Source organism: Lacerta agilis, chromosome 9 (assembly GCF_009819535.1).
Source record: "Lacerta agilis isolate rLacAgi1 chromosome 9, rLacAgi1.pri, whole genome shotgun sequence".
Classification (NCBI taxonomy): domain Eukaryota; kingdom Metazoa; phylum Chordata; class Lepidosauria; order Squamata; family Lacertidae; genus Lacerta; species Lacerta agilis.
Genome location: NC_046320.1, coordinates 2666800 through 2738888, shown reverse-complemented (window position 1 = coordinate 2738888; position 72089 = coordinate 2666800). Strand labels below are relative to the sequence as shown.

General features: G+C 44.2%; 2 protein-coding genes across 2 annotated transcripts in view; both read right to left on the bottom strand.

Annotated features, from left to right (window-relative positions):
• The window catches only part of NKX3-2 (NK3 homeobox 2), a 5822-nt gene extending 3445 nt beyond the window's left edge, over positions 1-2377 (bottom strand). Inside the window, exon 1 of the mRNA XM_033160906.1 lies at positions 1761-2377. Within this exon, the coding sequence (XP_033016797.1) occupies positions 1761-2289 (529 nt within the window). The 5' untranslated portion in view covers positions 2290-2377. The remainder of the gene's footprint in view (positions 1-1760) is intronic.
• Positions 2378-16774: 14397 nt separating this feature from the next.
• BOD1L1 (biorientation of chromosomes in cell division 1 like 1) lies at positions 16775-54946 on the bottom strand. The gene is made up of 25 exons (XM_033160675.1): positions 54668-54946; positions 51262-51386; positions 49441-49631; positions 47845-48471; positions 47379-47528; positions 45122-45291; positions 44171-44285; positions 43594-43738; positions 41999-42074; positions 35512-41122; positions 34036-34103; positions 32686-32755; positions 29214-29287; positions 28783-28867; positions 28526-28605; positions 27612-27696; positions 26349-26416; positions 25291-25366; positions 25178-25212; positions 23544-23592; positions 22871-22899; positions 20174-20258; positions 19554-19752; positions 17172-17312; positions 16775-17073 (listed from the first exon to the last, which is right to left on the bottom strand). The coding sequence occupies exons 1-25, from the start codon at positions 54944-54946 to the stop codon at positions 16965-16967; spliced, it is 8742 nt and encodes a 2913-aa protein (XP_033016566.1). The 3' UTR covers positions 16775-16964.
• Positions 54947-72089: the final 17143 nt, after the last annotated feature.

Below are 72089 nucleotides of genomic sequence, written 5' to 3'. Positions count from 1 at the left end.
CCTTTTGCTCCCAGACCTCCCCCGGCCTTGGTTCTTCCGCAAAGGCCACCAGGCGAACAAGCGCCCGCGAAGGCTGGGAAACTCCCTGGAGTAAAACAGCTCCCTGCATGGTATCCGGAGTAGGCCGGAAGGAACAAATTGACTTCTTCTTTTTGGGGGGTGGGGTGCGGCTCTCGGTAATGGCTCTGCTGCCCCGAAGATGCTGCTTCTCCCCGCAGGCAAGGCGCCCTATAGCACGGCCCCTCCCTGGCACGTGGACGAGGAAGCTATGTAAGTGGGTACCAGGCAGTGGGACTCCCCGCCCCGGATTTTGCCACCAAAATCGCATCCCGAATTCTGTGTCCAGAGGAGCCGCCTTGGGGTTGAGGAAACGAGGAGAGTCGCTTTTTTCAAGCGAAAGTCTAAGAGGCTCTAGGCGAGTTGCTCTCTGGGACGGAGGGCCTGCAGCCTGCCTCCAGGTCCGGGGCCTACAAAATAGGGCGAGCGGGGACTGGGAGTACAGAGGGTGATGGACTCACTCGTCTGCCTAATGCTGCAGTCTTATCTGTACCCGCTTAACCCCATTGAACTGAACGGAAGCAATTTCTGTATAGGATTTCTGCGTAGGGTTGTGCTGTGTAGACAAATTAAGTGAAATACTATGGATTAAAAAAACAACAGATTTCTATATAATAAAGTTGGGAATGGACTTCGGGAAGATGGGATTAGAAGGGTCCGCATCACTGTAATTTTAGCGGAGATTACTCCGAGCCTGGTGTGTGCGCGTGTGTCTGCAGTACTGCAAGAGACACGGATAAAGCAAAAACGAAGATAAACTAATAAGCTGCAACTTTATGCTTCAGTGTTTTAAAAGCAACTGGCTTTACATGGGCCCTAAGCTAAGAATAAGCAAGGCGCTGAAAGGTTTCATTTAAAATGTAGCAAGGTACGAGACCTGAAGATCGTGGCCCATTTAATTATTATTTTTAAAGAGTTCTTTCTCCTTTGGGCGGAGGTGGGTTGTAGCCTTGAACATCAACAGACTGCTTGTAACGTTGAGATACACTATTTAAACAAAGGCAATCGAAAAATACACTTAAGCTTTCGGGACAAGAGCTACCGTGTGAAACCTTCTACGCGCCGATTGAGGACATGCACAACGCTTTTTATGGAGAAAGCAGTAAAAAACATGACTTCCTGGGCCGCAAACTGGAAGGGTCCAGAATTTTGTGGCCTCAGCCCGAGTTTGTCCACCATGAGCAGCAGGAGAGAGCGAGACGCAGTCAGTAGTGCTAAATTCTCCATCCCATTCGTCTCCATTCGGACTAACAGCGCACTCTTACGGGCGTGCGTTCGGGACCAAGTCTAAGTGCGCTGCAGTGGGCCTTAGATCTAGGTGTAGGTGTGCAGCGTTAAAACAGTAGTTGGATCGTGCCCCCTACAGAATGTGCTCTAGGGCAGGGATCTTTTGATAGGCCGCTCAAAGTGGAACTCTAAACCGGCCCTAACAGGATAACTGGCGTCTCCAGAGCAGAGGGGCAGCTTCGTTCCTTTGGCACACGGAGGGTGCATGTTTCTCTGTGTTAACACGCGATGATTTAGGATGGATATTCTCACCCCCCGCCCCTGCCCTGCAATTCCAATTCGTGCTTAATAGGTGCCGCGGAACAGGCATTTCCGGGAATCAGCTCCTGCGAGCAAAGCGCCATGGGTTGGCCATTTTAATCCGGATTTCAAAAGTGCAAACTCCACCCTGGGACTCCCGCGTAATCTCTGCGTACCTGAGATTCGGGCTGAGAGCTCAATGTCGCTGAGACCCTCCGGGGACCGTTCCTGGAGCTCCTGTACCGGCGGCTCCCTGCCCGAGCCCTCCGACAGCGATCGGGCGCCGGAACCAGAGGACTGCCCTTCTCGTGGCCTCAGGGAGGCCGCGGGCGATTTGCTGCCGTCCTCTTCGTCGTCCTCTTCGTCGTCGTCGTCCTCCTCCTTGTCGCCCTCTTGCTCCTCGCTCAGCACCGAGTCGGAGTCCCAGACGGCGAGTCCGGGAGCCCTGGAAGCCGCGGGGGCCAAGGCAGAGGCAGTCTGGTGCTGCTGCAGCGCTGCGGCCAGCGCCGCGGCTTCGTCGCCGAAGAGCCTCCAGCAGCAGGCGGGCGCCACGTCGGGGCTGGCGGAGGCGCCCCCTGCGGGCGGCGGCGGCGGCTGCAGGCGGCCTTGCAAGAAGCCTCGCGCACTCCGCTCTTCCTTTTTGTTGAGGATGGCCTGGATGGAGAACGGCGTCGGGGCAGGGGTGCTGCTGCTGCGCACCGCCATCGGTCTCCGGCCCCCGCCCCTCCCCGCCCGCTCCTAAGGCGCCTTCTCCAGCGGGAAGCCTCCCTTCAGCTCGGCGAGCGCATCGCCTCTCCTCTTGCTGCAGCAGCGCCGTCGGGGCCCCTGGGCGTCCTGCTCAGTCTTCCCATCAAGAACCCGGCAGGCGTCGGATCTGCCTGGTGCGCTCGGCCGCCCGCCCGCTCGGCGCGGCTCCTCTAGCTCCGGCGCGCCGGTCCCCCCTCGCCAGGCCCTCCCCGTCGTTCCCCCTCCACCTCTGTTTCTTTCCTCTCCCCTCCTCGGCCTTTTTCATGCGAGCCCAGCTGTCATTCCTCTCCCGTGAGTGACAGCTCCCGGGCCCGGCCTTTCCCATTGGGCAGGGCTCTGCCCCGGGAGCCGCCTGATTGGCTCTCACGGCAGCCCGAAGAAGTTGTTAATTTTTTCCAGGCAAAGCGATCTGGGCGCGAGTTGGGGGTCCCGGCCCAGCTCTGGCCGTTAACCCTTTCCCAGCCGAGCCGCCGCGCGGTGACTTCGCTGCCTTTCGCTCCGTGAGAAAACTATTAACTGCAGCACGCTGTGCTCACGATCCTGTACTCGCTGAACTTCAGCGAGACATACTTGTGAGTAAGAGGCGAAGGGACCCGGCTGTCAAACTCCGCCGAGGGAAACGTCTTTTGCAAAACGAACCAATCGCGCGCGGGGGGCGGGTGGGGAGGGGGCGAGATCTGCCTCGAACCTGGGAAAACTAAGGGAAACCGATTAATTTCCCCCTCCAGTCGAGAGCAACATTTTCATAGCTGTCAACTCCCCCCCCCCTTTTTAAGGGAAATTCCCTTATTCCGAATAGGATTCCTCGCAAGAAAAGGGAAAAGTTGACAGCTGTGAACATTTTTTCTAGGTTGCAGATTTTTTCTCTCCCTGTGTAGTTTTTAAATGGTTGATTTAATGTATTTCTGTATAATCCCACCTCGGATTTACAGTTAGGAGCTTCGATATTGAGATGATGGGCCTTCAAATGTTTTCCTGTTAGGCAATTTTATCAGATGGTGGCGATGATGTTATATCAAATATGAATTCCAGTGAATTATTTTTAATCTGTTTTGCGACAGCTATTTTCCTTAACATGGATAGATGATAGATAGATGATAGTTAGATCCTTCCTTCCAGCATGGTATTCATTCGTTGCATCTGAAGCCCCTGCTAGCGCAGTGAAAGGAAAAGTTTACAGAGATGATTAACTGGACGCATCATTAGTAATCAAAGAGAGTCTTTGATTATTGCTAATTCATGACAAGACCAATAGCGAAGGAACAAATCTCGCTCTTCCTTCTTCGTGGATGCATGCAAAGCGTCTTCTGCAAGCCGATGAAAACTTAAGAGTCCTGCCGTACCTTAAAGGCCAACGAAGTTAGAGCGTGATCCGGATTCCAAGGGGGGAAATTAAGAGCAACTTCTCACCCAATGGGACGCAACTTTGAGCTCAGCTCTGGCAGCATTCTGCCCTAAAGCAGTCGGAACCTGAGCTTTCGTAATAAGAGCTTGTAAACCAATTTAAAAAATAATAATTCTTAATGTAGCACGTATGGTGATGGCTTTCCTTCTTTACATTCCTTGGAGACGCAGCCCTTCTATTTCCCATTCGCAACCCGGCCCCGGGACAGCTTGATGACTCTCAGAGAACTTTCCAAGTGTGTCGAGTACACGTTAGGAGAAAGCCAGGCGTTGAAATAAAGTGATCTGGTCCCGGGGGAAATGCTGGTTTCGCTTGCTTCAGCTGCCCAACATTTCTCAAAATGTGCAACCATTCTCCGGCGCTTGTTGCATGCAAACAGATCTGCAAAGGAAAATCCTTTTGCGAGGTCTGCGTGTACGTGCAGGAAACAGACTGGAGGTGGAAGAGGCCCTGGGGAAGAAGGCACAATCGATAAAAGCCTGGGGGGGGGTGGTGGTGGTGGAAAATACAAAAAGCAGGGGCGACAGGGATGGGGTATGTGACTTTTGTGGCGTTTCAAAATGCTGCACGCCTAAGGAAAGTTGGAGGTCAGCTTGACATTGGTGTGTGAGAGCAGCAGCAAAAAAAATAAAAGCTATTGGGGGCTCCATCTAAAGGAGGGCGGGGAGTAGGCGATCATTATTTCCACAGGGCGAGGGGTGTAAATAAATAGAAGCAGCTCCAACCAGTGGCGGGTAAAACCAACTACTTCACCCGCCGCCCCGCTTCCACCTTGGATCTTAGGCGATCCACTCCAGAGCAGTCCTTCGGGCCTCGTGGCCGATCCTGAGCCCTGGAAAGGCCTCAAAGAGATGATGCACCAAGTGCCTTTTCCTTCCCCCTCAAGAGGGAGCTTCCCCCTCTTTGGGGAGCTCCGAGCGGGACCCGGGGCCAGGCCTCGAGCGCCCGTCTGTAGCTCCGGAGGAAAAAGCGGCCAATGTAACGTGGAGCGAAGTCCAGTCCTTGTGAGGGGGCCAGGGCAGCCCACCCATGAGGAAAGGGCAGGCGACCGCCACACGGGCAGCAGATCCCGAGGCCCATCTTCGCTCACTCCTTCTTGCCGGGAGAGGAGGGGGGCGCCATTTTGTGGTTCCTAGGCGCCAAGAGGGGACCCTAACCAACCGGGTTTCGCGCCCTTTCCCAGCAGAGCGAACCGTCGCTTGGAGGTCGCCGCGGCCTGCCGGGGAAAGCGGGAGAGTCGTCGGAAGCCCCGGAGGCAGTGAGGAGAAGCCTGGCTGGCAGGCGGCTGGACGCGGGAGGGGCAGATGGCGCGGCCGGGTGGCCAGTTCAGGGAGGCCGCTCCTTCTCCTCGTCCTCTGTCCGCCGCCTCTCGGTGGGCCTTAGCGGCTTCGGAACTCGCCCAAAGGCCTGGGCCCCGTTTGTGGAGGGCACCCAGTTATTCAGGGTGCTGGAACGACAACAGCGGCGGCTAAAGCTTTTTAAAAAAGAAGTGGCTGGGTGTTTAGCTCAGAGCTCAACAAGTTGGGGATGAGCATGAAGTTGCCCCCAAAGGCTCTCGACTGAAACCCGCGAGGAAGAGATGGCCGAGCCACCCGGCCCTCGCTTGCTCCTTCTCCTCAGCCGGCCTTGACTTGAGCAGGGAAAGGGTCTTTGAGGTGAGGCTCAGGCCGCGAAGGGACGGAGCCAGCCCGCCCGCCTCAGAAAAGGGAACTGAAACATCACGGCCAAGAGGCCGCTGTGGCTGTCTCTTCTCTCGCCTCAGAAATGCGGGAGGAGAGGGAAAGGCTCTTGTAGCAGGGCAGGAAAAGGTTCCCGAAAGGGCAGCCCCACAGATCGAGGGGCGCAGCAGCTGCTCCCCTGCCAGGAGAAGTTGGCGCGTTTGGGGCTTCTTTTTGTGTTTTGTTTATTTATAGTAGTGGAAAAGGCGCGCGAGGCCTCTTCGCGCGATGGAGGTGTACAAGACGAGAGAGCAAGTGGATGGGGAGCTTCCCGTCGTCGCCAGTGGATCCTCCTGGGCGATCGGCCCAGTGAAGCTGGAAAATGCTGGGAGATTTAGGGCCGGAGAAAGGAAGCGCTCTCGCGGAACTCGGGCCCTTGTGAAAAGGGAAATGGGCCAGCTTTGAGTCCCGATGCCAATCGCTGAGGAAAACCGTGCGAACATGGCTCTCATGTCCGGCTTTAAGAGGGTTTAAAAAAAAGCAATCAATCGGGATATGTATAAACAAATTTCTAGCCCGCCCTTCCTCACACACGTGATCCCTGGGCTGGGTCCATCAAATATAACATCTCCTGATTCCCAATGTTTGGTGACCCAGAATCCTCCTTCCTCCTTAGCAAGAGTTCAGCGTTGCAACCTTAAACGCCTACTCAGCTCTATCGCTGCAACCAACACCATCCGCAAGCCTTTAGTTTTGGCTTGATCGTGTCCAAAATTTGCATTTTGATGTCAAAATCACACTCGCTTAATGCAAGGAGAAATCACTTCCCGGGAACACGTTACAGCGATGCCTTCCTTCTTCCATAGCTCAGCGATAGAGCAGGTCCCACCAAATCCAACCCGCAGCACCTCCAGGGCTGGGGAAAAAGACTCCTCTCTGGAGCCCCAAAGAGCCACTGCTAGTTCGTGTAGACTTGTGCGGGGAACCTTTGGCCGGTCATTTGTTGCCGGACTCCACCTCCCATCAGACTCAGCATGGCCATTGGCCACAGATGATAGGAATTGTGGTCCAGCTACATCAGGCGGCCCAAAAGGTTCCTTACACCTGGTGCGAGTAGACAATACTGAACTAAATGGACCCGTGGTCTGACTTCCCGTGAGACGCACAGAGGTGTAACCGTTTTTGACCTTGTGGATTTGGCTGCTCCAGCATGACTTCGGACAGGGCTATTATCAGGAAGCTAATCCAAAGCTAGAGGACGGAAGGTGGAAGCTAGATCCGACCTAGGTGTCCACCTCCCTTTCTTTGAGCCAGGGATGCTCATCTGGCAAGGGAGAAGACGAGACATGCGGCCGTGAGCATTTAAGGCTGCACTCGTACGCGCGCTTTTTTCATTGGAGGCTCCCATTGACTTCAGAGAGTTTTACTCCTGCGTAAAGGTGCATAGGAAGGATCCAGCTGCACAAGGTAGACTTGAAGGGAGAGGGGAAATCTGCCATCAGATCTAAAGCGAGAGGCACAGTAACCCTGGTGGTTTAGATACGGTGCCGGCATGGAGGAGGGCTGGGCTGAAAGGGATGTGACCGTGGGTTAAAAAGTCCTTACTATCTGAGTCCGCACGTAGAGTGAAAAGTTAGTTCTTGTCATTGATCGCTAGCTGCAGGGCTGGCATGCTAAGCGCGCTTAAGTGCCTGGGCGTAGCCAAGGGGAGGCAGGGAGGGGTAGCTGCAAACCCCCAATCAAAAACAACAACAACACATATCTAACTGAAGTTCTGCCCACCCCCAACAAAAAATCTGGCTATGCTCGGGCTTAGGTGGGATGTAAAGCGAGTGAATTGCTTCCTATGCAAGTAAGGAAGCACTTGATCTATGTCCATCCTCATATATTTCCATACCCTCCAACGTTTCCCTGATGAAAATAGGGACGTCCCATTCCATAATGATAATTTTAGAATTTATACCCCACACATCTTACTGGGTTTCCCCAGCCACTCTGGGCAGCTTCCAACACATATAAAAACACAATAAAACATCACACATTTTTTAAAAAAAATCACTTTACAGGATTGTCTTCTGACGGCTCCAGGCCAGGGTCGGATAACTCCATACCCTCCAACATTTCTCCAATGAAAATGGGGATGTCCTAAGGAAAGGCGGTACATTCCAGGATCAAAATAGAAATCGGGATGGCTTCTCTAAATCAGGGACATCCCTGGAAAATAAGGAAACTTGGAGGTCTGTATTTCTCGGCCTCACCGGGGATATCAACCGCGCATATAACCCAGTTTGTTTCGGAAGATCAACCTTTTAAATCCGAGCAGACAACCAAAACACTCAGTACCCAATGAGTTTGTATTTGGAACAAAAATAGCCCGACCCCAATACATGGACACAAATAGATGTTGTGCGCCACCTAGAGGCATATGGCTATCACTGCCTTCTGAAGCGGAGTGGGGCAAAGGATAATAGAATCATAGAATTGTAGAGTTTCAAAGGACCCCAAGGGTCATCTAGTCCAACCTTCTGCAATGCGGGAATCTCAACACACAGGCCCCCCACGCAATTTGACCCTACTTAGCTTTTACAAAACATGCTAGCAGTTTTGTTGCTGCACCACTAATATGTGATATTACCTTGCAGCTGATAATTTCTATTTCAACACCCTTTTAGCTATTAAATAAAGGACTGGGCAAGTTAAATGTTCTTTTTCGTTATCCATTATTCATTCAACTGGCTGCTTAATACCAGAATCCTATGAGTGTCTGTTCCAGTGATGCTTACTCTCAATTAAGAGTCACAACTTCAGTCTCCTGAGGAAATCAATGTGATTTAGAAGTGCTTAAATTTAGCTGGATTGTGCGCTTGTTAGCTGGATTTTTAAATAACTTATTGGACTGATTAGACAATGTCAGTTGCTTAATCATCTTCCCTGAAACAGGTTAATTTATCAATTAGATTTAAATACAGCTGCATATTCATCAACACAATCTCCCTTACACATTCTCTATTGCTGACCACAGTAAGCTCAGTTCTTTGGTATTCCAGGGAGCTGGCAGCAATGAAGAAGTTGTGGGGACAACTGAATATCCAGCTTAATGTAGATTGTGGTTGGTTGTGGGGAAGACCTCAGTACAAGTCTGACTGAACATGGGCAAAATCCCATTGAAGGCAAGGCCAGTCTTGTCATGATGATGATGACAGCAAAAAAGAATGCCAACAAAGCCTTATGGTACCTCAAAGACTACCAGATTTATTTATTTTTTTAAAATTAACACATTTTGTTATGGCAGTTTATGTGGACAAGCATACACTTTATAAGATGCAAATAATGAAATTGGTCTTTAAAGTGCCACGACGTCTTTTGTTGTTTTTGCTGCAACAGACCAACACAGCTACCGCTCTGGGAACTGTTAGCCAAAAAGAAATACATCACCACCACTCCCGTGACTGCTCAGTGCTGCCAAGTAGAGCTTTTCTGGATAGTGAGAAGTCTCCTATATTTAGAGTTCTTGGAGTGTGGTCTAGAACCCTTGGTAGCCTGCTGTGACTTGTTTGCTGGGCATTTTTCTAGAAATCACATCTGCTCTGACCTGGACTCTAGGTTAAATAATAGCAGAGGCAGGATGCTACTGTACTACCATCAAACCAAGATTGCTGGGACCCATTTCAGTTTTTGGTGTCCAATGATGTCGACAGGATGTTTGGAAAGTTCTGACTTACCATATTTACACTCAACTTTTGCCCCTCATGGCTTTTAAAATGTGGTTTAGTCAAATGCCTCTAGTACTAAATGCCTCTTTGAGAGGTGCCTGTGATCCTAGAAGGGGGTGCTTCTGAGGCTGTGCCTAAAGATGCATTCAGTGGGCTCTGTTGATTTGTCCAACCAGCTGCAAACAACCCATTTTTATGTAATGTGCTTGAGCTTGTGGTGGCAGCTCAGGGCAAATATTCCTGGATGAGGTCACTTTCTAGACCCATCTCAATTTGACTGTTGGTTCAGTTTTTGGATGGAAACTGCCTTCAATAACTATCTTTGCTAGGAAATAGACTGGAGAAGTGTGACCCTGTTGATTATATTTGTTGTAATGCTGATCTTTTTTTAATGTTCACTAACATTGGAATCCTTGTGGGTTGCCTGTAGGGAATGGGAGAGGCTGTATAGTTCAGCGGTTCCATTCTAAACTGGCAGATTGCATCCAGAATATGGTGCTGGAGATTTTCAACACTTTAGCATTTGTGCTATGATGTTCTACAAGCTTCAGTTGTATCCATTATCCTTCATGCTATTTAACATCTATGTCAGGGGTTGGGAACCATAAACTAATGTTTCCAAGTAGTGACATATTTCAATGGAGGAATTTGAACATTGTTGTCCTCATTTAAATAAAGAACACATCATTGGTACATATATGAAAATGAATATTTATTCATTATCATTGTTCCCCCCCCCAAAAAAATGAATACCATCATTGATATTTTACAAATAACAATAATAAATTAGAAAAGAAAAAAACCTGACATTCAAAGATGTAAAGTCAATTTTGAGGAATCCATATTGTTCAGCTAAGCACATTCATATTCAGATAGTTGAGATGCCCTGTAGCTCAGGACGTCTAAATGTCCTTTGCTGGTGTGGGTAAGGGGACCTGAAACATAAAAGTCCCGAAAGATTGCATAAAAATGTTCCACAGGTTCTTTTCCTTTATGACTCAGAGGTTGTGAGTTATTTTGTTGGCAATTGCTATATACGAAACAAACATTTTTATACCATAATTCAATAAATATTTGTTTGTTCATCTTCTACTATACCTTAATTTTTCAGCAATAGCTATGGATCCGATTTGACTGCACCATAAATCTTTATTTAACTCCTCTAAATATTTCATTTTTCTTACTAGAACCATCCTGGCAGCTAACAACAAATATAGAATCAATTCTCTATCCAATCTGCCTCCATTTGGCCCAGCTAATATCCCCAGTAACGCTAGTGAAGGCAACAGTATCTATGCTTGTTTTGTTGTTAAATTAATTTCTAGGAACACCATCTCCCAGAAAGCTGTAATTTAAATGATTTTTTACCCTACTCTACAGGTGAAAAAGCAAGCAGAGTGGCTCAATTTAAAAAGTCTCTACTTTCAGGTTTACAGTCTGAAATATGCAAGACAAAAGGTAGAAGAGATGGAGAGAGAGCGAGCACCCATTTCATAGTTACAGCTACATTTCTTATAACAGTCCAGATGGAAGGGAAACACTCTGGGATTGAAATATTCATTAAAGGGTGGGTTATAAAACAAGCATCTCAGGTAGCCTACTAGAGTAGAATGACTGGTGGTGTGTAATATGACAGTCCAAAGGAATAACTGATGGAATATCTGCCTAAAACAGGACGAGGCTGGTTCCATTGTGGCTCAACTGATCTAAATATTGACCACCCATAAATCCCTTATTTTAAGAAAGACAGAAATGACTGAATCAGCCATGAATCTCAGCTGACCAGAGTCAGAGCTCTTACCATGCAGAAGCTGTAGAGAGAATCCTCCATTCTCTTCCACTGACACTAATGGCACTTGAAAGTACTGGATTGTTCACCATCTTCGAATGTTTGGAATATCAGGATTTCAATCTTTCTCTTCTTATTTTCCTTATTTTTTAGGGAAAAGATCCATGTTCATTTAAGAGCTGGGGACTCAAATACAAACATTCTTTATAGAGGTTTACAACCTCAGGGAAATAAATGTCTGAATTTTGCTGACTGTGCTGGATAAAACTGTTTTGTCATCTTTAAAAGTTTAAAGCCACAGCTGCTGGGAAGCAAAATAAAAGACATTTTTGTAACCTCATATCTGGAGCTGAAGATTGGGTTCTGGCACTTAGGATACTGAAATATATTCCAGCCAGCCAGCCCTGTAAATCCTCTTTAACACTCTTCTTTTTCAGCTCCCTCTCTCCTTCCATTCTCTTCAACCGTTTGTACTGAAATCTCATTAAAGTAAGTTGCCTATAGATGGCCATTTGGTTTAAAAGTGGAGCACACACCATCATTGTCAGAAAGATGCGTCTCCCAGAGGTGAATCATCTGCATCGTGGTGGTTTTCAACACCTGGATCGGGCCCTTCATATTCTGAGAGTGTTTTCTATGTTTCATATGAAGCTACCATGCTTTGTGTCAGACGAGTCCATACAGTTTTGTCTCTTCTAGTTGGCATTAGCCATTGGCCATGCTGCCAGGGCAGGGAATGCAGAAGGGCCTAGGTGAGGAGGGAGGGAGGGAGGGAGAGAGTGAGCAGGCAAGGGCCCAGGAAAGCAGTGGTGGACTGGGGAGGAGAACTTAGCAGCAAGCCAAGAGAGGTTGTAGCAGGGCAGTGGAGGCTGCCAGGAAAGGAAATATGGGACTCAGCAGAAGGGAGCTTTCCAGAGGGAAATGGCAGACAGAGGGAAGAGTCCAAGAAGGTGAAAGGGGGGCAGGGAGGAGGAGGAGGAGGAGGAGGAAAGAGACTGGTCAGAGAGAAAAGCTACATGCCGCAGAGGAGAGGAATCATATTCTGATTTTAAAAAAGCAGTCCAAACTCGGTCTGTAGGGTTTCTTCGTAAAACATACTCCACTGTTTCTACACCCCAGCAGGGTGATAAAAGCAGGACAACTTGCTTTCCTTGCCTGGACTCATATTATATCGCCCCTGGGTGAGTGTGTGGGGCTCATGTCTCAGAATAATTTTTTTGTCACCGGCAAACAAGCCTTTTCTTTTCTTTTTTTAAAAAGAGATTCAAATAACCAATTTAGTCTCATCACTGGGAGAACTGAATTAAATAAGGATTCTGTTACTCAAGCATTCTGCACTTGTGTTTATATTTAAAGACATCATTGTTTCAAAAGAAAATCTTCCAGCTTTCTGCTTTCTTGGGGCATTGAGCCAGAATTATTTTTTGTAGACTTGAAAATGGTGACAGACTATTATGCATGTGATTGTTAACCATTACCCCTTTCCTGTATTTCTTCTTCCTCACTCACATTAATGAGCTTTGACATTTAGAGAGAAATTATTGCATCACATGTGTGACAAGTCACAATAAAACTCAAAACCTAATTGATCTGGCATTCCCCTGTAGTGTTCAATTGCTTCCTGGCACCTGGGACTGAAAAAAAGAAAGAAGGAAATGTAGATTGCCTGCACTGTTTAAGTGATGCGATACATATGTCTGAGCTTGGATAACCAGTCCTTTCAACTAATTTTCTCAACGGTGTTGAAAGGCAGGTTCTGGCTAAACTGTTTCCTCTCCAGGATAGGTGCATGGGGTATAGAGGACCCAAGAGTCAAGATACTTCAAGGTAAGTCTGGTGATCTCTTTTTAAGTCGATCTGCCTTTTAACTGATTAGCCAATTAATTGAACTTCATGCAAAATGGTGGGCCATTAAGGTGGTTGCTGCTTCTGTGGAATGTTCAAAACTGGAGGCAGAAACACATTCCTGCTGGTAACTGTCTGAAGGCCTGTTCAATTGCTGCTGACCTGGGAGTCAGTTACTTCCCTGAGTGCTGAGTTTCGCCTGGCTCCACTCCTGCTATCCATGGCTCCTGCCAGGAATGCCCTCCTGCCTCTTCTCCCAATTGTTTGTCAGCGGTGGATTCCCCAAAATGAACTTTGCCTGTTTACATGTTAACAAAAATTCAACTCAAGTGCCTTTTTGAGACAAGTAAGCAGAATGCTGTTAACACAATAACAGCAAAAAACTATCCCCTCATTGTCGGGGGGGGGGGGAAGCTGGGTATTGTTAATGCTTTGTTTTCCATTCTCTTTCACTGTAACACACCAGAGTCACAAAGGTATGTGTGCCTTTGAGTCACAGGTGGGTGGTAAACCACCAGAATCCCTAATCTGTTCAGATTCCCCAGCACCAGTTACAGACACGCTAGATACCCACTCAAATGGACAGAAAGGCTGGAGAGAGATGGATTTCCTATAGACTACAGCAACTCCCAACCCATCCAACCTGCTCTGATGGAGGACTGAGTAACCCGAGTAGGCACAGCTGAGCAAGGCCAACCTTGTGGGAGATTGCAGTCAAACGTAACTATGCAGGACTGCTAATTAGTGCATGAAGGGGTTAAGGACCACAGAGTTGTATTGCTAGACAGACTCAGCTAAGTCATGTTCCCTCTCCTCCAGTGAGGGAGGAAGTGAAGTCTTTCTCATTCCTCTTTCTGCATCATGTAATCCATCAAGGAGGACATGTGTAAACTTGCTACCAAGCTTAGAGCATGTGTCTGGAACTATGTACTGTATTTTTCTATCTAATAGAACTTTGCTTGTGTTTCTCCTTGCTGCTGCATGGAACAATGCATGACTTTGAATCTGTAAGTAAAGCATTTTAAATTTACTTAACAGTGTGCGGCCTGCTCATTGCAAGAGGGGTAGAAATAGGTCGGCTGCTGTGTGCAGATGAATGTGATAGAAAGGTTTAACAACCTGCATTCTTAACACTTCACTGTACTGCTTGTTTGTGTGTTTAATACTCTGCTACTGGGGCTCCCTGTGTGCAGGGACTCAGCCAATTTTTTTTGTTCTCCCACACATGTGGATCTACAGGGAATCATATTTAATTCTCCACAAACCCCACCCTGCTTACCCACCTACCAGGTCAGTCTCCTTAAAGGTAAAGGGACCCCTGACCATTAGGTCCAGTCGCGGACGACTCTGGGGTTGCGGTGCTCATCTTGCTTTATTGGCCGAGGGAGCTGGCGTACAGCTTCCAGGTCATGTGGCCAGCATGAGTAAGCCGCTTCTAGCAAACCAGAGCAGCGCATGAAAACGCCGTTTACCTTCCTGCCATTTACCTATTTATCTACTTGCACTTTGACGTGCTTTTGAACTGCTGGGTTGGCAGGAGCAGGGACCGAACAACAGGAGCTCACCCCGTCACGGGGATTCGAACCGCTGACCTTCTGATCGGCAAGCCCTAGGCTCTATGGTCTAACCACAATCAAATCACGAATGAGAGAGCTCTTATTTAAAACCAGCCTGGCATTCAAAAGAAGTATTGGCAGGCTGGCTAATAAATCAATCACAACTCCTCTGGCTAGCGGCCACATATGGCACAACCCCCAACTGTGCTGTGTGCCCCTTGCCAGGTTTGCCCCTCTCATACCATACAGCCTTTTCCCCAGGACCACTGCAATTGCCCCCCCCCCCACTTTCTCTGGCTAATCCCACCCCAGTGGCAGAAAGCACTGCAGATGTAGGATAGGCAGCTGAGAAGGTGGGGGTTGAGGCTGCAACAGATTCACAGGAGCCTGCAGGTCATACTGTATTCAAATTCCCTCCTCCCTTGTCTCTAAGGACACACAGGGCATTGCATGTAGCAGAGCAAAGAGCACAGGGCCCTCCTCCCCAATGGAGTTCAAGACTGCTGGGAAAACAGCCAGCCGGGGAAGTGAGAGGCACAGATCGTCACTTCTGGCAACTGCTTTACCGGGGTCAGTCTTGCCCTTAGGTTTCTGTTTTTATTCTGTTTCCTTGAATAAAGAATCAACTTTACTGCTCATCCCAGAGTCTCTGTGCTGACTTGCATCAGAACCAACCCTGACATCCTGCCATGCAATGCAGCATTTCTTTTAAGTGCCCTGTCCCAAGAAGCAGGAGACAGGAGCATGCAGCAGCTCTAAGTCATCTCTAGGAGGCCTAACAACTTAGGCACATAGCATTTCAGCAGAAGAACAAGAAACAGCAGGCCGGTAGGCAAGAGATGGTAAAGCTCACTTAGTGAAGCTCACCTGGATAGCTGGTGTGCACATCTCCCCGTCTTACTGGGGGCAGGGTTACTTTGCGGCTTTGTACTTGCTTTGCATGTGCATGTATATGTCAGCACCAGGAAACAGTGCTCAGAAATATGCTGGGTCAGATGTTACTTCCCCCAAACTGGTGTGTGGAGGATTTCCTAGCATCTGAACCAATCAAAGGATTAGCAGGGGGAGTGATTGATAAGGCCAAGCTGAAAACTGGAAGACTGTCTTAGTCCGAGACCGAGGATGAAACCTGTGGCAGCTCCCCATAATGTCACTAATCATCTTTATCTGCCATTTTTTAAATGAACAGTGCAGAAGAATCTATGACCATGATGCTCTCCGTTATCCTCTGTTGTTTGTGCATTTAGCTTACTATAATCTACACATTAAGGGCACAATCCAACCAACACTAAGTGCCACTGAGTTCCTGTGATTTCAACTGAGGTGTGAACACCTTGTGCTTCTCAATTTCCCAATTTTAAAGAGAGTTAAATGTCATTTGGATCGTGTCCTTTGAACATTACTAAATTTTCTTACCCACTGAACAAGTTAATCTAGCGACTTAAAAAAAATACAGGACTCTAGTTTTGGGAAACATTTTATAATTTATATATAAAAATTCAGTAAGAAACAAAGTAGAATATTTGACAGAAAAAATCACATTACAACAATAAAAGTCCCCAAAACAAAAAGAAAACAAATTAAAAATCATAGAATGCTGAATTTGGTTATAAAACATGAATATGAACATTTTAAAATAATCTCAGGTTATTTGGCAACTTACCACATCCTTGCAAGACACAAATTCTGATAATAATTAAAAAAACAAACAAACAAAAACTTTACATGAAACCGAACTTGAAGATTTGTTCTTGTGAGAGTAAAATGTAAGTATATTAATGATTCTGGCAGCAGGGCCAGGCTCTACATTCTCTTTTAATACTAGTATATAAAGTGTGCGATAAATGGTGAAGATCTTTAAATCCTGAAGGTGATACTTTAATTTCAGTGTTTCAATTGAAAAAGAGAAATACTGAGAGAAAAACATTTAGAAGCTTCAAAATGAGACAGTTCCCACTGTTTCAGCTGAAGGGGTCTAGTTCTATCTGAATGAGCTCTAGCTACTTTGACGCTGGGATAAAATTTACAGATGATAATATATATTTCCAAGTGAATAGGGTGCATTTACTATGCACTGTAAATGCAGTTTTTAAAATTTTACCATACAGAAAGCCACGAGTGTGAGGAAAGAAACCAAAGTCTCCTCCTTATACTAATTCTACTTGACTTGAATACATGCAGGAAAGTACTTTGCCAGTTCATCAGAGATTTGTTGATTTCACTGAAAAGGAGTCCCTTCCCACGTCCTAGACAATGCTAATGATGGCTGCACAACATTTAAGAATCCAGTTAAAATGACCAACGTAAGATAACATCAGAACAGTCCTTGCTGTTGGATTGAGTTCATACGAAGTAAAATACATTCTTCTTTAAAATATGTGGCTTATGTACAAAGGGTGTCATTAAGAGGCCACTGGTGATGAGCAGATTGGAAGCATCGGCTTTCGTGAGTCACTCTCGACCATCTCTACTTGAGGTTCAAAGTAAACTTTTGCAATGCTTATAGACTTCTGCATAAACAAATAGTGTATAAAGCTGTTTAAATATGTTACATAGGTAACATGTTATACCTTGGAAACAAGCGCATGCAAAGCCTCTTTGTTTTACAAAGAAGCAGAGGAGAGTTTGTCTGTTTTCCCTTCCCCATTTGTCTGTCACGGGGCAAAACTATCGCTTGGACTTCTTCGCCTCAGGTTCATCGCTCCTCTGATGACTTTTCTTAGGCAACACCATGGGACTGGCTTCTCTTTTGCGCTTGGTGGGCTGTAACCTTGAACTGAAAAACAAACCAAAAAGCACAGTGAAATTACTCTGGAGAAGAAGACGGCGTGGAGATATTCACAAGTTAGAAGTGGCTTTCATTTCCATACTTACTGTGCCACAGGAGATTTATTGGATTTTGCAATGGCAGGTGACTGCTTTCTCCCTGCTAACTTTCGGTGGTTTGCTGGAGGAACTGCACTCGGGCTTTGATTTTTAGATGCGGCTCGTGTTGTGGGCTTGCTGGGCTGCTTTCTGAAAAAATGAGCACAGATAAGCATATGTAAACAGTATGGGTTACCTAGCAAATATAATAAAGTAGCGCAAAAATTAAAAATGAATCTATGCTTTCAGAGACACTCTTACATTGGCCATTCAAAAGCAAGGACCTGGATCCTAGCAGAGGGAGAAACAGCAGGGGTGGTGGTGGTGGTTTGGAGTGGTGAAGTGGTAGGCAGGCAGAGTTGAGCTTGCACAGCCCACTGCTTCTAAATTGGTCCCTTATGCTAACATAGGAAGCTGCCTTAAACAGATTCCGCCCACTAGTGCATTTAACTCAGTACAGTGGTACCCTGGGTTACGCACCCCCTGTGTTGCGGACATTCTAGTTGTGAACGCCCGCAACCTGGAAGTGTTTCCGGAGTGTGCGCAACCCCTGGATGCGCAGAAGCATTCTGCGCACTTCGCGCATCCGCAGAAGCACTCAAATTGTGCTTCTGGTTTTTTTTTTGTTTTTTTTTTGTGTGTTCGTGATACGCACGCCCGCATTACGTACCGCGACCCAGAATGGATCGCGTACATAACCCGGGGTACCACTGTACAGGCACTGACTCTCTCAGGTCTGAGCTGACCATCTTGGTTGTGAGTCCTGGAAGACCAGATTCCTGCCTTGCTGGCCCTTTTCCCAGCTGGCCTGGGAAGGCAGGGCCCAGACTGACTCCAGCTGCAAAAGCAGAGACTGCTGAACAGATTATTGGGCTGGGGTATTGCTTAGGGGGCTTCTGTTGCTGTTACTGATATTTTTTTATTTTTAGATCTGATGATTTATGTGGAAATGGCTCGATTTTATTGCGTACTTTTTGATGTTTATTGTTTATGACTCCTTTTGTAACTATAAATATTTTCCATGTTGTAAGCTGCCTTGAGCATGGTTTTAACTACGGAAAAGATGGCATACAAATAAAATGATGATTGTGACTTTGTAAGCCTTGTTACCAGAGATCCTTTTAATTGAAGCTGCTGGGGACTGAGCCTGAGACCTTCAGGTGCAAAGGATGTGATCTTCAGGCCTTTCCTTTTGACCTAGCAGAACTGCCATCAGAGTTTTGTTATATACATTTCCTATTATACAACACGGTCCATTCCTACTGTGGAGTAGGAATTATTTTAATGTGGAACTGCAGATACTGGGCACCACAGTTTAAGAAGGATATTGATAAGCTGGAACATGTACAGAGGAAAGCAACCAAGATGAACAGGGGTCTGGAAACCAAGCCTTATGAGGAACGGTTGATGGAGCTGGGTTTGTTTAGCCTTGATAAGAGGAGACTGAGAGGAGATATGATTGCCATGTTCAAGTATGCCAAGGGCTGTCGCATGGAAGACGGAGCAAAGCTTGTTTTCTCCTGCTCTGGAGGGTAGGCCCCCAAACAAATGGCTTCAAGTTATAAGAAAAGGAGATTCTAACTAAACATCAGGAAGAACTTTCTGATGGTAAGCACTGTTTGAAAGTGGAACGAACTCTCTCGGGAGGTGGTGGGCTCTCATTCACTGGAGGCTTTTAAGCAGAGATTGTATACCATCTGTTATGCATGCTTTGGAAGAGATTCCCACATTGCAGGGGGTTGGACTAGATGACCCTTGGGTCCTTTCCAACTCACCTCTTAGCTACTGTATCCTCCAATGTGTGCATCCACACATGTGAGTGAGACAGAGAGGTGGGGGAAAGACACACATTATTAGTCAAAAACTAAGAACGTGGCAAAACCTCTCTGACTCCCACCCAGGGAGTCAGTTTCTGCAATAAAATTTGGATTGCCAGAAGTGAAGCCTTCATGGGTCTAGAATACATTTATTTATTTCAAAAAATTTATACACCACTTAACTGTAAAAATATATGCACCCAAGATGCTAAGAGATTACCGAGGGAGGGAAACCAATTTGCTTCCTAAAGAAGCAGGTTGGCTATAGTAATTTAGCAATACAATAAAAATATGAATATGGAATATATAGAAAGTCTCGTCATTTTTTCCATAAGCAACAACTGAGCAAAACATTTGGGAGGTAGTGATCACAAACAAATGCCTCTATTATATTTTTATACAGAAAGATGAGGCAGAACTGGATTTGGGATGGATTCATTAATGACTGGAGTCAGAGGCCAGGATTCAAAGAACTACAAGGCTGTGTCTGCTCATCCACTGGGGCTCCGCTTCTTCCATCCCCACCCACAGCCCTCCTAGCCCACTGCCCAAGTCTCTGCAGAGCCAACGTTACCTTTGTGCTTCCAATCTTGAGGCTGACCGTGTTGTGGCCCCTGAATGCATCTCGTCAGCATCATCGCTGTTGTCACTGTCCTCCCCTCTGTTATCGCCACTCTCCTTGTTTTCTTCTTTTTCATCTTTGTCTTTTGTCTCCTCTTCAACAGCAAGTGTTAGTTTCTGACGTTTTTTGTCTGGCTCAAGTGTGTCCTTCCCTACAAAATTTTATAAACACACTCAAATTTCCACCCAAGCCTCCAGAAGGGATATGGATACTTATTTTAGAAGGTGAATTCTAAATGGACCCTGTGAGTGGAGTAAGTAATTTTCCATTTCCGTAGCGTTTTAATGCATACTTGTTTAAAATCGCTCCAAAAACATTTACAATAGTTTACTTCTTTAGTTCACAGCCAGAATTCATAGAAAACCCAAGAGGTTGTAGGCAAGCAGCTGGGATGTACCAATCCTGACAAGAGATTACAGCAATTTGCACATTTCCCCATAATATTTACTTTAGCCATAACCCAATGATTTTCCCCTCGATGAATAAAGGATAATAAAACTGATATTTGTATAAGCTAACATGCACCTTAAACAATAGAAAAAGTTAAGAGAAGCAGAACCTCCACGTTTTACCTGTTTCCTCTGATGGAATTAGAGGTCGTTTGGGCTTCCTTCCCCTTCGACGCACAGCCACCTCTGCCTCCCCTTCATTAGCTTCCTAATAGTTGGAAGTAAAGGGGGAAACAGTAAAGAAATCGAAAGCATACAGGGCTTTTGGCTGAGAAAAAAAAGAATCATAGAATCATAGAGTTGGAAGAGACCACAAGGGCCATCCAGTCCAACCCCCTGCCAAGCAGGAAACACCATCAAAGCATTCCTGACGGGAAACTCATGATAAGAGGGCTTATAAATTTATTGACAATATGGAGAGAAAGAGAGGAGAGGAACATATTGTGTACTTGTTCACAAAATACATACGTCACTTAGGGAAAACATACAACAAGATGGAGATTTATTAATTTTTTTTTTAGAATTAGAAAAGCTCATAGATGACAAACTGCTGAATGACTGCTACCCATGATCAGGGGTATAAGGCATACAGTGCTACCTTGGTACTCAAAACGCCAAAAACCCAGAAGTAAGTGTTCCGGTTTGCGAACATTTTTCGGAAGCCAAATGTCCAATGCGGCTGTCGGCTTTTGTTTCTGGAGCGCCTGCACCAATCAGAAGCTGTGCCCTGGTTTTCGAACATTTCGTAAGTCAAACGCACTTCCGGAATGGATTAAATTTGGCGCTTTTGTTTTTGCTATTTATTTCGAGTTTTTGTTTTTGATGCTTTTTTGGTTAATTTGTTTTTGTGACTGTGTGGAACCCAGTTCAGCTACTGATGGATTGATTGTGTGACTGTGGAAATGGATAAAAGACCCCCATCCAAACAATGACTATCATCAGTGCAGGTAAGAAAGAAATGTAATTTAAATTTTTATCATCTACAATACTGTCTTATTTATTTTATAGTAAAGTACATTGATTATTGCTTTCATTTTATGGATCAATGGTCTCGTTAAAATAGTAAAATTCATGTTAAATTGCTGTTTTAGGGGTTGTTTTAAAAGTCTGGAACAGATTAATCCATTTTGCATTAATTTATATGGGAAAGCTTGCCTTGGTTTTGGAACGTCTTGGTTTTGAAATGGGCTTCCGGAACGGATTAAGAAAGTGGTGGTGGGGGATGAGTGTTCAGACCCCTGGGCTCTCACTTGTGGGGTGCCTCAGGGTTCTGTCCTCTCCCCCATGCTTTTTAATATCTATATGAAGCCGCTGGGAGAGATCATCAGGAGGTTTGGGTTGGGTGTTCATCAATATGCAGATGACACCCAGCTCTACCTCTCTTTTAAATCAGAACCAGTGAAGGCGGTGAAGGTCCTGTGTGAGTGCCTGGAGGCTGTTGGAGGATGGATGGCGGCTAACAGATTGAGGTTGAATCCTGACAAGACAGAAGTACTGTTTTTGGGGGACAGGAGGCGGGCGGGTGTGGGGGATTCCCTGGTCCTGAATGGGGTAACTGTGCCCCTGCAGGACCAGGTGCCCAGCCAGGGAGTCATTTTGGACTCACAGCAGTCCATGGAAGCGCAGGTTAATTCTGTGTCCAGGGCGGCTGTCTACCAGCTCCATCTGGTACGCAGGCTGAGACCCTCCCTGCCCGCAGACTGTCTTGCCAGAGTGGTGCATGCTCTGGTTATCTCCCGCTTGGACTACTGCAATGCGCTCTACGTGGGGCTACCTTTGAAGGTGACTCGGAAACTGCAATTAATCCAGAATGCGGCAGCTAGACTGGTGACTGGGAGTGGCCGCCGGGACCACATAACACCGGTCCTGAGAGATCTGCATTGGCTCCCAGTACGTTTCCGAGCACAATTCAAAGTGTTGGTGCTGACCTTTAAAGCCCTAAACGGCCTCGGTCCTGTATACCTGAAGGAGCGTCTCCACCCCCATCATTCAGCCCGGACACTGAGATCCAGCGCCGAGGGCCTTCTGTCGGTTCCCTCACTGCGAGAAGCAAAACTACAGGGAACCAGGCAGAGGGCCTTCTCGGTAGTGGCGCCCGCCCTGTGGAACGCCCTCCCGTCAGAAGTCAAGGGAATAAACAACTACCTGACATTCAGAAAATACCTAAAGGCAGCCCTGTTTAGGGAAGTTTTTAAACTGTGACTTGTATTGTATTTTGGTATTTGTTGGAAGCCGCCCAGAGTGGCTGGGGAGACCCGGCCAGATGGGCGGGGTATAAATAATAAATTATTATTATTATTATTATTATTATTATTATTATTATTATTATTATTATTATTATTATTATTATTAAGTTTGAGAACCAAGGTGCCACCGTATTGCAAAACCTAGGAACGAGCAAGATTTTCTAGGAGCAAGGTAACAGAAATGTTGTTGTTCTGATCTCCAAGGAACCAAGGCTCCATTTGCCACATCTATATTTTTACAGGTGTCAGTGTGAGCACTGATATTGCCAGTAACTTAATTTGAGCCTTTACATTCAGAAGCAATGTATCTAGAATTGAAAAATGCTAAGGACTGAGGATGCAGGATGCCTTCCTTTTATGCTCTACTCATAAGCACCCAGAGGCATATTGTTTCATTATGCTGGAAGACAGAAACCTGGAAATGATGGACCTTGGTTTCATTCAGTAACTCAATTCCAATGAAACAGTTTTCATTAGAGAAATGACCCTAAGCAAAATTATACAACTCCACAAAAATCAAACGTTTTTAGGATCAAAGTGGAAAACAATTTGCACTAAAAGATCTTGAACTTACTTTGTGTCTCTCATTCAATGAACCTTTGACTAAAAAAGGAAGAAAAAAAGTGTTAAGAACTCTACATAAACTGCAACTCTGAACACGCAAACCGTTATAACCGTCACTTTTCGTATGAAGTTTAAATTAAACTTAAATGACCAAGTAACTTTAAAAAAAGGATTTCTTTCTAAAACTCACCACAGCATAATAAAGCAAAAATTAAGTTATTTCTGGCAGAGATGTCAACCAATGGCAAACGGAAGGCAGCTCAGGATTTTGAAATCCTTGATGTTAGTAGTAAATGCTACAATCTGGTAAAAAGGTGGATGAAATTGGTTACATCCCATGCCAGCAGCCCGAGTACATCAGGCTATATTTGAATCAGTTTGAAAGCACGTCAAAGTGCAAATAGATAAACAGGCACCACTCTGGCAGGAAGGTAAATGGTGTTTCTGTGCGCTGCTTTGGTTCGCCACATGACCCAGAAGCTGTCTGCGGACAAACGGCGGCTCCCTCGGCCTATAGAGCGAGATGAGCGCCACAACCCCAGAGTCGTCTGTGACTGGACCTAATGGTCAGGGGTACCTTTACCTTTAACTCTTTAAAGAAAAATGACTGAGTTACAGATGCACCTCATCCTTTCCACTCTTTCTGCCTTTCCAAAGAGAAAAAAAAAACTTTGAACAATTACCTTTTGGAGTAATCATCTGTCTACTGCTAGAACCTGAAGACTTCAACATCTAATTAAAAACAAAAACAGCAGTATATTTCTATAGTGCAGAATTAGAAAAATGTAAAACCCGTTTACGTGGCATTCAGGCCCTGTTCAGGTCTTATCACCTGAAGAGGAAACACCCACTGAATGAGGTTGTGAGGACAGATGTCTCTCCCCCACCCCAAATGAAGCCACATGTCTCCTGACTCCTTCACACATTGACAGTGCATTTCTGCAGCACAGAGCTTTGCATATCTATGGAGTCTCCTTGCAAGAGTGGGAACCCTGGAAGATCAGGATTCCTATTCCCATGAGTGGCCTCCGTAGATATGCAAGGCTCTCTACTGTGTGAAAGTGCCAAAAAACTGAGGAGCCTGTGGGTGGGGGCAGGGTGAAAGGTGCGTATTTGAATTTAATCTCTACATGCGTTCTCTCTTAAGGTGATAAGTCTTGAAGAGGGCTATACTGTTTCTTCAGTTAATGCAAATAAAAATAAAATAATCTAACATGCACACACACATTCTTTATTACGGTCCAAAGACCCGCAAAAATCTAATATGCAGTACATTTTACAACTCAAGACCATTTCTCAGATCACACAAAAACAAACCTGGCTTTGCCATGAAATCTACAGCTGACATTTCTGTGAGCTGGCAAACATTTAAAAACCACTGTTTTCAATGAAGCTCACACATTCAGCTGCCAATCACTAAGTGCTGCAGTGATCCAGCATATGACATTTCCTGGGTCAATTCATACCCTCAGTTTAATAGTTCTTTTATGCAATAGCAGTTATGCCTTCCCCCCACAGAAAGGGATTGTATGCCTTATGGCAAACACGTCGTTGGTGCCTCCACTGGGGGCTGACCCAGGTCAGTGTCGGTTCCCATTTGTGGAATGCCCTGCCTAGTGAGGTTTCTCCTTCTCCTTCATTACTGGCTTTCAGGAGGAATTAAAAAACATTCCTGTTTACCCAGCCATTTGGTGGATGAAAGATACTGGCAAGCCTGAGTGAGAGAACCTGGTTGCTTTTCAACTGTTTTTAATGATATTGTTACTGATGTGCTTGGGTACCTTTGGGAGAAAGTGCGGGAAATAAAAATAACAGCATGAAGAAAATACAAAACTGACCAGGTTGTCACATGATACCTAATTTGATGACTAGTACATTGAAGTGAATATGACATATGAGTGCACAGATTACAAAAAACAAGCTTTTTAAAAAAGGAAAGGGCTTTGATCCATAGAACTATTTAAGATTCAGGCAAGGAATTTCATCTAGTTATTTATATGCTGCCTCCCTGGCCTGACAACAGACCTCCAAGGCAGGTGACAATAAAAGAAAATTTGCACCAACCCAGTGGGAATCTCGAGTTCTCTGAGTATCACAACTATTTTTGAAGGTCCCCTCCATTTCAAAAACCATCCGCTATAGTGTGGGAGAAAACAAGGCTAATGCCTTGAGCTCAGAGAACCAACTTAATAGCCCATGGGATCCTGGCCAATGTTGTGTTATTGCAACTGAAAAAAATATAAAACAGTGTTCCACAGACAGCCAACAATCCCACAACATGTGAGCATCCAAACAGAACATCCACCCAAATGCTTACATTTCCAGTTCTCGAGTCATCTTCTGAAACTTGACCTGAAAGGAAAAATAAACCTCCTGAGTTTAATGAAATGCTGAAGTGCATTTTCCATGGTGACGCAGCACTGTACTTACCAAGCAGTGCCATTATTTCAATAGGATATTTACGGGGTCTTCCTCTTTTCCGCTTAACTGGTCCTTGCTTTTTTCCCTAAACAAAAGGACAAACAAATGTTGTTTGTTTAAGTCAATTCAAGGTGTCCACTAAGGCAACTGGATTATGCACAAAGAGTCTTGTGTTACATTAAAGGACTGACTGATTTATTGCTGCATAAGCTTTCACTGACTAGTGCCCACAAAACTAACACAACAACATGTCCAGAAATAGTGATTCTTCACATTATAGTTGCATTACGATAGTGTGTGTTTCCCAGCCTCTCTCACACACCATAGGCTAAGTCAAACAATTTTTTAAAGTTTCACTAATTTCAAAAAACTGCTAAACTCTCCTCTCCCATTGGAATCAAAACCATGGCTAGGATGGAGTCTTAATAGCCAAGGAAAGTTAAACCATTTATAACATGGGTAGGCAAACTAAGGCCTGGGGGCCGGATCCGGCCCAATCGCCTTCCAAATCTGGCCTGTGGACGGTCCGGGAATCAGTGTGTTTTTACATGAGTAGAATGTGTCCTTTTATTTAAAATGCACCTCTGGGTTATTTGTGGGGCATAGGAATTTGTTCATTCCCCCCCCCCCCAAATAGTCCGGCCCTCCACAAGGTCTGAGGGACAGTGGACCGGCCCCCTGCTGAAACAGTTTGCTGATCCCTGATTTATAAGCTCCGGTCTGCACCAATTTTATTCACAATGATAATAATTACTTAGTATTTGTGTCAAGGTCAACCAGTGGAGCTATTCTGAGTGGTTTGAGGTTTATTACAGCCCCCAGTAGCCTGCTTGGACCAATTTGTGAGGCATTTTCCAGATAAAAGTGCTCATGACCATTCCAACATGCAGTTCAGAATATATACTGAATACAGGATCAGTTCTGGTTGAAGCAACTTGACTTACTAGATACTTCTCTCAAGAGTTCAGCAAATTCTCGCCTCCCATCCTGGGAGATCTTCCCTTCCCTATCCATTCATCAGGAAAGTATACTTTCAAATAACTATCAGAATAGGCCATGTTACTTGCCTCAACAGGATTTACACTGGATTTCTCATCTGACTTTTCACAAATATCCGCTTTGCCAACAATCTCATCTGCAGGAAAAAACGGTTTTTAATTTAAAAAACCCCCACACAAATTAAATCCCCATCATCATTTTTGAGCAATTGCTTAAACCAGTGACTTCCTCTGAATTGCACATCGCCTGGTTTTGACTTGCAGCACACCCCATCATTTCGACTTCTTTGACAATCCAGATAAACATCAACGAATATGCAGCTGCTATAACCTATCCTACAGTTTGCTGCATCATGTATCACTGTATACACCTGTGCTTCTATTGGGTAGGTATGCAAGGGAACAGGATATTTGCTTAATACAGTGGAACCTCAGTTTTCCAACGTAATCTGCTCCGGAAGTCCATTCAACTTCCAAAACATTTGAAAACTGAGGCTCAAAGGGATGCCAGCAAGTTCAATGGGGAAAATTGAGAAACGTGCCTTGGAAGCTGTTTGACTTCCGAGGGGCATTAGAAAACGGAAGCATTCACTTCCGGGTTTTTGGCACTCGGTTTCTGAAATGTTCGGCAGCCGAGACATCCGAAAACCGATGTCTGACTGTACACAGGAGCAGCAGTTCTACTTATTCACTAGACTGTAGTCCAGACATGGGTGGACTATTCTCCATCCAGCAGGAAGGAGGCTCTTTAGAGCTGGGGTTGCCTGTTTTCTGAAAAGGGAATTGCATAACAAGCTAAATCAGGAGATGTTTCTGGATGTTTGTGAGGTCTGTAAAACTGAAGTACTGTTAATTAGAATGTTGCAAATGCGAAAAAACAGGATGACTAAGTTAAATTGGAAGAAATATGATTTAAAATTATGATCAACGATTTATAAAGGAAGATTAACTCTATTTGATTAATTGGCAAAATAGTCAGATAAAAGTCTAAGCAGGAATTGAACATGCACAGTTGATGGAAATAGGAATGGATGGAAAATTATTAGAAATTAAGAAATTAAGAAAAAGTATTTTACTGTGAGTAGCAAAGGAGAGAGGGAAAAGATGCATCTTGAAAGGGGGGTAGAGGACAACTTTTACATTTGTGTTAAATTTGAATTAATTTGTTAAAAATTTCTTTGAAATTTGGAAAACTTATAAAAATTAATTGGCAAAAAAGAGAAAAGAACTGGGGTTGCCAACCCAACACCACAAAGGCTTTCATTGGTAACTCCAAAAAAATGAAAGGTGTCTTTTAACCCTTCCGGGAAAATTCTGTAACTCTGATGTTACCTTTTCCTTCTATAGTTTCTGATGAAGGTTGCAGAGACTTGGCATCACCTTCAAGGGTATCTTCTGATTCCCTGGAAGTCGTTTCCTACGAAATTATAAAACATGTTAAAATATTGCGTGCTGTAGTACTAACAGAATGGCACTGTGAACTACTACATTCAAAGGTTGCCACCACAACTAGTTACATAAATTATTGTATTACAGAAATAACTGATAAGCCACTTCCGAGGAGGAGCCACAGCGGATTGATCGCATCTTTCGGAGCTTCCAAAAGATGTAATTAAGCGGTGACTTAATAGCAAAGTTTACCTGTCGTTCTTATCTCTGCGTAACACATGCAACGTGAGATTAATTCCTCCTACATGCTCTGGATGGATTGTTCGCTGGTGTTGGATCGAGAAAGCCTATCAGATGGGTGAGCGACTAGAGTGGGAGAAACTACAGCTTGCCCAAGCACCACTGTAAATTAATCTCCAGAGAAAATACCAGCTGCACTATCTTTAACTGTCTCTGAAACTACTATAAATCACGAAAGAATTTAAAGAAAATGCTCATCTGTCAGTAAGTATGCCAATCCAAACTACGACTCTAAAGCTCGCTTGAAAAGAGACGTCACTGAGAAGTCTGAAAGGTAAAACTGTCTTCTAGGAAGCTCATTTGCAGTTTACTTTGAGGAAAGCTACAACAAGCAACTGTCTATAAGGGACAAGAGATTAGTTGAGAAGTGCTTATATTGTTGTTTTGTTACATTTTCGATCCTACATTCCACGATTGATTGCATTGACAGTAATGAGAATTAATGGATGTTGTTGCACCCGTTATGGGGAATGTGGCTAGGGCTGTGTTGACCTTGAGCAAGCATTTCAAGCAGTATGTTGAGAAGTAATATACTTGAAAACAGATTTAATGTATACCGTATTAGATTCTGCTCTGGCTTCAAAATACTGGCTCTCTTCAGCTTCTTCTCCCAAAATCTGACACACTGGACCATGACCTGCAAAGTAAATTTAACTGTTTTTTTGAAATATTTTCTGAAGACTTGGGATAATGAGTGCTGAAACCTTGTACGTGGTTTTTTTTCCTAAATCAGATTGGCCTGCAAGCCACCCCATGCAAACTAGTCAAATGTTCGCCAGAGACAACAAGGTAGGAGAGTTTATTTGTAAACTACCTGATTCACCCTCTTCGATACCAGGATGTCTGTCTGTTTCTGGCATGAAGCTCTCTTCCTTCTGATCAGGTATTTCTACCTGCAACTAAGAGCAGGAGAGGAAATAGATGAGAGAGCAAATATTTCCATGTTGGAACAAGACTGAAAGTGGAACTAGTCCAGCATTCTGTTCTGAACAGCAGCCAGTCATGATGCATCACTCAGGGAAGATGCCCAGCAGAGCATCAAAGTTACAGCTGTCCATGGTTGCTTGCCTCCATTGTTTGCTATCAAGAGAGATACTGCCCCTGAACAAGGCGGCTTCATTTAGCTATCCCACTATAGAAATCATGCCTTTGACAGACAGGCTCCTAAAAAAATTGTAATCTCTTTTTCTTTAAAAAGAAAAAAATCTTCAGTAAAGAAAAGTAGAACAAGAAAGAAATGCAAACCTCTAATGATTTCTCTCTAGAAACTTGGACTTCTACTGCTTCTGTTACAACTGAAGTGTCTGTTGTTTCAAGTGCTAAAAAACAAAAGCAGAAAGGCAGAAAAAGGGCTATTAATAGCACTGAGCATTCAAAGTGCTTTACAAAGCAGTGCCTCAATCATTTCATGAATCTGTAAGGTCAACCAATTATCTCTATATTGTAGATGAAGACAGCTTCCTAGTGACTTCTGGCAGATATGAGATTTAAAGTAGTGACTTCCTGATTTATACTTACATTTCCTTAACAGTACGCTAACTAAAAGCTCAAGATGGATTTTAAGAACTACAGTGGTACCCCGCTAGACGAATGCCTCGCTAGACGAAAAACTCGCTAGACGAAAGGCATTCGCTAGCGGAAGGCTGTCTCGCAAGACGAATTTTCCTATGGGCTTGCCTCACAAGACGAAAAAATTTCCGATTCCCCCCCCCCCGTCAAACCGCTATTCCCCCGTTGGTGCTTCGCAAGACGAAAAATTTGCTATACGACAGCACTTGCAGAACGAATTAATTTCGTCTTGCGAGGCACCACTGTACTAAGAAGTGCTCTCAGAACCATGCAAACATGTTTCAGCTAGAAACTTGTACAGTGGTACCTCTGGTTACGTACTTAATTCGTTCCGGAGGTCCGTTCTTAAGCTGAAACTCTTCTTAACCTGAAGCACCACTTTAGCTAATGGGGCCTCCCGCTGCTGCTGCGCCGCCACAGCACGATTTCTGTTCTGTTGTGCCTACTGCAGACATGGCCAAAGTTGGCCCTCCAGATGTTTTGGGACTACAATTCGCATCATCCCTGACCACTGGCCCTGTTAGCTAGGGATGATGGGAGTTGTAGTCCCAAAACAGCTGGAGGGCCAACTTTGGCAATGCCTGGCCTACTGCATCCCAATGCATATGCATTTTATCCCCATTAGATATAAATTTGCTCATGTGGATTTCAGCAACAGCACTGAAATACTCTCACTAAAAAATCACCCCCCCGTTATGCTATTATTTATAGGTTAGGCTTATTTCAGAGGAAATTTTTCTGGGACTATAGCAGCTACACTCTGTGCTCAGCCACCCCTACCCAATACAGGGGCGTCGCGAGGGGGGGCAGTGGGGGCAGTCCGCCCCGGGTTCCAGGGGATGACACATGGGCCAGCCCCGCCCCACAGGCAGACCTGAGCAAGCCTCTCCGCCCTACGGCCTGTCCGGGGTCCGTCCGCCGGTGCCGCTATGGGGCTGCCCCATGCAATCGGGACGGGGAAGCCCCAGGAGCCGGTGCTCGCTCGGCGGGTTGCCGCTGGAGCAGTAGCGCCGGCGGGATGGATCGCGTAGTCCATCTCAGCCAGCGCTGCTGCTCCAGCGGTGACCGAGTGCCGGCTCCTGGGGCTTCCCCCTCCGTGATGCTTTAAAGCAGCATGGAGGGGGAAGCCCCAGGGGCTGGCGCTTGGTCACCGGGTTGCCGCTGGAGCAGCAGCGCCAGTGGGATGGACTGCACATGTCCGGATTCCCGGGCATGCGCAGTCTGTCCTGACGCATGCGTCATGACGTCACGCATGCGTCAGGTCGCCCTGCCCCCAGGAGAGTGCCTCGGCGCAGCAATGCTGCCCCGGGCACCCGAGAGGCTTCCTACACCTCTGACCCAATATCCAAATTCTGATTGGCCACTTCACGGGCAGCATCTCGTAGTACCAATTCTACGAGTAACACAGAGGCTACCAACCAGGTTTCCTCTTCTGATGTCACTTGTCAGGAAAGGGAGTCAAGTGTCAGATGTGCATAAGCCTGTAGCCTGTTCCCTGTGTTGACTCACTTTCCAGCAGTCAGGAGACAGTAGAAGGGCTCTTTAACCCTTCGTTTCCATCATGAGCAGCAGCAAAGGCTTTGAAAGAGCCCTCTCTTTCTTATGCATGTTGGCTGCTCGCTCCCAGGCACTGCAGAGAGAGGCCTCTTAGGGTTGAAGGATTATGCTGAGCAATAGGCAGGAAGCCTGTGCCTCCCAGTTGCTTATTCCAACTTTAAAATGTTTAAAATTCTGATTTACTGGAACTTCCTATTGTAAACGTAGAATATAGCTAGCTACTGGTATTAATCCAAGAACCCCTTCCAAAAACAATGCTCTTTCTCTAAACCACTGACAACACGTACACGGTTCCTTTCATTGATACTACATTAAACTACAAGAGAACATTTCAGTTGTTAAATATACTGTCAAAGACAGAGTTGGATCTTAGTTTCTCAAACAGCAATGGGGTGTTTACATTCCTTGCAGTTTCAAACTATGAAATTCACTGTCTGCTGTGCACACTCAGCCCTGACAGAAGACATGATTATTTTATAAACAACTTCCTTTTACCTAGGTAGGATAATCTCAAACAAAGCAGAGGGAGTGCTCTAAAAATGTCTCTAATAAAAGCTTGGTAAATTTAACATTTGCCTTATATAATATGAATTAAATATCAAAGCAAAAGGACTCCCTTGTAAATATCTTAGAAATTGTGAAATACTTTACTCCTTTCAAGGAAAAAAAATCACCAAGGGTAGTACTTGGCACAGTAGTTCCATATGTACAACAAACATCCTCTACCCATGGCCTCCCTGCACCCTTCTCAAATTTGCTCTTGAGGGTGGGGGGGAAACACCCAGAACAGATTTAGGGGGCACACAGGGAGAGGGAGGGGAAATTCCATTGCACAGCTGGAAGTCCTTATACTGATGGAACTACTTGGCTGTATACAACTATCAGATTTTAAATTCAATAATGCACAGGGTAAAATTGAAAATAGTGCAGTAGTTCTACTGCAGACAAAACACCTGATGAGGGTTAAAATTTGCGTTACTGGTACACTAAATTTACTTAAACTGAAAGGATGGGGCGGGGGGCTCAACTGACATGAGGATTTAAGATCTCTCTCTCCAATGCTGAAACAGCTAGTGCAGCAGAATAGTTTTTCAGACATTTACTTTTAGTTCAGTTTAGCACACTAAACACTATGGCAAGGGTGGGAAACCACTTTTGTTCAGCAAACATGGTCAGCCCTCTGGGGGGCTTCCTCTGACACCCACCTGTCAACTGCCTGACCTTTTATAACATCTGGTAAGATATGCACCCACTGGAGAGCAGCAGAGATTGCATTCGGCACTTAAATTAAGCTGCACTAAATGCAAGTCTCACTCCCCAGGAACAGTTACAGGTGTTGGTCTGCCATAGTCAAAACAGAATAAAAAATAAAAAGAGCATTCCAGTAGCACCTTAGAGACCAACTAAGTTTGTTCTTGGTATGAGCTTTCTTGTGCATGTACAACAAACCCCAGGAACAATCGGGGCTGCATGACTAACCTCCTCTTGTGGATCAGATGTTTTATGAAATGTAATATTTAATTCTATAAATATAATCCTGAAGATTATAACCTGCAACAGTTTATCACTGCTGTTAGAAACAGGAATTTACCTTTGGAAATCAATTCTGGCTGAATCTCTTCAGAGAGGTTTTCTTCTTCCATGCTTCTACATTGTGGGTCCTATGATGTCAAGGGAAGGAAAATATTTCAGGACTCCAAAAACTAGTAGTTAGGGCATGCTCTGTTAAATTATCCAGTACTTAAACTAAAGTGGATAACCATTATTTCACAGGCATGAAAATGTCTGTATGGAAAATGTGAATATTCTGGTAATAAAATCCAGAAAAGTTCCTTTGAGAGTCTGAAATTTGACATGCAGTATCAACATAAACGGCTAAGGGGTGTTCTAAAAGTTAGAAAGCTTTATTTTATTTTCAACCTTCCATCCCTTTGATGAAAGTGCTCGCTGCAAAGTGAAACCGTGGGAAAAGAATAAGGTCTGCAGATAAGAAGATGAGAGACTCAAGCTTTTAAGACAGAGACTATAAACCTTAAAGTGAAGAGTGAGTTGTCAGTAAGACCAAGAACACTCAGTATGGCAAAAACACTGTTGGACAATGTCCCCTGTTGGACATTGACTGTTGGCATCATACAGCAATTACTGGATGAGCAACTAAAATAGATCCAAACTGAGATGAGTAAGATGGTGAATGAAAATGGTTCAGAGAAAGATGAGGTTAAAGACACAGAAGCTTTGGAGAAAAATATTGATTGCCAGAACAAGGACTGCCAGCACAAGAGAGTGGAATGATAAAGCTGGAGGCAGTAGATGATGGAATGGAGAGGACCTTTACACAGGTGCCTGGAGAAGTAAAATAGTATTGCAGTGGAATTATGATGTTGGAGAAGTGGAATGGAACCATGGATGGAGAGATTACAGAACATTCTGAGCTGGCAGAGACAGAGCTGAGAGAGAAAGGATTCTGTGTACAATTTGGAGTGAATTTAGAGAGAAAAGCTTAAAATAATAAAACCTTCCCGATTCTTTTTCTTGTTTCTTTTTTTGAGTGGTTTCTACTCGGGATCACTGAGGAGACTGTACGCACATGAGGGAGATGGCTGGCTGGTGAATGACCCTGCGTGAAAGGCTGGAAAGGGAAGATGTCTCAGGGTGGGAAAAGAAAGTTCCTGGGTGAGAGCTGGGAGGGTCCAGCCCTTTCTGTGTGACACGTAAGATTAAGATCTACCTTTGAAAGATGGCTTTGAATTTACTTTGCTTTTTCTTTCATTTTCTATTTTTAGATAAGTTTGTTTTATATCGTATTGTAGGATGAAAAGGTTTCAATATAAATTTATTGGGGTGGGGGGAAGAATTCAAATGAATTAACTTTTCTCCCTAGTTAAGTCAAGAAACTATATCAAAGGTATAAAGAATAAAATCTTTTAAAACACCATAATACCTCAGTAGCTGTCATCCTGGTTCTTTGTTCCAGCTCTTCAGCCACAACTGGATGCATTTCTTTGCTGTCTAACAAAAGCAATTTAAATGTTTATATTCATTTGATTATACTCCTTGCAATGTTATTGCTGTCTTGCAATATTTGATGTCATCTATTAACTGCATTCCTTTATTGAGTCTTTTGTCTAGAACCCCAAGCATCACTCTATTAATATGTTATTTTAACAGCAAGCTCAGTATTCAGCATGTTCTTACAAGGCGCTAGCATATGAATCGACAGTGTCTCTATGCTTTGTGCTCTTTGACAAAGCAGGCGACCTCAAACTACATTCCTCTTGGGGGATGAAATGGGCATGTAGTGTCCCTGTTGTGCCTTTGGCTCTCTTCAGTAAAGAATTTACAATTAAACTTACTTGCATGATTCCTTCCTCTCTGTGGCCTTTTATATCTAGGCAAATGCAAGCAAATCTATCGCTCCATTCAGGCTATGCTACAAGATTATTAAAGTTGGAAGCTTCTGGTGCAGGTAACTGTTCCATTCTCTGTGTTTCATTAGGAACTGGTGGGTTTAAAATAACTAAGCCTTCCATGACATAGCATCAGAGGATACCCCAGTCAGGAAGTTAAACAGGAACTTTATTGTCTGTTCCACAGAACAGAACAGTTCTAGAAATTCCTAACTTTTCCAGATATAGCCAAATCCAACATAACCCTAGTGACGAAAGAACGTAATATTTACACACCAAGATTTCAAAGGCTTTTGTCAGACAATTTTTAATTTTATAAAGGCTTTGATTCTTTGCACTACTTCATACTTCAACAGTTACTGTTTCAAAGTGCCCCCACTATCTGAAGTCAGATGTGGCAGCTAAAGAGTGTGGGTGGTATTCAAGTACGCTTTACTCAGTTTAAATTACCCATTGTAGTTATTATACCTGACTTAGTCATGTTCATTCATTTCAATGGGTAATTCCAAATAATGCTTACCTGCCAGATACCTAAACCAATATATTTTAGGCAGCAGACAGAGAGACCTTTTGTTTCCCAATAATTTTAACCTCAGATGCATATTCTCTCTGCTGTGGTTTTAGCACAATGATTCACTGAATTTTATTGATCGTTGCCACCTTTTTTGGAAATTTGATCTCTGGGGTTTCATAGAAATATTGTAAATAAAACTGCTTAGAGTAGTATATAAATTTTGCTAAATAACCAAAAAATGAAGGTTTCATTCTAGCCAATAGCCTAGCTGCTATCCTTAAAATTCTAAAGTTGACCCTAATCCTGTTCTTAGCTAAATTATATTAAATAGGAAAATCTCAACTTTTGTTTACTATATTACTTCTTTGTATATTTGATCAAATGCAAGCAGTTTGCTTATTTATGCTAACTGATTCCAAAGTCTTAACTTCATACACACCCCAATCAAACATTAAATTCCGAAATATCATAATATTGCAGTACATAAGGAACTTACCAGACTGATATGCTGCACTCCCTTGAGAAAACGCTTCCTCTTCACAATGGCCATCCACTTTAGCATTTATGTCAGCCAAGTGACTACCCTGAACTGTTGCTCCTCCAAGTGCTCTGTCCTTGGAATTTCCCCCCAATTCGACAAGTAATGAAGTCGAGCATTTCCTGTTGGGGAGATCCATTGTTTCACCAAGGTCAGTTTCTAATACTGGCTTGTGACTAATATAGTCTATTGCTAAATTCACATCCCCACTTTTCTGTTCCAGTGGCATACCAGATGGAACTTCATTATGTTGCCCACTCTCTTGTGTTCTGCATTCATGCACATGGTCTTCAGTGGATGTTCCATCAGTGACAGAAGGGTTCAAAATCTCTGTGCCAAGGCTTTCTCCTATGCTATCAGATTGCACTGTATTTTCAGGCATTTCTGTGCTTGTGGTGTTATCTGTGGCTAATTCTTCCAAAGCAACCTCCGGTTCCCCCTGATGGAATCTTTGGCTTTCTCTTTGAAGCACATGTTCATCTTCAACTTCTTTGCTTGAAAATTCAAGTGGAGTTTTCTCTGAGACAGCAACAGCAGAGACACTGTCACATTCTTCCACTATTCCGGCTGCTATACTATCCTCTGGCTTGTCTGCACTCAAGGCAACCAACTGTGTGTCAGGTTTAGCAGTGGCAACACTAAGTCCAAGAGCATCATACTCTCCTCCCTTCTGAACCAAAATTACAGCACTCTGGTTGTTTTTTTCAGTACTTTGAACCTCTAATTCAATCTCTTGGCTTGTAGCTTCCTGAACATGTTCTGCTCCATCTGTGGAAACTCCAGCATCCTTAGTTCTTTCTTTAGCTTCTACTGGCACAAATGCACCATGGATGGTTTTGTCACATCCTTCTGTAGTAGAGATAGTGGAAGTCTCAAAACTTCCTTGGGTTCTACAGACCTGATCAATCTCTTGTGTCTCAACCTGTTCTACTGAGCTTGTCGAGATCATAGCTGTGTCAGCAGTTTGCTCCAATCTTAAGGGGACATGTTCATCTGCATCTTCAGTTCTTTCCTGGGAAATGGAAGCCTCTAGCTCTTCAACTATGCTTGTGGAAATCACAGTGCATTCGTCCCTTTCCTCTTTGCTATGAACTGTATTGCCTTCATCAGCACCTCCAGTTGACATACTGGGCATGGGAATAGCATTCATTTCCACAGTAGTGGTCTTTTCTGCAGCTTGTATAGTAAGAAATGCACTTTTGCCATCTTCTATCGTTGCACTTGGCATAGGGGCTTCAAATTCTTCCAAGATACTTGTAGAAATGTTATTTTGTTTACTAGCACTTCCATCCTGATTCATATATTCAACAGCTGTGCTAGGCATAGGGGTGTTGAAATCTTCTGTACTGATGAGGCTTGGGGTTTTCTCAAGGTTTTCAACTGTTTTTGCAACAAGTGGTGTTTGATCAATGTGCTCAGCAGAAGACTGTGCAGAGGTAGGGCACACTTTGACCACACTTGTAGAGATGGTCTCACCTTCACTTCTCTCATCTTCATTAGCAGATGTTGAGAGAATAGCTACTTTCTTTGAGTCCATCCTAAACGGGCCTTCAGGTTTCCTGATTTCGATGAAAGATGTGGCATCCTCATTCTTCTCTTCCACAGCAGACTCTTGATCTATACCTTGCTTTGAGGTTGCACTAATCACGTCACATTCATAATTCTCAGTAAATTGAGACTCTTTTTTTGCACCAAATGCCATAACATTTTCACTGGCCACACCAACACTAGTGGTGCTACTTTCAACTATTCCCTTTGTACTGTTGTGGATATCATCAATTTTCAAGTCTTTCTCTAAGCCTGTCATGCTGTCAACAGCACCTTTATTGACATCTGAGGTCAGCTCACCCAAGTCAGTTCTAAGCTGGCCTGCAGCAAGGCAGATGGAGGAACTTCCACTTTCTGTGGCTCCAACACAAATCAGCACCCTTTCACTTTCTTCTGTTCCTGTACAGGTCAAAGTCTGTTCCGCTTCTTCGTTCCCTCTCCCTGTACTAGTAACAAAATTTTCACCTTCTTCATCATCTTCTTTTGCACCAGTGCTAGTCACACAACCTTCATCGTCATAGGAACCTTGACTGACATCAATGATGTTCGTTTCAGCTCTAGCTGCTGTACTGTCTGTGGCAAACTCATATTTTTCTTGTGTATCTGAAGCTGCTGCAAAACCTTCATTGCTGTCCTCCAAACCAGTACACGCAGCTGCAGCTTCAGGGCCATCTTCTGCTGTTATGCCTGTGCTGGTGACGGCACTCTCACCATTCACAATGTCTTCACTCTTGTCAGCATGTGGCCCAGTTGCCACATTGTTTGCCATCTGAGCACACACGCCAGTCACAGCACGCTCATCTTGCGAGTCAGTGCCAGTCACTGAACAGATGCCAGAGCCAAGACTTCCTCTTTCGGCAGCCGTACAAGTCACAGCACCCTCAGTAGCTTTAGCACGCTCACTTCCAGCTGTATTACTCTGAAATTCATCTGGATTTTCACTTGTCACAGGTCTATCCTTCGCTTCAGTACCCGCACTGGTTACAGCACCATCACTTTCTACTTCACTGAGGCAGGTAGTAGCACTGTCAAAGTTGCTTGTACCGCTACAGACTGATGCCACACACCTTTCTTCAGAACCTGCACTGGTTACAGCATCATCTTTCTCTTCTGCTTCAACACTATTCACAGTCTGTTCTACCCTACTTTCATTGATTAATTTAGAATGCTCTTCTGCATAATTCACAATGCATTCACCACTTTCTTCCTCCTTTGTACTGGTTGAGGAACTTTCACACACAGTAAGTCCTTCAGTGCCAGCACCACTTTCTTCAGTCGCTGTGACAGGACATTCATCAAAGCACTTTTCTGATATGGAATGAGCACCTTCCTTATTTGGGGTCCAACATCCCACAGTGAAACCTTCATCTGCTTCTATACTTGTACAGCTCAAAGCAGCCTCACTTTTTTCTTCTGAGCAGGTAATAGTGGCATCGCCTTCTCTTTGCAAGTGGATTGATGTACCTTCTTCACTTTGGCTTCCTCCAGTGCTAGTAGCTGTTACAGCACTCCCAGCAGTTCTCTCTGTGCTCGTCCCGATAACAGTCACATCAGTCTCCATGCTATTGCTGATGCTAACACAACTGCTGCTTCCTACACTGCTGCCTACTACATTGTTTTCATTTTTATCTTCAGTGACTCTTCTTAAATCACCTCGATTAGCCATCATGGACATTTCACCAATTTCTTCTGGAGTGTTCTTGGTCACTGACCCTGAAGACAATTCTATTACAGTACTGACAGTATGGTTTTCATTTGTTTTGCCTTTGTCTGCACATACCCCTGTAAATACTACAGTTGGGCTGGCCATTTGATTACTCTTTATACTGCCAGCTAAATCAATTCCAGTATGCTTTTGCATAGTACCTTCTTGAATGCATATAAAATCACTCGTTTTCTCTTCAGTCACTTCTTTACAACTTGGGAGCCCTTTGTCACCTGCATTAGAAATCTCCATGTCAGTGATATCACTCTCTTTTATGTTACCATCGAATACAATGCTACCATGCTGTTCCATTTTAGCAGTATGTGCTTCATTGTCTGAAATTGTATCTTTATTAGCTGGCCTGTCCAAATTAAAAGATTCCTCCATAGATACATCACTCAAAGGGTTTTTGACTTCTGCAACAGTCATATCCATAGATTTTTGATGGAAAACACCTTCATTTGACAACTGCTTGGTTGGAGAACTTTCTTCACTTTTAAAGCCATCACTTGGCACATCCATGTCCTTTGTAGGAATCTTTTCAAACTTCTGTTTGGGGTTACTGAAACTGGAAGGGGAGGATTTGGAGATTTCCTTTGTAGGCAAAGCTTTATTCAACTCTTGCAATGAATTACGATGCATTTGGTCTTTGGCATTGTTTTTTAATTTAGTTTCTTGTTGTGAATTATTACTTTCTTCTTTAGGTTGAGTTATCTGATGCTGTGCATTACTGTCCCTTTGTTCTGACAGTATTTCCATTGGCTCTTGGCATTCTTCAGAATGTAACATGTGCCCACTGGTCCAGACTGACTTCTGAAGGGCTGGGAAAGGGCAGACTACAGGTGTTTCTGCTGATGATTTTTCTTCTCCTATATCTATTTCTTGGGATGAAAAACTTCCCTTTCTGCTTTCACTAGCTGATTTTTTAATTGTTCTTTTATCTGTGAGCAGATTTTCTTGCAACTTTGCATGAGTCTCTACTTGTTTAACACCTTTGTCATCTGGTTTGTTGTCATCTTCTCTCTTTCTCATGTCCTTACTATTATGCTTCAAACTTCTGCTCTTGTGACCTTCTGCCGACAATTTCCTTTCCAGTCTTGAACTACTCAAATCTTTATCACTTTTATTTCTCTCTTTTGCAGATGATTTTTCTACTGACTGTGACTTAACTCGATGACTGAAGTCTTTTTGAGAACTACTAACGGAATGTGCTCCACTGTCAGGGTCCAATTCTACAGAATTTTCTTCAAAAGCTTTTATTTCAGTTTTGGATTTACACTGCTTATCTGGGTCACTCTCTTCTGAATTAGGCCCGGATTTCTGTCCTGATTCCTGCTTGGAGGAACTTTCTTGTAGTTCAGGTTCAGGTATTTTGCCTTGCTTGGTGTGACTCTTGGACCTGGACTTTAACAGTAACTTCTCTTCCAAAGCATTCTTTGATTTTCGCCTGTCTTTCTGTATACTATCACCTTGCCTTAAAGTGTTATCAGAGTTTGTTGATTCTGCATCATGTTTGTCTTCTGAGTAACCTTCCCCTTTCCTTGACGTTACAAAACTATGTTGCTTTGATGCACCCAGAGACTCTTTCTGTGGCCTTAAATCACTTGACAGTCTTTTAGACTTGTGGTCTGCTCTGGATTTATCTATTGAACCCTGCCTGTCTTTTCTGTTTTCTTTACGTGAACTTTCTTCATTTTTAAAACCATGTTCAGAAACACTTTTCAGGTCTTTGCTGTTTGCTGATGTTTTCCTTTCACTTCTGTGCTTATTCTTCCGTTCAGCTTTGTCATCTGAAAAAGATTTTGTTAGCTGGCTATGCTTCTGAAGATTCTCCTCGCTTTTCAGCCCTTTCTCAGATGGCAGATTTTCAGCCTCATCACCTGTTTTATGAAACCCATCTCCTTTACATTTATGCTTAATTAATGATTTATCTTCAGAAATACTTTTCTCTTTTTCATTTTTATCTTTTGATGATCTGGCCTCTTTCCTGGGTGCACTTCTAAAACTCTGGATTTCTGAATCATCCTTTTTAACATGCTTTTCATTTTTAAGTATATTTTTCTGCTTTTGAGGTTCTTCCGAGCTGGTCTCTGCTCTATCAATCTGAGATTTGGGATCTCGGGGCTCAGTATCTTGCTGCATTCCTTCCACCTGAAGAGAAGTAGATGGTCTTCTTTTGTGTTCTTTTTCTACCTTGCAATCATTTCTGGTTTCATCAACTGAATACACCGTCTCTGAAAGTCTTCTCACAAGTTTACTTGCTTCATTTTTGCCTTGACTGGCCTTCACTTCTTTTGGGGAGGGCTTTTCAACACCCTACAATATAAAAATGCAAGTATGATTTCTTTGTGCAAAAGGCTATTTTCACCTGAATTATGCCAAAACCCACGCTCACTGTCTGAATTGAAATCCTTGAATTTAATTGGAAGAATTAACTGCATAGCCATTCTAACAAGACACACCTTATTTCTTCCTCTACATTGATAAAACTATCAAATCAAACTCTGGCTTGGAAGTTAATACTGGTAAACTTTATGTTAAGCAAGAAGATGAGGACAAACTCTATGAATAAAATAAACAAATTAGTTTCACTGGAATCAACAGGGACATATTGCAGAATTCAAGCCAGCCAGATAACAGGTCAGGTTGGAGAACCTTCTTGGCCTGGTAAGCTAGATCTCTCTCTCTCTCTCTCCCCCCCCCCCAGACCAATTTGGACAGATGGGTGGGGCAGCCAGCATATCAACCACCTGACTTCATTACGACATCAGATTATTGACAGGTAGGCAAGCTAACCCACTGGTTAAAAGTTCCTTGCACAGCACTTCCCAAGCACCCAACAGCCAGTTGGTTGGGAACCTGGTTGTTAAGGCTTTCCAGCAGTGTCTCTACAGATGCAGGGCAGGTGGGTGTGGTCAGGGGAAAACAGACCCAAAGCTTAGCTGACCAAAATATTGTGTAGCATGTAATTTTGAATATTAAATCATTTTTAAAAGGTTAATAGCAATCTAATTTAAATCTTAGTAGTTAAGATTTTCTCCATTATACTAATGGCTTAAAACCTATATAACAGTACTGCTAAACTACACATGCAGACAATAATGGTCATAATTCATCTCTTTGAATTTTAAAGGTGCAGATCAAGCTTACAGTCTTACAGAGCAAGAACCAAAGTTTAAATTAGGGACTTACTTCAGTAATCTTCTGAGGTTCTTCAGGATCTTCCTCAAGTTGTTCACATTTTTTCTTCTTGCCTTCTTCTTCATGCCTGAAAGAATAATAAAACGAGAGATGTCTTGGGCTACAACTCCCATCATCACTTATCAGTGTAGCCAATGGTCACAGTTTATGGGCCTAAAACAGTGGTTCCAAATGTGGGGCACTTTGATTTTTAAGGGAAGCAATTTGGAAGCTTGTGTAGACCAAGTTAATGGCCTTTTAGGCTTCCTCCATGTGAACAGTTCACTTTTTGACTAATAAGAATTATATGTCACACCAGGGGGGGCGGGGTTTCAGGATTTTAGAACTGCTTAGGTAGGGCATGGCAAAAAAAAGGTTGGGAACCACTGGCCTAAAACATCTAGAGGACCCCAGGTTAGGGGAGGCTGTAGTGCAAGGATGGACAGAAGTCCCTGTAGCAGCTCTACAAATTTCTTCAAGTGGAGCTGTCTCCCCAAAGCTGCAGAAGCAGCAGATACTCTAATAGTGTCCACCAGGATATACTTTAGAATTTCAACACTGTCGGCGGACTAAATGAGAGTAATATACTCTTAGGAAAATGTTGCTCCTGGAATCTTCCCCTCACCAAGAAGAGTATTTTAAGGAAATAATGAGGGCCTTATATTTTCACAAGGGCTTAGTATGATCAAAGTGCACAACACACAAGAGCAAGATTGACTTGGATAAAGGGGAGACCAATTCTTGAAGTTAATGGATGGCTGAGTATTAGGGATGAAAGATAGGTCTGGACAAAAAGAATGCTCTATTTTTGAAATATACACAACTACGGTTGGTTTTTTTAAAAGATAAAGCTCCTGTTTGCACTGGGGACTGCTACAATGAAAAAAAAAAGGCAAATTAGAGCCTTAAATGGTGAGACCCCTAAGAAACCTGCAGAGACTCCTGGAGGGCGACAGATGCACCAAGGGTGAAGGAAGGTACTCTCCTCACACTAGTGGAGGAACTCTCCTCACATGGAGGAACTCTCCTCACACTAGTGGGTTTGCTGAAAAGATGCCTTCCCATACTTTCATTAATGCTAGAAAAGGGCTAAAACAGAATGCAGCCTGACATCTCAGTTGTACTCCAAAAAATGTTAGATGTCATAAACTGAAGCTCTCTGGGATCAAAACTTCCCTGCAATGTGCTCTCTTAAAAGACTGCCGCCTGTTACAGTGGTGCCCCGCTAGACGAAAATAATTCGTTCTACGAGTGTCTTTGTAGAGTGAATTTTTCGTCTAGCGAATCGGCAATGCAGCGCGGAGGTTTTCGCGCCGAAAATTTTCTTTTCGTCTTGCGAGGCAGCCCCATTGACTTTTCGTCTTGCGGGGCAGCCTTCTGCTAGCGAATGCTGTTCGTCTAGCGGGTTTTTCGCCTAGCGAGGCATTCGTCTAGCGGGGCACCACTGTAGTAACATTATCTTGGATGGGTGAAATGTGAACACCAGCCCAGAGGTTTGTGAACCTTAGAGGGGGTTCAAATTATTTCAAACTGTATCTATACTAGTTTCAAAGGCTTTGCACTTTGTAATATGCAAAACATACTAATTTCATGTCCTCTGCAAGTACCTTGACTCTCTCTTTCTTTTCCTGCTGAGGGCTACCTTCTTTTCTAAAAATCTTTGTTCTTTCAGCACATCCTTGATGCTGGCACCGCTGGCTTTCAATTCAAGTCCTCTGGCAGGAGTTTCTTCCAGGTTTTGAGTGCTTCTACCTAGAATGACACAGTAAAGTCTCAAGCTGCAATTTCTGATATTGTTATGTTGGATGCAAAACAAAATAAATTGTTTGGCAAGTACTAAATCAAGTATACACTCTTTTGTGCAAAAAAGCAAAGGTAAAGGTAAAGGGACCCCTGACCATTAGGTCCAGTCGTATCCGACTCTGGGGTTGCGGTGTTCATCTCGTGTTACTGGCCGAGGGAGCCAGCGTACAGCTTCCGGGCCATGTGGCCAGCATGACTAAGCCGCTTCTGGCAAACCTGAACAGCGCACGGAAACGCCGTTTACCTTCCCGCCGGAGCGGTACCTATTTATCTATTTGCACTTTGACGTGCTTTCGAACTGCTAGGTGGGTGCAAAAAAAGGAACTAACTCGCAAATGGAAAACAGCACAAGAAATGTTCGTCTGAAATACAGCTCAGCACCTTGATTTGCATCTTTCAGTGTTTTCGTTTTTTCTGCAGCTTTCTGTTTCCGTTTTTCTTCAAGTTTTTCTCTGTTAAGCCTTCTCCTTAACAGCCTCTCTTCTTTTTCTCTAGCCTGAAGATAAGAAAATGGGAGTTCATATGATGGGATCCAAAGCATGTTTTCATTACCCTGCTTCCAGCAGCAGCCTCTATGTCTCCCCAGAAAGCTTCCCTGAAGGCTAGAAGAGTATCTTCAGTGGCACTCAATCAGGTATGAAGGACTGCTGCAAGAAAGCAAAACCTGAAAACCCTATTCCTGTCATGCACAGGCTTCTTTAGATGCTGGCCATAACTGTTTTTGTTTTATTGAAATAAACCCAGAATATGTTTTTAAAAACCTAATCACCCTTTCGATTGTACTTTCTTGTCTGCAAAGTAAACCCCCTCCCCCCAGAAATTGTAATCAAGCAAATTAACTCAATTTGGACACAGTACCAATCTATTCTGAAATGCAAAACAAAACCCTCTCTAATGGATCAATACGCCTGCAGTAATTTTGTATATCAAACAGAAGTTTATCCGATAAAGAAATTAAGATTTCCTCAAGACATGAAACCTTTATTAATTTTCTTCAGTTTTCCCTCCATTAAGTCTACTGGACATAAGCACACCAAGGCAAAGTCTCCAGAAATGCCTCTTGAAAAGACTGGAGGTCAGAAGAGGTATCATTACGAATGGCTAACTGCCACATTAATTGATAATAAGCATGAGGCTTGAGAATGGCACAACACTGGTCCAAACTGTATTAGTTTGTGTCCCAAGCATTCCAGAATAGGCCAGAACAAAGGAGAGAAAGTTTCTTATCCCTGAAATGTCTACACATGTATTGTGTTTGTGGTTTCGATTTTTTTCTTGTTCTCATTTCTTTGCTAAGTATTTTTTCCCCTCTAAAAAATAAACCAAACTTACAACAGACTGGCGGCGTTGCTCCACAGTCCCTTCATCATCAGAGTCACTATAATACTTGGAGTAGAGGTAAGGCTTATGGACGTAAGCGTGTCTCCCAGATTTTGTTTTTTTATTGCTGGCCCAATCAGCCTCTGGCTTTGTTTTAACCTGATTATGTTCTTCTTCATCATCTAGAGAAACATTGAGACAATGAAGGTTACCAGACAGCATGGATAAGGAACTTGGTGCCCTGCAAGATGTTAATGGAATCCAACTCCCATCAGCACAGGCGAAATTCAGGGATAATAGGAACTGGAGCCCAACAAACAGCTGGAAGGACACAAGTACCCCGCCTTAACAGAAAGATGTTTTTAAAAGTCAAATCTAGGGTGGGTTGAAAGGGAAAGACAGAATGCTCCATTCCATGTGAACAAAAGAACCTTTCTGCCTTTCTTCCTATTGTAGCTCCTTGTGTTTCACCTCAAAATCTGATACTGGCAGTCAGGGGAGCTACTGGAGCAGCACTCAATGCGGAAGCTGGAAGTGAAAAATCAGCCACCCAAGGCAAGCTCCCCCTGCCCCAGCAAGTTGACAAACACTCTGTTCTTGCACAGATCTCTTCAAATTCTTGCCTTGTTTTCCCACACACCTAAAACTAAGGGAGAACTTAAATCCCAAAAATCTGTCGGGGTTAAAAAGTTTATTTATTAATTTTTAAATAATAAAGAGCATCATAGAGCACTTAGTACCCAGGTGCTACAAGGCAAGTTGGAACTTGCAACTGAAATAAATGTAACTATCTTTACTACGAAAGGATACTGGAAATTGAAATAGGATTGTAGAATACCTAGCTGTCTCGGCAACAATTGCTTGAAGCTATGCATTGGTATTAAATTTGTGATGTAGCACAGGCATATCCACTAAAATCAGAAAATGTATTAGCATTTGAATAGATGGCCTGATGAACCCTAGGTTTAGATGAGGCCCAAGCCAAATGGGGCATATTTGGAGCACTCAGACAACTCGAGTACACAGCCATGAATTGCTCTGAGTCAGGTTGTCTTGGTCCAGATTTGTTGCTGTCAGAGGATGGGACAGCAGGCAGAAGCAGAGGTGGATAAACCGGACCAGCCCAGGCCAGAAAACTGTGCAATACATTCAAGACTTACCTGGCTGGCAGCTGCCTTCTGGGAGAAGGTAGGCCCAATGCCACGAGTCTCCTTCCTGCCTAATTCCCCACAGAATTGATGCAACAGCTGCTGAGCAGAGGCATTGATCCCATGGGTGGTGGGTGTTGCAGTGCAAGATTTCCTGCAGGAAAGCCACTTGCAAAGCAGCACCAGGCAGGATCCTATTCTGCACAGTTATGGTGCATCACCATCCCTGATCATTTTAAAGCCCCATTAAAAATGGTGCTCCAATCCCCCAGTTGTTTGAGGGGACAGCTCCAAGGTGGTCCCCAGGAGGCACAGGGCATATCAACCTGATCCACAGGCCACAGATTTCAGTCACATGGTGGATTAGAGGCATGTGTACAGCCCTAACTGAACACCCCATTTAGATTATACTATACAGTACTCTCAATTAACAGATGAAATGGGACTAATGAGATGATAAAAACCAGCCTAGCATTTGGCTGCAGATTAATTTAAAAGTTTTGTGCCCACAGTTCTGCAATATGCTCAATTCATTTTTGATCACTTTCAAAAAAATTGGGTGATTTCATGTCAATACTGATGAAAAATATTTTTCCTGTTTTGTACCTAGATATCAGTGTGTACGTTTGTGCGAGCCTGCATGAACGCTCATGTGTATGCATTTAGGACAGATAGTAGCAGGTGGCAAAATGGTGTGGCTTCCTAATCAAGTCACTACTGGTAGCTAAGAGGGGCAAATCAGCAGGGAGGTTCGTGCACTGAAGACCCAGTAAAGGAAGCATTTGATTGGCTCCATTGCAGCACCTGCATGAACCTCTCTCCTGCCTCGCCCCTGAACCTCATGATTACTGGTAGTGACACCTGTATTGAGAGGCCAGGGAAGTAACAGCACCCCACACCAACCACTACTGCAATCAGATGTTAACAACTTAAACTCTGTATCAACATCAGTATAACACATTATTTCTCAAACTTGGGTCCCCACCTGTTGGGACAACTCCCAGCATCCCTAGCTACTAGGACTAGTGGTCAAAGATGCATATTTATAGAAATATGTTCACATTTTGCTTTATCCTGGCTAGGGAATTAAATCCAGTGCAGATTCAGGACTGTTACCTTACCATCAGAAACGATCTCTCCTTCTTCTGTGCTGTCTGAAAGTGCAACTTCCTCTTCACTTTCTTCTTCAAAGGAAGAAAGATCACTGGTGTGCACAGAGCTAACAGTGATATCACTGAGTATGTCAACATCAGAATCCTCCAAAACTAGTTCTGAAAGAAAGGAAGATCTCTTATAACATGGGCCCAGAGTCCCACATGCAAGTGGAAATGGCTTACATGAATGCCTGGGGGAGGCTTGACAATTTGCATCCTTCAAACATTGCATGGAAAGCTGCTTCTGGTCTCTTAAATTTTGCCATCAAATTGCAGATAAAAAAATGGCACTCCTTTAAGTACACATAAACAACAAAATGCTGTTGCAAATATTTGCTTTCTAACACCAGAGAGCATCCTACAGAAATTAGAATTTTCTTATCAATAGCCCCGCCCCACCCTCATATTGCGTGGCCACCTGTGGTTTTTATACCTTCTTTTGTACTTTCATTTGCTTTGTGCTTACTACTGTTCTTCTCCAGAGCTGAATATTTGGTTGATTCTGACTCTCTATCTTTCATGGACTTCTCTTCTTTAGCCTTTAGATCATCCCCACTCTTTTTCAAGCGGTCCAACTTTTTCTCAGATTTTTCTTTCTTCTCCTTTTTCCTCTCTCCTTTCTCCATGCTCTCTAGTCTCCTATCACTTTGGGCCATCAGTTTACTTTTCTGCTCATCACTTTCCTGCACAGCTTCCTTGCTTGGGTTAACCAAACTGTTAATTTCTTTTGACAGACTTTTCCCTTCTTCATTTGAAGAAAATAAGTTATTTACATCTTCTGAGTTGGATACTGGTTCAGAGCTTTCTTCTGCAGAGTCACAAAGCAATTTCTCTCCATCTAGCAGATCTTCTGAATTCTCTATGCCACCGTCTTTCTCTATACCACCATCTATGCTCTGCTGAGACAGGAGTCTTTTGGGAACTCTGTCATTAGTCTTTGGATTTGTTGCTTCTGTGGATGCCCTGGCTGCACTTGCTTCTTGGTTTAGAGAAGTGATCGTTTCCAAAATGGACATAGCGTCATTAGCAACATTTGTGCTTGGAGTGGAAGCAGGAACACCTTCAAAAGAGTTAAGTAAAGAACAAATGTCATCCATTAGTCAGAAAAATTTGCTCTTACATTTATGTCTCATATACTAAAGCAAAAAAGAAACCTGAGGAATTGGGGGGAGGGAATACTGCAGGTTTCATGTATATATGGTGGACATCCAATGTGATCAAAGATTTTTTGGGTGGGTGGGGCACCTGTCAGTTTGCATTTCTTAGCACAGAAAGTATTTATCTGATGTGTAGAGATCTTTCCTATTCTAATAAATTCAAGAGAGTTGTGGAAGCTTCTCTGTGTGAAAGAAACACATGTTTGGGTTATTCCTTCAGAGAAGCTGAGTACAGCTGGCTTAAACTGGTTCTGTTATCTCTTCCGTCAAGGTCATACTGACTCTAATAGCAAGGCCAGAAGGAGCCCGGGTTTCACTCTCTTTTTCATCTCTCTCTCCAACTGTGTGGTGTTTTGTATATAGTATGCTTAGTGTTAAGGTTTAGTCTTATTATAAGTTATTGCAAGTTAAGTCTGCTGCAACTGGACTTCTTATGGACAGTGCCAATCCTGAAGGTATTGGATTTGTGACCATTATGCTCATTTTTCTTCAGTAGCAGTTAAAGCTCTGCTGGATGAAATACAATTGCCTCTGGTCTATTTTTTGGGAATCCTGCAACGTGTTTCAAGTTTTTACTCTGCTAGCTATACATTCAAGTTCTGCTCTGGATCAATATGAGTAGAATAAATGACAGAATCACCCTACATATAATTGATCCTTGGAGGAAATCATGATAATTAATTAGGACTCAACTCAATTTCAGACCATCTCCTATACTGGTAAGATTACACCATGAACACTTACTTAGAAGTTGGGAGGCTAAACTTCAACTTCCCTTCCTTGATACCTTTCCATCTGCTTACATAGTCACCAAGCTCCAAATTAAGACTTCATAGCACATCAGTTCTGCTGAGAGCAATGGATATAAATACCTTGCATCAGAACAGAAGTGTCTGGTTTTTCCTCAGGTGCAGCTGCAATGGGACTGGCCTCCTCTTTGTGGCTTAATGTGGCTAAAAATTCATGGACAGCCTTCTCTACTTGCGGCCTGAATATGTGATTGATCTTTGGATCGACAACTTGAGAAATTATTCTGTCAATTCCAGATTCTAGCATTCCAGATCTGAAACAAAACAACAACATAAAAGAGCATATTTTTGTCTAGAAGTTAGCCTCATATTGGTCCTGTAATAACTCTGTACAGGAAGAATAGTAAGAGCTTATTTCAGTTGTGCAAAAACTTCATCATATATGTCCTTGGGGTTCTCAACAGCCTAATAAGATACTCCAGATTCATCTGCATATTACAAAGCATGCATGTATATGATAGTGACAGAGAGTCACTAGCCTAACAACACATATGAAATTTACTGCAGTGTTTGAAACTGGATCTTCCTGGTTCATAGGTCACACTCTTAACCACTACACTACTCCAGCTCTCTTATAATAATAATGCACTATAATAAAAAAGCTTCAAACTTGTTTACTTCTTGGGGAGGAGCAGGGGGGAAATACTTGGCTGCCCATTATGGGGATAAAAGTGCTAAAGCACACACAATGAATACACTTGCTAAAAATAATACTTCATTTTTCTTTCAAGCCGATAGAAATACTATTATTTAAGTCAGTCAATCAAATTTTCATTGTTTGTAGACTATGGTCATTACAATACAGGCGCGCGCGCACACACACACACACACACACAATTAAAAAGTTAAAAGTATTACCAATTTTCAAAATGGTTTTAGGTAAAAGTGTAGCCCCTGTCCCCATTAAGGCTCCCCCACTAAAGATTTATTATGTTCTGCAAGTCTGGGGAGACGCCACAAGCCTGCCGATAACTCCCACTTGTGAATGGATGGTGCCATTTTGCCTACATAAGGCTCCACACTTGGAGAATGAGTTTGGTATTAACTCATAGGACACTTAAAGCATTTAATGAACCTAAATTGTACCTTCTGAGACTGTATAAAAGCTCTATTTCCCTTTAATGCTTGTTTGATAATTGGGGTAAACTGTACCCCAATGGTGCTGAAGACAGCTATAGTAAATACAGTCATACCTCATGTTACGGACGTTTTAGGTTACGTGTTTTTGGGTTGCAGACTGCGGGAAACCTGGAAGTACCGGAATGGGTTACTTCCGGGTTTCACCGCTCACGCAGAAGCGCCAAATCACGCCTGCACAGATGCGCTGCTTCAGGATGTGAACACTGCAGGTTGCGGATGTGCATCCATCACGGATTACGTCCGCAACCCGTGGTTCCACTGTATCTGGCTTTCAAAATAATATAATAAGCTGATATAGAAATAAACATGAATTTATTTGTATTTAAACATAGCAAAGCCTACACTTGTAATATCCTCAAGTTGAAACATGGTAATCTATTAAACACTACTCCCTAAATTGCTCTTGAAACTAGTAAGTGCCTTTTCTATGTTAAAAAAATTGAGAGATCCAATTTTTTAGGTTGAGCAGCATATGTGATAAATCCAATACGTATGATTTCTTATATTTCTGTGAACTTCCTACTAAATTCAGAGACTAGTAAGTTGTCATAATGACTCAAACAGCAGTCTTCCCACTCCCACCCATTTCAAATTGGTCTTGAAATGAAGGATGTTTTAATTTATGATGTGTCAGCAGCTACCGGGTATTTGAACACCACTAAAAAAGCTTTTGTTGGACCCCTGTATTGTTTTCTCCAATGCAACTACATTAGGCATTGCTGCATTTTAAGGAATGAAACTTACTTGAGAACCTGTTGTCTAATATTGTTTCTCAGTTGGTTCTTGTTCAGGTGAGGACTCCATGTATGAGTTGCTAGATGGTTGGAAACAAAGTTGTCCACCCGCTGCCTCAAGTTCTGATAAGCAGGCTAAAAGGAAAAATGAGACATGCTAAATGAAACTTCCTATCAGCATATCCTTGGCATTTATGAGATTGGACACAATGGAAGGTATTCAACTAAGTTTAACTCAGTGTAGACCCATTGAAATTAATGGACTTATATTTACTAATCTCAATGGGTCTACTTTGAGTAAAACTTAGCTGAATACCACCCAATCAATTTAAGATCTATAGGTTGGATCTCACTTATTCATACTCAGTAGAAGTCTCACTGAAATCCATGGATTTATGCTAGTCACTAACTAAGCCCATTGACTTAATGTGTCTAGTCTATTAGTTTGATAACACACCATAGCTTAAAGTGACTCAATTAAAAAGGGGAGGAAATACATAATACACACCAGCCTTCTCTAACTGGGGCAGAGGAACAAATGTTTTAATTTAAAGAAAATTTCCCTGCCAACAGGTCTTAAGCCAGGAGTAGGTATCTCACTTGCTAAGCCTTCCATATTGGCTGAAATTGGCTGCATTTACATATAACACTAACCATGGTTTTGGCATTGAAATTCTACTCAATATTGATCCAGAGCAGATTCCAGTGTATAGTTAGCAGAGTAAAAACTTAAATACACTGCAGGATTCCCCCCCCAAAGAAATAGACCAGAGGCAATTGTATTCCATCCAGCAGAGCTTTACTGCTACAGAAGAAAAATGAGCATGATGGACACAAATCCAATACATTGAGGACTGGCACTGTCCATAAGAAATCCAGTTGCAGCAGTCTTAAAAACATACAATAGCTTAATAAGACTAAACCTTAACACCAAGCATACTATGTACAGAACACCACACTAGAAGCAAAAGAGATAGAAAGTGAAAGTGAAACCCACGCTCCTTCTGGCCTCTTATTATAGTATAGTCAGCATAACCTTGAAGAAGAGATATGTCAACCAGTTTAAGCCAGCTGTACTCAGCTTCTCTGAAAGAATAACCCTAACATCATGAACCTTTTGCTTTTCTTTCACACAGAGAAGCTTCCAGAACCCTCTTGAATTAAATAGGATGGGAAAGATCTCTACACATCAGATCAATACTTTCTGCACTTATGAAATGCAAACTGACAGGTTTAGCACTATGTTGAAAAGCCTGAATGAGTCCAATCTAACTGTCCGGCTTGCATACCACACAGAAAAAATATTTGTTTTAATAAAATCCCTGCTTGGTTTTATATTCAGCCTGGGGATTCTGGTTTAAACAAGGCTAATTTTAAGAAGCCAGACATGGCTTGAAGTTGGATTGTTATGAAATTTAGCATACCGTAATTTGTTTTAAACCAAGAACCTGTGGCTTTTTTTCAGCCAGAACTCAGTTCTGGTGCCTCTCAGGTGGGCGCCATTGTGAGAGAACAAGGGAGGCATTCATGGTGAATTCCTACACCTCTTTGTCTGGAAAAATAGCACTGAGTACTCTATTGCACTTGCAGTATAGATGCAGACACATCCTCACACACTACTGTTATTTGAAATTTTAGCTGCCTTTCAACAATAAATCTGCACTCAATGCATACTACAATAGCCTGGTTCTCAATTAGGTAGGAAAATTGTCTCTGGACAGTAACTTTTCTAAGTGCAGGTGGAAAGTTCACATGGTCTACCCACCACCACTACTAATCCTCACATGAAGAAAGCCAGCATGCCAGCAACTAGACTAGAACCTTTCTCCTCAACATCTAATTCTCTACGCACAAAGCATGTTTTTGAATTGCAAATCATTCTATCATATGAGTGGTACAGTCCACACACAAATTTCCTACCACAGTGAGATCTATGTCACTAAGATACTACCCTAGGGAAGAGGAAAACAGGCGATGAATGAGCATTCACAATAGTGATCAGGTGAGGGAAGAGCTTTGGTATATTTCTCAATTGCCTGGTAACTAGGATTGCAAGGTCTTCTGTCTGACCTGACACCTCATGCTTTCGACTTTCACCTTAAAAATTCTGGTTAAGGAGCAAATTCACAGCACAAAGGAGGAGAATTAAAGGAGAAGAGCTGTTTTATACTTGTCTCTGTTTTCACTTTTAGGTAAAACCCACATCCATTAAGCCACACATCCCAAACTGCCAGGCACAGCCAGGCTCTGCCCATTAGTCTGCCAGCAGCCCAACCCAAAGCTTCTACTCCACACCCCAAGCCACAGCAGCACAGGAAGCTACCTCAAAACAAGTCTAGCTACATATTGCCTGCACTGACTGGTGGCAGTTTTGGGGCTTCAAACAGAGAAGCCTTCTCAGTGGTGCTGCTCCCAGGAAACTTTGGAATTTCTTACCTAGAGATGCTAGGCAGGCTCACTGTCCTTTCCAACAGGCCTTTAGGAAAAGACTGCTTTTAATGGGAGGTGCCCTGCTGTTTTTATTACTGTAATTATCTGTATGGTTTTAACAGATCTCTGTTTATCAAACTTAGGTCTCCAAACTACAATGCCCATCACCCCTGCTAGCTGGGGATGATGAGTGTTGTAGTCCAACAGCAGCTGGAGACCCAAGTTTGAGAAACACACCCCAACTCTAGGGGGCAGAGGTATCTTCAGCCCCTCAATGTCTCTTGGGATGGGACTGAGCCCCCCCCCCCCAGGACAGACACCCTGCCCTATGACCAACATGTCACTGCCTCTGCCGCACCACCCCCCGTCCTGCCTCTGGGGCAGGCCAAGTGGGGACTACAAGTCCCATCACGACAGCCCCCAAGCTCACTTGGCCAGTGGCCAAGCAGAATGCCATGCTGCACGGCTGGGCTCTGCACTGGGCTTCCTCCTGATTCAACAGTTGCACGTGCACCTGCACGACCGCACACGCCCCCCCCCCCAATGTCAGGCGCAATGTGGAGCCTCTGATAGATAGATGGACAGGTTTAAGTCTATTAAAGTTTTCTTCTTCTGCGTTTTCAGCATTCTTATCCTCGTCCTTCAAACGCCTTGAGTCCCTCTTGTGGGTGGGGGGCAGGACGGATGTGTGTGTAAACAAGCCTAATAGCAATAACGTTAATACCAAGGACAGGGCTCTGGTCCCTCCTGTGCATGCAAGAAGCACACGGCTCTACCACCGAGCTGCAGCCCTTCGCCTCGACGCCTCTGGCAGGCAGGCAGGCAGGCACTCAACAGGAAGAGCTTCTGCTATCCGACGGGGGGACGTTCTCAGAAGGGCGCCCTGCTGCCGCCAGAGGCTGGTCCGAGGCGGCACCCGGTGCTCCGACCCGCCCCGTGAGGCGAAGGGCCCCCACCCCGCAGGACCCCGAGCCCCGTCCCCTCACCTTGGTGTCCACGTCGGCCAGGCAGTCGCGGCGGAACTGGTCGAAGAGGCCTTGGCTCTTGAGGCGGTTGAGGATGAGGGAGACCAGCTCGGGCTCGGCGGCGGCCGAGGAGGTCCCGGGGAGCGGCGGAGGAGGCTGAGGCTGAGGCGGCGGAGGAGGCGGCGGAGGGGGAGGCGGCGGCGGCTGGGCTGGAGGTGAGGCTGTTGTTGCTGCCGCCGCCGCCGAGGCCGTCGCTGCTGGTGCTGCTGTTGCGGCGACGGCGCTGCCGCTGCTGGACATGGCGCTTCCTCACACAGCGGCTGGTTACCGAGGAAGCAGCAGCAGCAGCGTCGTCGTCGCCCGCGACGCTCCACCCTCTCCGTCCCAACCCGGAAGCGGAAAAGGACGGCGCCGGAAGTGCAAGATAACGAAACGCGAGGGGGAAAAGAGAGGCAGCGTCGGCCCATAAGGCGAGCCGGGGGGGACGGCTATTTCGCCGGCCAAAGTACGCGTGCGCGCAGCAGCAGTAGCGGGGCAAACAAAACAGACGTGCGACGACGTTCTGCAGGCCACTCCCCCTTGTTCTTGGCTCCGCCCCGGGAATGTGGCTTTGGCTGTGATTGGCTGCTCTTGTTTCTTTGCTGGAGCCCTTCCTTCTAGGTTCTCTGTCTGGGGAAAAGGCGGGGAATGGAATGGAATGGACTATAGACCATGCACCATTTTGAGGCTCATATTATCTACACTGACTTGGAGCAGGTGTCCAGGGTTTCAGGCATGATTCTTCCTCAATCCTACCTGGAGATGCCAAGAACTGAAGCTGCGAACCTGATGAATGATAGGATTGAACATGCAAAATGTGTTCTACTCAGTGCTTTTTTTTCTAAAAAAAATGTTTAGGGATACTCTCCTTTTGACTCAAGAAAAGCACAATTTTATAGTTCAAATTGGGGAAAAAAAATATAGTAAATGGACAAAAGTGCAAAGATTCACAAAATGTTTAGGGGGATGTGTATCCCTGCATTCTACTATGTTTAGTACAACCCTACTCGTACTGAACCTGTGTTTTCCTACTTTGGGGGACTTCTTGAGAGTCCCATGGACTGCAAGAAGATCAAACCTATCCATTCTGAAGGAAATCAGCCCTGAGTGCTCACTGGAAGGACAGATCCTGAAGTTGAGGCTCCAGTACTTTGGCCACCTCATGAGAAGAGAAGACTCCCTAGAAAAGACCCTGGTGTTGGGAAAGATGGAGGGCACAAGGAGAAGGGGACGACAGAGGATGAGATGGTTGGACAGTGTTCTCGAAGCTACTAACATGAGTTTGGCCAAACTGCGAGAGGCAGTGAAGGATAGGTGTGCCTGGCGTGCTCTGGTCCATGGGGTCACAAAGAGTCGGACATGACTGAACAACAACAAGAAGGGCCAGCCTGTTCATGAGATGGACAGAGGCAGCTGCCTTGGGCAGCAGAATCCCAAGGGGTGGTGCCCCGCCTGTCCATGCAGAAGTAAGGAGAAATGGCTGCAGCTTCTTGCAAGATCTCACTGCTGCCCTCACTTCCCCAGAGCTGCTGTGGCTGCAGCCCGGCCCCCCACCACTGGAGGAGAAGTGGCTGCAGTTGCAACTTCTGAGTCATGGCAAGATCTTGTGGGGCTCTCATGAGATTTTGTGTGCTCTCTCTCTTGGCATTTCCTCACTTACTGGCACACAACTGCGTCTACGTGTGGCACCGAGAAATAAGTAATTCACTTCAAACCTGGAAATGGCAGGAGAGAGCATGGCTCACAAGGAAACCCTTTCTGGAGCCTGAAGAGGACACCAGGGTGGAGAAAGCCCTGAAGAATGCTGCTCAGCCTCCCCACCTTACAGCTCATGTGAAGGGTAGTGCTTATCCTATGCACCCTCCAGTCTCTTGCCAGCCCCAGAGCTTCAATTCTAGTTGCAGATATTTTTGGATGCAGTATTTTTTTGTATGTATAGAAGAGAAAGTGGCAGAGAGGGCATTTAAAGGGTGTTTAGATGGTTCTTCCTCACTTCATGAGATTTCACTTACGTGTGCAGGGGCCATAAATGAGGAGTCAGAACACCCAGCCATGGATCTCGTACATCACATCTGATTTGCTCTTCATATGAGCAGCTTTTAAAGTACCAGGTGCTCAGATCCAAACATGAACAAATAACGTGGGAGGCAGCAGGCCAGCTGGCTAAAAGCCCAGAGACAAGTGCCCTCACTGACAATTTACTCAGACCAAGGCAAGTCAGCAGATCTCTTGTGCATTTATAGCTCTTCAAAGGCACATCACTTCCTCCTTGATTACAGGCGATTATGTTAAACGTCTCATCTGGAATTATCTGCATCTTCTTCCTACATCTCATCTCAGTGATTCTAGGGGACAGATGAAATTTAGCCCAAGCTTTGGGATTAGTTATCAGCTGCAGTGGGAGTGGAACTCTAATTGGGAGTGGACCAAAAGCAAATCTCAATCAGCCTGAGCATTCCCCCCACCCCCAGCCTCTGAATCTTGAGCCACAAATTCTCACAGGCAAATGTTTGGCCCAGCACTACGTAAAAGGGGTCTGGGCTGCCATCCACCATGTTGAATTTGTTCTTTACCCTCCTTCCAATCAAAAATAGGCTCCACTTAAAATTGTTTGTGATTAGAGGTGTGCATGCATCACTTAGTGTAGAAAATTGGGTGAATCCCACACCAATTTTATTAATATTCTGAAACTCAGAAACGTATCAGTGAATGTGGACCGCTACCCAAATGCCTGAAAAGTGGGGGAGGGAGATAAATGTTAACCGTGAAACACCAGGAAGAACTTTCTGATAGTAAGAGCTGTTTGACTGTGGAACAGTCTTCCTAGGGAGGTTGTGAACTCTGCTTCCTTGGAGGATTTTAAGCAGAGGTTGGAAGGTATCTGTCATGGATGTTTTAGCTGAGATTCCTGCATTGCAGGGGGTTGGACTAGATTACCCACGGGGTCCCTTCCAACTCTACAATTCTGCGATTCTATGATTCACTGGGAAATGTTTGATTGGTGTTTTCAATATTCCCCAACGTACCTTTTTGGACAGTCACACAATTTATCTCAGTTTCTCAGTACAGTGGTACCTCAGGTTGCAGACACTTCAGGTTACAGACGCTTCAGGTTACAGACTCCGCTAACCCAGAAATAACGCTTCAAGTTAAGAACTTTGCTTCAGGATAAGAACAGAAATTGTGCTCTGGCGGTGCAGCGACAGCGGGAGGCCCCATTAGCTAAAGTGGTGCTTCAGGTTAAGAACAGTTTCAGGTTAAGAACGGATCTCCGGAACCAATTAAGTACTTAGCCAGAGGTACCACTGTATTCCCCACTGAATGTCAATATTCCCCAAAACAAAATCGAAAATTCTTTCTAGTAGCACCTTAGAGACCAACTGAGTTTGTTCCTGGTATGAGCTTTCGTGTGCATGCACACTTCTTCAGATATCCTAAATTCCCCAAATTTAGGATAGTCAAATGTCATAGCATGACAGTGCATTGTGCGTACATGAGAACGGGTGCACAGTTCAGATGACCACAGGTACCCAGATATTCCCTTTCTTATGCTGCTTTATGCACTCTCTTTACCTGCTGTCTGCCATATGGACCAGGCATTCAGTGTTTGCCTGGAGAACGCCACATGTGAGCTGACCCCAAAGGGTCAAGAACCACTGTCAGCTGCTCCATGTTTGCTCACAAAGAGAATGATCTCCCCTCCCCCCCCAAAAAAATCACTGAATGGCGCTCTTTGGTTTAGATGGGTTAGGCAAGACAAATAAAGCCTTTGTTCTATATTTGCTTATGTAAATCTTTGCTTGTTGCTGTTAAAGCATTGTGCCAGCAGGTGGCAATGTCTTACCTTTTAAAAACTCTGCTCCTTAATGGTGTGTTTGAGTCTTGGAGGCCAACCAGCAATCCCCAACACCAGCCTGTGCCTTTTGAACTACATACTATAGGCTAGGCCTCCATGGCAAACAACTTGAGATCTCAGGCTACATCTCACTCATGTGATATTTAGATGCTTGTTTCAGCAGTTTGCTTTAAAAATAGATTGTGGAAAGGACTCTCTCAGAAGGTGGCAGACTCTCCTTCCTTGCAGGTTTTTAAGCAGAGGCAGATTCCTGCATTGCAGGGGGTGGACTAGAGGACCCTCGAGGTCCCTTCCAGCTCTACAATTCTTTGATTCTAGGATATGGATGCATCTGTTGTATTGGAGGTTACTATTCCAATGGCCTGCTGGTTTTAAAGAGGCTCGTCATATGTACACATTAAAGTGCAGGGAATTAATGTGCTAAAAGAAAACTTAGTTATATTTAATCTAAGCTTTCCCACACAGCAGTGTATTTGAATGAATGAATGAAAGCCATCCTGGGGCACGACCCTTCTGTGTTTAATTGTTCAAGTGATCAACCCTACTTGGCTAGGATTGCTCATGCAACCCATTCAGGAAGTTATTGTCTCTTTAGGTTTTATTTCCCCTTAGTGGCACCATCATATAGGGATACACCGAATTGGCTTCATAGTGTCACCACACCCAGCATGTGAACCCTGGCTGGCTGGGTTTATTTGAGGAGGATAAAACAGAGAAAGGTGGCTAACAGTGCAGCTGCACATTGAGAGGAAATAGTATTGTGAACAATAGCTGTTTCTTCAAACAAACAAACAAAGTGAACAGCCATAAAAATAAGATAAAGGTCTTTTGGGATGAGGTTCCCATCACTATGTGGCAATCAAATCTGGATAAGATGTTATGTTGCTAGAGAATAATTCTAAATGTCGATGTTACAAGCCATTTAGATCTTCCCCCAGAAACCCACTTTAAAGGCACCCCCCAACCTACCTGTTTGGCAGGCTTCTTACCTGGGACAAATCTCTCAAACACAAGGAGATGCTGATTTCTTTTCTTCCCATCTCAAAACTGGAACAGCTCTTCCACAGCAGCCACCCGTATGGGATTGGGCGGGATTCATGTCCTCCCAAGGGGTGGCCTTGCCTGCATACTTAATCCACTTCTAACCCCAAATAAAACAACTTTCTTTGTTTTGATGTTCTTCAGAATACCAGTCTAGGGCCCCAGATGTATTCGATTCAGTTCAAGAAGTGACCCAGGCTAGCTTATTTTCGACCTGGAAGAGGCTGAGGTTCTCCGCCAAACATTTACCTATGTCCGATTTATCTCTGGGAGAGCTGTTTGCATGGTGGCGGCACAGCACATGTGTCTAGGCATGTCACAGTGTCCCGTTGCATCAGAAGCGGTTTAGTCATTCTGGCCACGTGTCCCGGAAAGCTGTCTGTGGACAAATGCCAGCTCCCTTGGCCTGAAGCAAGATGAGCGCTACACCCCATGGTCGCCTTTGACTGGACCCAACCGCCCAGGGGTCTTTTACCTTTTTCCTTTACCATTCAGAAGCAAGTCCTATTGAATTCCATGGGGCTTCCTCCCAAGGAAGTGTGGATTAAGATTGCAGCCAGCCTGCGGCTCCATGTTTTTCCACTTCGTTTCCTTTTACCTGTGCCTTAATGCTCTTTATTCCATTCTTATGAAACATTTGTGTGATCGGATTTGCTTTTGTTTTTCTGAATTAAAGGGTCTAAACTTTTGTCAGATAAATAAACACATTTCCCAAGAGTGTGATAGTTTTGGAACTAGATCTCGATACAGATATGACTCCCCATCTGTGCAATGATCTCCCTGGTGGGGTCTGCCTGGTGCCTTCTCTGACATATTTTGGTGCCAAGTAGTGTTTACGTGTTGTACCTCTCTCCCTGCCTCCCCAAACCCAGCTTTTATGGACTGAGCAGATTTTCTTCTGCTGTTAGTGTGCTGCCAAAGTTTCCTATGGTTGCTGTTGGGTGGGATGAGGGGAGTTGTTTTTGTATATGCGTGATTATATGAACTGCAGGCCTTTGTATAAGAAAGTTAGATTTTTTAAATGAATTTTTAGTGGTATGATGTAGGTTTACAGACCCTCCAAGTGTCCCTATTTTTCAGGGACAGTCCCGGATTTACAGAAGCCATCCTGGTTTCTGATTGGATCCTGGAATGTCCCGCTTTTTCTTAGGACGTCCCTATTTTCATTGGAGAAATATTGGAGGGTATAAAGTTATGTGACTCCCGAACCAAGGAGATAAATGACTATACAATGTTTAGAAGACACCTGAAGGCAGCCCTCTATATGGAAGTATATGTTTTGATATATGTTGGAAGCCACCCAGAGAAGCTGGGGCAACCCAGTCAGATAAGTGGAGTATAAATTATAAAATTATTATTAAGTATTGTCCCTGTTATACCCAATTGCAAATTCAAATGTATCCCTATCGTGTTTTATGATTGTATGCGAGCCGGAACTGGCCTGTAACTGAAATAATAAATTCATTCATTCAAATTATTATTAATAATATTATGGAATAGGACCTCCCTATTTTCATCAGAGGAAAGTTGGAGGGTATGTGCTTATGTTTTAAACAAAAATTGCTTGGGGACTTTGATAACAAGCCAGTAATAAATATAATAAAACGACAACAGCAATACCTTTCCTGAAACATTTTTTTCTTTTAAAACGAAACCATCAATAGCCCCAACCTGCAATGACTTCATTTTGTAAAAAGAAAACCCCAAACAGCAAACTGGGACAGCATATATACTTTATTTCACCTTAAACCTCAACAAGAACTTTGAATTGCACAAGGGTAATAACAAAGTGTGCTGAAGTATGCTGTCGACCTGAGATTGCCATAAACCCTGCAATATCTCTGCAGTTACGGCATCAGGAATTGCAAGGAGCAGGTTGTAATGTAGTACAGCTCCTGGGAACTATTGTCAGAATTTAATGAGTCTGCATTTATGGCTCAAGGACAGGCATGCATGGAATAATGTCTTATGTTATTGCAGTCCTCTCAAGCTATACACAGTGTCCCAACACAGTTCCTGGTTGCAGCAACCAGTTAGGAAGTGTTACCTTTTAATTTTTAGACCTTCTTCACCAAGCAGAGTGGGCAAGAGTGTAAGGAACCTTGCAGACATGCTAATGGATGAATATAGCTTTCTTCACGAGATGTCCTATTGTGGCCATGAGGAGGAGCCTGTGGACTAAAATGGGGTCCAGAGAGGTAGACTTAGTGGCAGGTAGTCAAAAGGATGGTCCATATATCTGTGCTATTGACCTAGATATGATCACCCAATCTCACTGGGACCCCAAGGCATAATATGAGAAAACATAACCACCACAAGGCAGTTCAAACAGCCCATCCTCCTATTGTACTATCAAATCTCTAGCAAATCATAACCACAATATTTTAATCGAATCATTTCTGTTGCTCATAGATCAAATCCTACTTGCAAGTTCATCATACTATATTTCTTTAAATATTCCAAAAAAGGCATCCATTCTTCCCTAAAGCACACATCATCAGATTCTCTTAATTTTGCTGTTAATTTTTCCAGTTCTGCACAGTCCATTATCTTACTGATCCAATCTTCTTGGGTTGGAACTTCTTCTTCCTTCCATTTCTGTGCATATAAAATCCTAGCTGCTCTTGCTTGGGGGGATTTCTGCCCCTATAATCCCAAACAGAAATGTTTTGGGCTTTTTGATATACTGGTACTCATTCTAAACATCTTTTTTATCTCGTCATGTATCATTTCCCAAAATACCCTCGCTTTCTTGCAAGTCCCATTACACATGGGAAAAAAAATCATCTACCTGTTTACACTTTCCTCACTGTTTCGTAAATTCATGGCACACATCAGTGTGTGTGTGTTTTTTTAATGTGTTACACTGAACTTGCAATAAAAAAATACTTCTATTGTCTCTTTTTGACAGCTAGGAACTTCCCTTCTAGAAAATACGCCTTGAGCAGACCAGGATTGCTATGCCCAGATTTCAAGATGGCAGCATGCTATCTTGGCCTCAGAGTGGGTGCTGCATCTACTTTCTGCTGAATGGCAAGTGGGGACTGAGTGATTGGTGGGAAGGTCTGCATTTGTGGGGTGGGATGTGGCCTTTTTTGCTCATGTTTTATTTGTTTTGGAATGTGTGTAGGTGTTTTGTCTGGTTTTGGGAGGTGGTTGTGAGCACTCGCAGTCCCTGCCTGCTTCAAGGTGTGTATTTTTGGGGGCCCAGGATGGTTCTTTGGAACTCTAAATGTGCCCCAAAGAAGTATATAATCATGACTGTTCTTGAATGAACCTGAATGAATGCTTTGACCAGCTGTCATGGTCCTGTGCTGCCAGCCATGGCAGAGCTCAATGGAGGGAGAAGCCAGCCAACCAGCCAAGTCTGGGGGGGGGGGTACTTGTCTGGAGGCAGAGTCCAAATACAAGGTCCGGTCCAGTCCTAAGGTCAGGAGTATCTCAGTTCATGTAGTCCGACAATCTGGGGGTCAAGAAAGCTGAGGGTGCAAGATCACAAGAAGCAGCAAGGTCTGATCAGGGACTACGAATGTTGTTTCCAGAAACTGACCAAGGCTGGAAGAGAAGAAGAGAAGGGTTTGGATTTTATATCCCGCTTTATCACTACCCGAAGGAGTCTCAAAGCGGCTATCATTCTCCTTTCCCTTCCTCCCCCACAACAAACACTCGGTGAGGTGAGTGGGGCCGAGAGACTTCAGAGAAGTGTGACTAGCCCAAGGTCACCCAGCAGCTGCATGTGGAGGAGCGGAGACGCGAACCCGGTTCACCAGATTACGAGTCCATTGCTCTTAACCACTACACCACACTGGCTCTCTTCAGGCTGCTCCTTCAGGTTGCTCCTCAGCAGGTGAAGCCAACTACTGGCCCATGACTCATAGTTGGCACTATGAGGAACAAGTTTCTCCTTTTTGTCTCCTTTCTCGTCTTGGTGCTTCCATCCTGGCTTATTTCTGATTTACCTTATGTGCCACTGACAGGGCTGGTGTTACCAGGAGGTGGAGGAACGAGGTGGCTGCCTTAGGCAGCAGATGCTGGTGACAGGAAGAAACTGCAAGGTGTTAAAGAACAGAGCTACGTTTGCCACACAACCAACCTGCTCCGTACCCCTAAGCTAGCTCCACTCAGGGAGGCTGGAAGACTGTTCTGTCATTCATGTTGTAGATGCCATTCCCGGTCTAGTTACCTCCTGAACATGGAACAAGGGGCGCCATTCTGCCTCTCCCCTCAGGTGGGAAAATGTCTTGGGCCAATCCTGACTACCGCTAAGCTTCAGTGTGCTCAGCCAGACCAACAAGGCAGATCTTTGCACAGTGATAGATACTGAAGCAAGTGACATGGCAAGACATGGCTTTTACAGCACTTTCTGGGCCAGCTGATACCCAGTCCCAGTGCCAACAATGTCTCGCTTTGTTCCTACTCTGTGTTGCTTTTCCTTCATGTCAACAGCCCCTCAGTACACCCACCCGTGCCTTGCTTCCAGGACCTTGCTTTCCAGCTGAGCCTGGTCCTCATATCAAATCTCTGGAAGATCTTTAGGGTTTTATTTTCTTCCATGGGTCATGCTTCCCATTTGGATCTTTGGGGATACAGCATCATATGCTGTTTCAAGTGCCATCCAGTTTTCTATAAAAATTGTGGACTAACCATCTTGTGGATTAGTAGGAGCAAAGGTTTCGCTTCTCCACAGCCGTGCATGCAAAGGAAAGGGAAAGCAAGATTGGGCACAGTTGGCAGAAGATGTTTACTGTGCTTCCTGCTGACTCTTCCCAAGCCTCATTCACTTGCTTCCTGGAGAATTGCACCCAGATCTTTTGTGCTCTTTGAAATAGCCACACGAGCACTTTCACATAGCTGGATAACTTCACAGCCAAGGAGAAAACTTACTTTCAAGGACAGCAGTAAAACTCCAAAAAGCCTCTTGGACTCACCAGAGTGTGGCTGCATTCCAAATTCCCTTTTCTTTCTTCCCTACCTAGTGAGCTTTATCTCCTGGACGGCTTCCAACCTTCTAAAAGTTTTATATATAATACGTTTCTTTACATCCTGGTTTCTCAACTAATCTTATTTATTGGTGTATCATTTTTCAAGAGAGGACTCTGCTCTTTTATAGAGCTATCTTGCAGTTCTATATAATATATTAGCTACCTGGTGGAAGAGCCGTTAACTCCAAAATGCTGTTGTTTGCTTGGTTAGTTGGAACAATGTTTTTCCCTCTTCCGCCATCTTTCAGTCTATAATACGATTGAAACTAGCAGTGTGTATGCGCCTAAATCCCCAGTGCTTGGTGCAGATACAGCTGTCTCTAAAAATGTACTATTTTCTGTGTTCTGGAAAATAAAAGCAATTCCCATCTACCGTTTGGATGGGGTGGAAATCTGACTGCAGTACAGCAGTACCGTTCCAGAGCCCCGTTCGCAACCTGAAAGGTCCGCAACCTGAAGCGCCGAATCTGCGCACACACGCGGCATGATTTGGCGCTTCTGCAGCGAATCCTCAAGTAACCCATTCCGGTACTTCCGGGTTCGGCGCATTCGTAACCCGTGCCGAACGCAAACCCACAGAGAACGCAACCAGAGGTATGACTGTATCAGCATTAGCAGTAATACCTAATGCTATTTCAGGCTGCACCAAAAGCAGTCTAGTGTCCATATCAAGGAAGGCATAGGCACCGACTCCTAGGGGCCCAGATCCCTTCACCCCACATAAAATATTTGGGGCCCTTCCCCCAAGTTGATGGGCATCACTGCCTTTCTTTTCCTTGTTTGGACTTCATTTTCCAAGGAGCCCTGTAAAGGAACTTGTAGCAGGGTTCCTGGATGGCAAGGGAGATGGGATTGGGCAAACACACCTGACTTCATTTCTTATGGCCCCTGCGATTGGAGCTGGAAGGGCTATGGGGGGGGGGAGCAAGCAGAGGAAATCCTCAACTTCAAAACAAGAAGAGGAAACTGAGATTTGTATTCCCTGGCTCCTTCTGCAAAGTGTGTGTGTGTTTTGCACAGTCTGTCTGCCACACGCACTTCCACCAGCAAGTGAAGCTCCCATTGACAGTCCCAGTCCTCTCAGTTAAATCCCTCCCAGACTCACTATTTCAACCACATAAGACACGCTGTAAGAGCCAGGGGTGGAGGGACATTGTTCAGTGCTTCACCATTTACTTTCAAGTTTCTTTTCTGCCTTCCTTTTTTCCTCCTAGCCCCCCCCCACCGCCATCCCATATCACTGTCATTGTCTAGCCCCCACCCCCAAATTTCCCTTAAGTTGGTGCCTCTGAAGGGAAGTAAGTGCCATTCAATTCTGCCTTGGGCAGACCACACCTGGAATCCTGTGTCCAGTTCTGGGCGCCACTATTTAAGAAGGATATTGACAAGCTGGAATGTGTGCAGATGATAAAATGCCTGGAAACCAGCCTTATGAGGAACGGTTGAAGGAGCTAGGTATGCTTAACCTGGGAAAGAGGCAACTGAGAGGAAATATGATTCCACTGCCAATTTGCCAAATGCCCAGCCAAAGAGCATCAATTCATTTACAAATATTACAGGGAGGACTTAGCTTGCTATGGATGGGCTGGTGGCAGGGAGGTCAGCAAGATTTTCTGGGCCTGGTACACTGTATGTGGATTGGGCCACTGCATCCTGCCTCCCCCCCACCACAACCTATTGACAAGAATGGCTGCTTATGTACATATATTAACTTAGGCTAGCCTACCTCACATCAATGCCAAAACAAGATGGCACCTGATTGACTCTCTAAACACTCCTTTTCGGATTATTAGGCTATAGCCTTTGATAGAATACAGATAACTGAACAAACTTTGTTGCATTACATTCTTCATTAGATTATCTTTCCGTTGATATATAATTTTATGGTATTACTCCAAAACAAAGTGGTGTTGTGAGCCACCAAACCTCGGAAATACACTTTCTCCAAAAGGTTTCCACAATTTTGGCCACTAGTGTACCCCTGTAAACAAAAGGGCTAGAATTATCACCATTTAAAAATAGGAAGCTGGAACATTCAGCAAAGTGACCTAGAATGTACCTGAGGGGTGCAGGCTTCCACAGTAGTGTCTCCCTGCCCGCTTCATGCCTATGGTCTTGGGGCATGGGTGTAGCCTGGATTTTGTTAGGGGGGAGAACCACAGATTTGTATTGATTTTTCCTGATTTGGGGGGCAGCAACCCACGCTGCCCACCCTTGGCTACGCCCATGTCTTGGGGCAGGTCCCCACTTGGTTTGCAAGCTGTTGGTCGTGCAGGCCTGATTCGGAAAGAGGCAACAGCGAGTGCTGCAAAAGAAAACTTGATTTTTTTCCCTTTATGAAGCCTGAAAGTGAATGAGAAAGCCAGTCTCCATTAGATTCCCATGCCCCACCCAGCTATTCTTCTGAAGGCTAATTTACAAGCATTGCTGCCTGATGAAAACCAATTCTTCACAAAGAGGCATTCTTTGGATGGGCTGCACTGAGCCCTCAGGGGCTGGCTACTTCCCAGTCAGTTGCCGGACTCACAAGTAGCAGCAGCAGCAGCCTCTCATTCTGCAGCTGCAAGTCCAGTATACATTGTGCTCCTGTCCGAACAATACTCAAAGGGGCACACATCTGGTACACTGGTTAGCCAACACAGTATTTAAACGATCTGGTCGGAAACAGAGACCCATACGCTCAAACATTTCTCTGATGAAAATAGGAACGTCCTATTCCATCATATTCATAACAATATTTTTTTATTTATACCCTGCCCTTCTGGCTGGGTTGCCCCAGCCAACATATATAAAAACATAATAAAATATTAAACATTAAAATACTTCCCTATACAGGGCTGCCTTCAGATGTCTTCTAAAGGTTGTATGGTTATTCATCTCCTTGGCTTGGGGGGGGGGTCACATAACTCCATATCCTCCAACATTTCTCCGATGAAAATAGGGGTGTCCTAAGTAAAAGTGAAACATTCCAGGATGAAATCAGAAACCGGGACAGCTTCTGTAAATCTGGGACTGTCCCTGGAAAATAGGGACACTTGGAGGGTCTGTGAACGTTTTAGCATTCCCAACACCAAAACTACTGATTTCATAAATAATTAGCTTAATATGCCTCTGTGTGTGCAAAAGTGGGGGCAGGGATATCCTATTCTTTTCCTAATTGTTTGCGTGAAAGATGAAGCTGGCAAACCTTTAAGAATTTTTGTTTGGTTAACCACCTACGTTTTTTTGTCAGTTAAGTAATCAAATATAAACACAAAGAGGTCTGCCCCTCACCTGTAACCTCACAGATTAATATTTTTTTCCTCACTGGGCGGTGCTTTTGCACCAGAAGGTTGTGATACAAATGTTACAATGAATTTTTCCCTCCCACCAATTAACTAGCTAAGATATTATAAAGTAAGACCACCAATAAGATTTTAATGTCACTATTGCTTAGGACAAATTTCAATGGAATGTCATGTGTTTGTTTTAACATATTTGCGTGTTCAGACCCAGAGACCTCACCCCTAAATAAATTCACACTTGACTCAAATTTTAGTTTGGTTTTTGGCAGAATTTAGGCCACAACTTTATTGATTACAGAAAGTGAGTGGTTGCATAGGCCAGTGTTTTTCAACCACTGTTCCGCGGCACACTAGTGTGCCGCGAGATGTTGCCTGGTGTGCCGTGGGAAAAATTGAAAAATTCAAGAGAATTACTTTATATATAGTCAATATAGGCACAGAGTTAAATTTTTTAACATTTTCTAATGGTGGTGTGCCTCGTGATTTTTTTCATGAAACAAGTGTGCCTTTGCCCAAAAAAGGTTGAAAAACACTGGCATAGGCTCTGGTTCGACTAGCTCCCTGCACCCTTTCAGGTAGCGCTGACCCAGAGCTCCATCCTAGGTCAGCCAAGGGTGAACACCTGGATAAGTGGAAAGCCGGGAACAGGCTATATCCGCCACCCAAATGTCCCCCTGGACTCAGGCACAGGTACAATCCCCTCTCAGGGGTTGACCAACAAATTTGAGTCCCTGGATTCCTTTAACGGAATACCCATCGCATAGGGATGGCAAGAACGTTCTGCCACCCCATCACCTGAACCAGAGCCTATCCACAACCTTACAAGTTGTGATGATTTGCTACGCAGCAGGCGAAACCCAAATGGCAACAGCCAATCAGCCAAGTGGGGAAAACTCCTGCCGTGCGGTGCCCCAGTCCCAATGACAGACGACACACGACGGCATAGGAAGGTCAAGCGCAAGCCCTAAAAGTAGGGAGAGGTGGGCGGGTGTTCGGATGCACGAGCCGAAAGAGGAAGCTCTGGGACATGCGCATGGGTATATATAGGTCCCTCGATACATTTAGACTGCGCCCCATTGGCCAGATTGCACCCAGCAACGAGGGACCTACCAATCGGGTGTTGTGGCTGGCCAATCTTACCCACCCACAACACAGGGGATTGGTCTCCCGGTCTCACTGCAACATGTGCCCTCTTTGAGGGAGGACCCGATTTCCATATCGAATGCACAGAATTATACATTGAAATCTATCAAACAATGCGGAGCCACAGAAATAAATGATTTTGGGGCGAAGGATGGCTTTCTGGCCTAGAATGAATCAATGGGAGGTTGACCCTGTTAACTGATGTACTGGTGCAATGTTAAGTTTCCATGATGATATTGTTAGGAGTTTGGAGTGGGGGGAGGGGGTGGAAAGTCAACTGTGTGCCGACTGAGTGCAGAATGCAAGTCTTAGGCGTTTTGAGCAACCTCACAGAATAAGAAACAAAGTCAAAGCACATCAATAAATATTGAATTAGATTTCCAGTCTCTCCATTTTTATCTAATTACGGAGTGTTTGGAGACATATGGTAATTAAGCAGTTAAGAGGGCTATATTGAACACTGGGTAGTTATCCTCATAATCACATCGCAAACTTCAAAGTGACCTGGCCCTCTCAATAAAAGCAGAAATAGATACATCCCTACTGGATGGATGAATTTATTTCCATTTTCTAAAGCCTGAAGGCAAATCTGGACAAGTCCACTGACTTCACTGAATGTATTGCCATGGATAGAGATTTGTTGGCATTTTAAATGTGGGTGGATGTTCCTCCAGGAGTCTGTTATCTATTCCTCCCAGAATGGCAGCCTCTGAGTTTCTGATTAGTGTAATTGACACAGAGCAGACAACAACAAAACCCCAAAGCGGCTGTGCAGCTGCTGTGAAAGGTAAATTCAATGATGGCATTAAACAGATTAATTCATTTAGGATGTATAATTTACAATGGTATTGAGGATTGTCTGGGGACTGCTATCGTATCATCCATCAACACTTTCAATCTTAAAGCTAGTAATCTGTTAGCAATTTAAATATTGTTTACCCAACTGATATATATATTTTCTCCTTCTTCCTTGCAGGTTGGCCCACACTCTCAAGATGTCTAGCCAGTAGTTTACTTGGTTCAGTTAGTAAAACCATGCTCTGCCAGGTAACCAGAATCAATACCTGAAGATCTGGCAAACTCCCCATTCATCATCCCTAATTTGTTCCATCCCTGACTCCTGTCCTGCTTTCTAGGTTCTTCTGGGCTCTGCTTATGACCAGCCAGATTTCTGTCTTCCATTAATGGCATTTATGCTAGGATACAGAACCCTTGATTCTCTGACCCCAGCCCTAGGGTGAGATTCTATTCCTTCCACTTTATGTGCAAGGCAACTGACCATGACAACAGAGAAGGTTTCTGCAGCCACTGGTTGGGGCCAGGATGGCATCCCCTTTAACGACACGCTCTTCCTGGGAGGAAGACAGTATCTCCTCTCCAAATGCCTTGTCTCAGATACTCATTCCTCTTTCCTTTTCTCCTTCACAACCACTGGCTACTTAGCAGCTCCAATAGGATTCCCACCCCCACCCCCAGTAGTCAGCTTTCACATCCTATTTTGCTTCTTTTGTTTTGATCTAGTCCCAGCTTTGTCAAGTAATGGTTTTGCAGCCTTCCAAAATCAGTCCGATTTGGGCATTCTTGCCTGTTTGTTCTACAGCTGAACGCAGTCCGCTGAGAATGCTCAGCTCCTGGTTTTGGCAAGCTTTGCTCCTTTTCTCCTGCACTCATTTGCATTCTTTGTGCAGATGTGCAGCTCAAGCTGAAAAGCAAAGGTAGCAAGATAGTAATGTGAAAGTGGATGATAGGATGGGAAGACACCTCTCCAGCCTCTGCACCAAGTAGCAGTTTCCTGAAGCATATAGTGGGATTATCTTTATTTGTACTTACCGCTGTGAATGCTGTTATTTCTGAAAGCTATGTAGCCTGGCTGCCCAGGTACTTTTAACTCGCCCTTTGTAGCAGTGAACTTCATAATACATGCTGCTTCAAGCTGTCATTTCCTCAGTCAGATGACGGTCAGCCTGCAATCCCTAAGTGCCTGCAATCCTTAAACTGCGTCTTGTACAACATATCACTTGCAGGATATATGGGCATGGCTTTGCTGGAAAAAAACCTTGTGGGCCAAGTGGGAGATTCTCCATGCTCGCAATAATTTACTGGTAAATAAACTGTGGTTTAATGTGTACAAGCAGTATACTAGAACACATTACTGAAATCACAGGTGCCATCTATTACTTTTTGTAACAGATTAAGTAGTGCTTTTTCCGGGGGGACGCAGGTATATGCATATCCCTAAACATTTTGTGAATCTAGAATCTAATTTGGCCTCATTGAGGGGCAGTATTTCAATCTGAGTAGGAAAATGAGAGTACCCCTAAACATTTTTTTTAAAAGAAAAAAAGCACTGAGATTAAGACTTAATGCAGTGGAAAATGTTTGAGTCAAAACACTGTGGAGGTGAAGGTGGGAAGGCAAATTATGAAACAATGTAATTATTTGATATGAAGAGGATTGTGCAAATGCTTGAAAATTTTAATGAAAAAAATTGCAAAAATTGTATAAACCACCTTTCAGGTTACTGACACACGATTAGGAAAACACACATGGATTTTCTCTGCACCCAAAGAAGGAGGTATCTGCAGGTTTTGGGGGGGGGGGATCCAAGGTTGTACAGAAGTACAAATGCAAATTTAAGGCGAGTTGGGTGGAATTGATTGATGGGCAGGCTGGAAACCTCAACAGAAGCAACACTGGTCATACTGAGTAAGAGTACCGAGCTGGGCTCTGGATCTATGAAGTCCAGTGTGACATATTTGTGCACCTGTGCTTTCCGAAGGATGACTCAGGGACCTAGACCCGATGTTCTTCTCCTACACATGTATTTCAGAGCATTATCTTTATCTTAGAATGCAGACTAAGTGGGAGAGGGTGACATGCACTTCCACATATCTCCTTGCAAAGCAAAAGCCGAGTATGAGAAGAACCAGCAGCTGCGTGACTGGCTGCATACCTAGTTAAAAGTCACGAGCTATGAAAAGTGGGCCATCTGGACCGTGGAACGTGGATGTCTTCAGCATTTCACAAACCAGTTTAGGTGGAAACTGTTAGTTATTAAAAAATGAGAATCTAAAAATCCAGCCACTGCATTAGCAATG

Bases quoted from the DNA above. Each gene is read 5' to 3' on its own strand.
- BOD1L1 (XM_033160675.1), bottom strand. From the start codon at position 54,946: ATGTCCAGCAGCGGCAGCGCCGTCGCCGCAACAGCAGCACCAGCAGCG. The intron at 45,292-47,378 runs GTAAGGTAACAG...ATGTTTCTCTAG, and splicing joins AGGAGAGATCGTTTCTGATG to ATGATGAAGAAGAACATAAT. The intron at 29,288-32,685 runs GTAAATTCCTGT...TTTGTTTTTTAG, and splicing joins GCCAGAATTGATTTCCAAAG to CACTTGAAACAACAGACACT.